A 61,954-nucleotide genomic window follows, 5' to 3' on the forward strand; every position below is an offset into this window, starting at 1 on the left:
TATTTCTTCAAACATTTATAAAAGCATTTCATATAATCTCAGTCCAAAATATATTTCAAAAGTATTTAATAAAGCAGTCGTAAAAACAACGCATGTATTCTCAGTCCCAAAAATGTAAAGAGTAAAAGGGAGCAAATGAACTCACTGTATGATATTTTGTAGTAAAAATATGCATACGACTGAACTGAACAAAGCAAGGTTGACCTCGGATTCATAAACCTATATCATTCATATATATATATTAAAACATATACTTGTATTCGGACAAATATATATATTATTTCAATTGTTTATATTTTTATATCTATATGTATACTTTTATATATGTTTTATATAAGTATTTTAATAACAATTTTCATTGTATTAATAATAATATTAATAATAATATTGTTAGTAATAATAATGTAGTTCTTATAATAGCAATAATGATACTAGTAGTTAATAAAATGATAGTAATGATGATAATAATATTAATGTTAAAAATAATTATAGTAATGGTAATGATAATAATAATTATAATATTCATGAAATTAATAATAATAATTATATTCAAATAATAATAATAATAATAATAATAATAATAAGGATAATAATGATAAAAATAATGATAATTCTAATAATAATACTAATAATATTTTTAAAGAAAATGATAATTTTAATAGTCATGATAATATTAATACTTAGACTCATAATGAAATAATGTTAATGGTAATAATAATAATAATACTTATAATAATGATGTGATAATAATAATTATAATAATAATAATAATAATAGTAATAATAATAATAATAATATTAATGATAATAATAATGATAAGTGATAAGTAAACTACCTCCAAGAAGTAACCCTTAAAAAAATGCCCAATTCCGGTTTTGAACCCGCGACGTCCCGCTAAACTGATAACAACCTAAACCATTCCTCTGTCTCAGCTTTTCTGATTTAATTCCCACTTAAAATTTATTTGACCCGTATTATTTTGTTTCTATTTTCTTCTTCTTTTTCTAAAAATAATGCCTCAGACCAGGCTCAAACCTGAGACCTCTCTATTAACAACCATAACTCTAACCAATTGAACCACTGCTACTTTCCTGCAATAACTCGTATGCCAATGTATTTAATATATGCAAAATAGTTTTATCATCTTCATTTTTTTATTTTTTATTTTTTATTTTTTTTTTGAAAGGCAAACTCACACACCCACCTAAATCTAGCTCGAATATATACACCACGAATTGTCCTAAGCAGGACTCGAACCCTCAACCTCAAGGTTGTAAGGGTGACCTTGATACCGCCAAGCCATTGGCTCTTTGGTTTTATCATCTTCATTAGTTCATCACCACCATTCCCATCTATTATTTTCATAACCTTCTTTATATTATCATCATTTCTTAACATCGCCACCTTTATGTAACCGTATTATCATCACCTTCCATGTACATCATCATCCTTATTGATATCAATTTTTTTTTTCGTTTTTATCATGCAGCTCACCATTCAAAATCCTAATCAACTATCAACAATTGGGTTTCGGCCCATTTAGACAAATTGGTTACTAGTTCCTTAGAGTTTTATGGCCCATCAACAGCCCAATCAAGGACTCAGTCCAATAAATTTTTGGACTAGAAGCAGAAAATGGGGACAAGTCCATGTTACTGACTTAGGATTCGATTTATTCATTAAAAGCCACAATACTAAATCATGCGTAAATCAAGTGGTTCGTCTGAAGTGATAAAAAACGCAACCTTCCAACACATCTTCTTGTCTCCCACTAGTTATCAACCTTTAACTTTTTTCTTTTCTTTTTCTTTCTACAAGTTATTATCTCTATCTCCTAATTATCATCTTCATCTTAATTATTTATATCATCATAATCTTAATGCATCTTCACTGTTTAACATCATTTGGTCCAATAACCCTACGGCCCTACTAGCAAAAGTGTCATCTTATTACCAAAAAAAAAAAAAATTGGAAGTGTGTCTTGTAAGTGGGGTTTTACATTATATCTTGTTTGATCATAACCACACTAGCATACACCATCATCATTATTACTTTAATATCTCACCACCTTTCCAAATTTACGAACCCAACTATACTTTGTAACCCATTTATCATTTTCTTAGCCAAAGTTAAATCAGTGGGTGAGTGTAGTGGTACGTCCAGCTCCAAACGAGGAAAAAGAAAGGCAACCACAACAGAATCCATAGTTGGTCATGGCCCCAATAAAATTTAAATGTTATCACAAGTTGGCGTATAAGTTTGATACCCTTGACCCACCTTAGAAAAAGTATCACGATTAATTGAGCAAATGGGTTTTCTTGATTAGAGTTTGTCGGCCAGAAAAATGATAGAAAGCACATACCTAGCAGCCACTTTGTTTTGTTTATCATTCCCTTTTCCCTCATACATTATTCTCTATATTTTTCTTTCATCTTCTCTTCATCTATTTCATTCTCACATCTAAATCTAGTACGATGTTTAAACAATGGTGGTTTGACAGAAATATGAAAGAGATAGAGAGTAAGAGAGGGTGATTCGATGATGGGTGGTGGTTATAGTTGTAGTGTGGGTCGTGGTGGTTTAATGGGTTGAAGAAGGTGGTGGATGTACGTGTTCGATCAAGAAAACAAGAAACATTTAGTGCAGCAGCTCGATGGTTTGTGAGTCGAAGGCAGATGATAGTTTGTAAGTGTTTCATTTATGTAAGTGTTGTCTTCCCACTAATTTTGTTAGGATATATATATGTATATATATAATGTGATAATTGACAATTACTACACATTAAGATTCGATTGTAAATTATTTTATAGTAAAATTGGGTCGACAGATAATATTAGATTAGAAGATTTTAAATAATAAATAAATTAAAAGCAGACTTTATACTCCGTATTGGTACGGTTTGAATGAGATGTGTAACAAATTTTGTAACTGTCTGTTTGATCTTTTTCATCGAATTGTAGTAATGAATCTTATATAGTGTAAGTATATCATGGATGTAGTATCAAGATTTGATAGATGGTTGTTTGTAGTGAAGATATTAAATCGACAAGAAGAATCAATCAAGAGAAAGAATACAGAAAGTAAAAGAAGGGAAAGCGATGGCTAACAGATTCGTACAATTCTGTGAATTTAATATCTATCAGATTGATCCAGGTGAAACGAAGGTGAATTAGATGGCTAACAGAATTTGTGATTACTCGCTTGTCTTATTGAAGTGAAGATTTCGATGGGTACAAATTACAGACAGGAAGGACAATTCATTTTTCAATAAGGAGAATAAGAAAAAATAAAGCAGATAATTACATGTAACAGAATTTTGTTTTATATTTGAGATTTTAAGTTCATTTGTTTAGATTTAGAGACAAGAATATATATTGTTGATGTAGATATGAAACTGGTTCATTTTCTATATCTGTATTTATAAATTATATAATTAGTATTAACAATTAATAATTGTATAAGTAATAATACTAATTCCAATTAATAATAATTATTTTAACAATACTAATATTAAAATTAATAATGATAAGAGTAATAATGATAAATGTAATAAAAATAAGGAAATACTAATTTAAATAGAAATAATAATTTTTAGTAATCATAATAGTAATAATTATAATAATGACTAAAATTATTAGTTTATTAACAATTATAATAATAATGGTATTAATAATTAATAATACTGATTATAATAATATTAATATTATTCATGATAATAATATTAATAATAATACTATAACAATTATTTTATTTTATAATTTAAATTTAATATATTATTATTACAAATTATTAATTATATCATATTTACTAATTATACAATATACTGAATATTTGATATTTATAATTTTATATATAATACAATATATATGATATCACTTATAGAATTTATATATATATATATTTACACATAATTGTTCGTGAATCGTCGGGAATGGTCGAAAGTTAAATGAATGCAAGAAAACAGTTCAAAAATTTTTGAGACTCAACCTAGCAGACTTTTCTTATCATGTCAAAACATTAAATCATATCAAGAGTTTGGTTTAAAATTTGTCGAAAATTTTCGGGTCATTACAGCGGAAGTCTAACACAGCAAGTCTGTAACAGTCAGTCTAATACCCAGACATCAAGTTTATAACACCAAGACAGCAAGTCTAACAGCGGAAGCAACAACGTCTAAGCACCTGAGAAATACACGCTTAAAAGTCAACACGAATGTCGGTGAGCTATAGTTTGTTTGTAATCAGTAATGTAATACAGGTCACGAGATTTCAGTGCTTCAAACAAGCGTTTCAAATCAGTAATTCAAATAAGTATGATAAGGTATATGTATAACCGTGGGCATCCGGTAACTAGACTTAACGTTTATAACCCCCTGAAGGTACACCTGGCGAGTGCGTATGTTCAAGAAGTATTAAACACCCGTTAAATGCTAGCGCGACTAGCCCGAGTGGGGATGTCAAACCCTATGGATCCATATCTAAGATTCGCGTTCACCGGTTCAAAAACCAATGACTAAACGTTACCGTGCTAAGGGGAATGTTTATGCCGTTGTATAACCCACACACATATAAAGTTTAAGTACTCGTGCCTAGTATGTAAAACGTAAAAAGCGCATGTATTCTCAGTCCCAAAATAATTAAAGTAAAAAGGGATGCTATAACTCACAGTGATAAAAACGGTAAAGTCGGTAATGAAAGTACGCAAGTAGTAAGTCGGTCCGAAAGGTCGTCAACCTAAATCAAGGGTTACTAGGTCAGTAGGTTGTCTTTATAAATTCTAACAGTGCATAAAATAAGTTTAAGTATCATCATCATCATCATTCATCATCATAAAAGCTAAGTAAGTTTGACAAGAATAGAGATCGAAATAATAGGCTGACTTAGGTCAGCTGCTACGACCTCTACGTAAATCAAAAAGATGCATAGTCAGTGGCTATGGCTCCGTATAGGAGTCCCCTAACAGCTGACCAATTTTCAGAACCTAAATCGTCTTCGTTTGACCGTGGTGACGGTTTAAGTCCGAGTAGGTCAGAAATTTCAGCACAACGTTAATAGGGTGTAGTGACTATCGGAGGGCCATAAATCCTAAACCGTAACTCGGATTAAGACGAGGCCTAAACGGAAAATCATCTACTCGAACCGAACTAACTGAAAATCAACTTTCCAGTAGCCCAGGTGGTCTGATCAGATACGAAAATCAGTGGACAAGTGCTCCGGTGGGGTTCTTGGTGCTTGATGCTCATCACGGTTCTCATCCTTGATGCTTGTAGCTTCAAGTGTACAACTCGTTGATGGTTTAGCATCACTTTTGACCAAGATTCACCATAAATACACAATATATTAAGACCAAGTAAGAACACAACTCATTCATGAGTCTTAGATGGATGATGAACCAAGGTTACATCATATCCTTAGTCTTAACACAATTTCAATTCACAGTAACAACTAAAGCTACAAACTTTACATCATTTCAACAAGTATAAGCACAATCCAAGTCAAAAGAGGTGATGTAACCCTAAGCTAGAGAGCTTGGATCCATTTCACACAAGTTACAAGGTTACAAAGCTAGAAAGCTTGAACCTTTAAGTGTTCTTGAAGATCTTGAAACATAAAGCTTGGATCTTGAAGATATATGAAGATAACAAACACAAGTTTGAATCTTTTTAACAAAATAACAAGATCAAAGTAAAAAGAACTTAGATCTAACAAAAAGATATGAAGATTCAAGCTAGAAAGCTTGCATCTTGTTTGTTCTTGAAGATCTTGAAGCATAAAGCTTGGATCTTGAAGATGCATGAAGATTACAAACAAAAGTTTGAATCTTTATCACAAAATAGAAAGATTAAAGTATAAAAGAAGTAGATCTACAAAAGATATGAAGATTCAAGCTAGAAAGCTTGAATCTTCCATGTTCTTGAAAGATTCATGCTTGAATCAACAAGATATAAGTAAGATCAAAGCTAAAAGGAACTTTGATCTCCATATGATGATGATGATGACCACGAAATTGAGAGGAAAAGAAGAAGGAAAAGAAAACTTACAAGTATTACTAGAAAGGAAAGAAAGAAAGAACAATTGTGTGTGAAAATTAAATGAACAAGTGTGAGATAAATGGCTAGTATTTATAGGCAAATAAAATGACAAGGATTGATGACATGGACAAGGCCATGGTGGCCTTGGTGGCCATGGGTTTTGGGTAGGGGGAGGGAGACACCACTTTGCTTTATGGATCATGGTTGTCTAAAGTGTGTACTAATGCTAGAATCTCATGTGACAAATAGATAATCCTTATTCATTATGATAGTATGACTCATTAATTAATTAATTAATTATTTATTTATTATTATGGGCCACTAGTAATAATACTTGGGCTAATTAATTGGGTCACTAGCTAGAGTAGGGTGGGCTTGAGCCCAACAAGGTAAAAAGTCCAACAAGACTAACTATTGGGCTTTAGCAATTAAATAAGTAAAATTAAGCATCCAAAAGCCCAAGTAATTATTATTAGAAAATAATAATTAATATTTCGCAGTCCAAAAGTTCAAATTCCGACATAAGTCAAACGTGCGCGCAGTTCGCGGTTTAATCGTAACGGCAAGTAACACTAACGGTTATAACGCATCCAATGAACAAGTTAAGCATTCCACATACACTAAGGCACATTTTAAGGTTTATACGAATATAAAACACGTATATCAAGTTTTCGAAGCATAAATCAACGCAGTACGCACAAATACGCAGTTTCGCAAAAATACAAGGCATAAAAGCAAGTCGAAAAAGTCGGGTCGTTACATAAGTAACCATATCAATTTTTTTTATCGAAAACAAAACTAACAATATATATATATATATATATATATATATATATATATATATATATATATATATATATATATATATATATATATATATATATATATATATATATATATATATATATATATATATATATATATATATATATATATATATATGAAATAACTAGAACATGAAGTTTTTTTTTTTTTGAAATATTGTAGTAATATTTGGAAAGAAGTTTACAAAACTAGAAATCTGGAAGAAGAAAAAAATACAAAACTAGTAAAACCGGAGTTTAAAACTTCTTTGTAGTATTTAGCTTCATGGAATATTGATAAAAGTTCTTCTTGCCTTATAAATGGTATATTGACATAATAGTAGTTTAATGGTAAAATAGGTAGTTTGTATTATATTAGTGTGGATGAATCAAAATCTAGCTTGGAAGAGATTGTTGGAAAAATATGTTTAGAATCTGATGAGTCAAACTATTTTGGTTAAGTATGTTTAAGTCTGTAATATAGAGTTTGAAGAACAGAGTCTGGGATACAGAGTCAGAAGAAATACAGACTCAAGAAGCTTATGAAGATACAGACTCAAAATGATAAATGACAGCAAGAAGACTTATTCAAATACGCGTGTATCTTTGAAGATAAGAATGAAGAGATTACATTTAAGCGAATATCTTCGCATTCAAATACAAGATTTGATTTGATACGATTTTATCTAGTTTCCTATATTAATGGATAGTTAGTTAGGAAACGATATATTTGAGAGGATTATGCTTCCTCTGTTTTAGTATAAATAGATGATATGTATCGTAGCTAAAAATGTCGATTACTTCAATACAATCAAATCTTCTCTTTTAATTGTTATTATTGTGTGTTCGTTCTTATATTTCACAAATCAATTGTTCCGCAATTTGATTACTTTGTTGATTAATATAATTGATAAAGGAAATCTTGTTTATTGATCACTGTAAAAGTTCTAGGTTGTTTAATCGGACCTAACAGAATCATCTCCCAATCCAAATAGTATAATTTTATATGATATTTATATTTATATTTTATATATTTATACTCGTATATAATATAACGTCCAAATTTAATACTGTTGTCTTTAAGTTGGTAACGTTTACAGAACCCAGGTCCTCTCTGTTACCATTATCAGCTGTCCATTGTCAAGTAGCAGTGTATAATGCATTGTAGTTGAGATATGTCGAATTCTTACTTTTTTATAAACAAAATGAAACAGGTGCCTTTTTAATGATTAAAACGACTGCTGCTAACTATTAGAAGAATATGTCGAATTCTTTTTTTTGTTCTGTATATGCTGCAGTTTTTGCCATAATTATGTAAACAAAAAAAATGCAGGCAAATAAACGACTACAAAGTTGAATATGTCTAATTCTACAAAAGTCTTATACTACTATATATTTGTCAATTTCCCCATAAATAATATTAATCTTAATATACTGTATTAATTTTATTAAAAAAAACCTTTAGATTTAAAATTTAAACAAATACATATATTCGTAAATGTTACTGCGTTCTGCGGAGTCTTATAAAATCCGTCTTTTTTTTTTATTAGAAAGAGCGGGGCCTTACTTATTCAGGGGGTGGGGAAACCCGTAGGAAGGGGGACGAACCGCCGAAATGACATCTGAAATCGCCAACATGAACACAAACGAAATCTTTAATTTCGTATAGAAAGAAAACGAACCGCTTCTATTCTCGGAGCCCACGGAGCGGTATATGAAGAATTTTTGGTCCCTTTCGTCCAGTGGTTAGGACATCGTCTTTTCATGTCGAAGACACGGGTTCGATTCCCGTAAGGGATAGGTACTCATTCCCGGCCGCTTTCAGTTAGTGTTCATTGCTGAGTGATCGCTCGCTATCTGGCTGAAAAAGGTGGTCCGGAGCCTTTGTCATTGGCAGTCAACTAAGTAGGGCCTGAGGCCCCATGTGAATCCGTAAATCTGAGGAGCATGCCGCAACAAAAGGATGGTCCCCTATGCATTTCATTCTTTCCGGAAGGGAAAAAAGAAGTACCCCCATCACAGTGAACCTCTCCTTGTGATCGGGATGAGGAAGTGGCCAAGGAGGTCTACTATACCGATAATGGATTAGTAACCGGTGAAATCCCCAAATAAAAATTTCAGTGAACTACTGAAGCTATCAGTGTGATTGATCAGACAAGTACCAATGCTTTCGGTAGACTTCTTTCATCTCCGAATTTGCTTGCGACAAGTCCTAGCATTAGTATGAGTTCGTTGACCGCGTAAGGGTGATCCATCTTGATGAAGAATTCCACGATAACAAGAAATAGAAATTAATCGTTCGATGTCTGCTCGTTCTCCCCTCTTCAATTCCCAATGAACAACATGATCTTGACCTATCATTTGTTCAATTTGGTCGATCTGATACTTAGTTAATTCTTTTATCTTTATGTTCCCACTGATACCTAATCGATAACGAACCAGAATGGCTTTTTTAGGCCCAATTCCATCTATTTTTGTTGAGGCAATTCTTACTTGTTCATCGGCAACTGATCTAGCTCCTGAAATATATAACATTCTTGATCCTTCCTTTTACTAATCTTCTCGGCTGAAATCCAAAAAGATTCTCCACTCTGCTCCTACTCCTTCTTCTCCTTTAGGATAGGGTCGTCGTTGGTCCTTTTTTGCACAAAACCTCCGCTCCTTCAACTGATTTCATTCATTCATAAACTCGCTTGATTGTGCCATCAAGAGCTCCAGCTGCAAGAGGATATGATCTTTAGGATGGGCACGAAAGCTGCATTGATCTGACTTCTTTGCTTCTGCTATTGAAGCGAAAAATCCCAACAAAACTTTATCAATTCTCATTCTTCTTTGGTATAATAAATAAATTATTACATTAAATTACTAGAACATTAATTTATCATGTAGTGTTAAATGTTAAATCACTAATAAATATTATAATTATAATTATAATTATTACTCCGTATAATTATATATTAAATACTTTATACAGTTGAGATTTTATGACCATACTCATGCACTTGAAAAACATATTTACTAAATTCATGCACCTTACAAAATATACTCCGTAATGTTTTTTTTTCTTTTTTGAAAACAAACACACATATTATTTTTCCGCGACGAAACTCGAACTCACAACTTTAAGGTTGATAACTTGTTTTGATACCACTAATTAAGCCAAAAGCGCTTTTCTATTTTTTTTTTTTTAATCACTTTAACTGTTCCATGTTCTAAACAACCATTCCAATATTCCATGTCTTCTACTTTCTAACATGAATGTTATTACCAATCAGAAATATTGTCTTATACTCTCTTATTTTTTTAATTCAACGTGCTTAAAATGATTTTCATACACTTTGAATGATTTACAAACAAGTATTGGGGGTCAACCGCGCTTCGCTGCGGTCGAAGTTCGGTTGACCATGTAAGAGCTTGTCGATTTTATCAAAGAGCCAATGACTTGGCGGTATCGAGGTCACTCTTATAACCTTAAGGTTGAGAGTTCGAGTCCTATTTATGACACTTCGTGGTGTATATATTCGTGTTAGTATTAGGTGGGTGGGTGACTTTGCCTTTCAACAAAAAAAAAAAACCTTGCCAATTTTTGTAGAAAAATAAAAATTTGAAAAAAAAAAACTTCTATGACTCAAACCCAAGACCATTCGGTAGACATAGAAGACACATAACCATCAATTCATTGATGTTTTTGTGTTTAAATAGGTTTTTAAATTTGAAAAATTAAAATGTAAAACTAAAAAAAGAAAACTAAACAAAGAAAAAAAAAGTTCAACGGTTTCTAACTATAGACCAATAAGCAATACACGTGAGCACCATACCAGGCTACCATTAACCATTCACTTTTGTAGAATAATGACCTAAGACTATTCCTAACCGTAATTGTGATGTCAAAGGCAAGTGATGTACTTTTTGGTGATGCGGCAAGGTCTTGTGGTGAAGTTGTTTAAAGGGGAAGATCAAATTTGAGAGTTAAATTTGTGGTGGGTGATGTGGTAAAATATTATTGGTAGTCGGGTATAAAATTTATTAACTAATAATATGTAAAAATATGTGGTAAAATCTTGATTGGCTGAAACAAATTTGACACCTCCGTGAAATTTCCGACTGACGCCCCGGGGTCAAATTTTGACGTCACGTTAGGGGCGTCAAAGGCGTCAAACAAGCAGCCATGTGGGATGACGGAGCAAAAGTGACGGTGGGTTAAAACCAGCCTAATAACATTCATGTAGTCAAATTGGTATACTTTTTTAAAATAGAATATTAAAGCCACAAATTGGTATACTTTAAAAAAAAAAAAAAAATATTAAAGCCAAGCCCCGGGGTCAAATTTTGACGTCGCCTTAGGGGCGTCAAATGCGTCAAACAAGCAGCCATGTGGGATGACGGAGCAAAAGTGACGCTGGGTTAAAACCAGCCTAATAACATTCATGTAGTCAAATTGGTATACTTTTTAAAAATAGAATATTAAAGCCACAAATTCGTATTAAAAAAAAAAAAAAAAAAAACCACCAAACCCAAGGGCTTGAACCAGGGACCAACAACTTGTAAGAACGCCCAACAAACCAATCAACCAGCCATTGGTTTTTATTAAATTCCACAGCTATTACATTATACGGAGTATATATTTTTAAGTGGGGTTTTTCCAAGTCAAAATTGTTTGGTAATATTGACGCTACTGTTCATCAGTTTTTCTAATAAATTCCACAGCTATTACATTATACGTGTTATAATTCAGTAGGCTTATAACTACCTTTAGTGGTTTGATTCTTGATGTTATAATTCAGTAGGCTTATAACTACCTTTAGTGGTTTGATTCTTGATGTTATAATTCAGTAGGCTTATAACTACCTTTAGTGATTTGATTCTTGATTTAGAATACTAATAATGAAGTGTAAGAACAAAGATGATAATGGAGAGAAAGAAAGAAACACTTTGTAAGTGTGAGAAATGGTGCAAGTTTAATGCTTGCATTCATGAGTATTTATAGCCTAAAATCTCAATATAAAAATACATACTTTGTGTACCAAAATTGACTATATGTATACACCAAAATTGACTATCCATATCTATATTATTATTATTATTATAACACTCCCCCTTGGATAGCAATTTTATTTTGTTGAAGATCAACTATAAATTACTGCCTCGTTAAAAACCTTGCTAAAGAAAACCCAGTGGGAAAAAACTTTAGCTAAGGGAAAAAGAGTGCAGCATGGAGTTGACTCCCCCTCAAGTAGACATCGCTTCAGCTGTTACATCTTTTGAACATGTCTCATGCCAATGTTATGAACGTGTGTTCTGAAAATAGCAGTTGGAAGTGCTTTCGTGAAAAGATCAGCAGAGTTTTTGCTAGATTGCACATATCTCATTTCAATCTGGTTGTCCTTAATGAGATTTTGAGTGTATGAGAAGAATCTAGGTGGTATGTGTTTTGTTCGGTCACTTTTGATATACCCTTCTTTCATCTGTGCTATGCAAGCTGCATTATCTTCATAGATAGTTGTTGGACTTTTATCGCGTTCTAGTCCACAAGAATCAGTAATGAGTTGTGTCATTGATCTCAACCAAAAACATTCTCGAGTAGCTTCATGTAATGCAATCACTTCGGCATGATTTGACGATGTAGCAACAAGTGTTTGTTTTTGAGAACGCCATGATATTGCAGTACCTCCATTTAGGAATACATATCCAGTTTGAGATTTAGCTTTATGTGGATCAGATAAATAACCTGCATCTGCATAACCAACCAAATCTTGTTTTGATTCGTTAGAATAAAATAATCCTAAATCAGTAGTTCCTCGAAGGTATCGAAATATGTGTTTGATCCCATTCCAGTGTCTTTTGGTAGGAGCAGAGCTGAACCTTGCCAACAAATTAACTGCAAAAGAAATGTCAGGTCTTGTACAATTTGTAAGATACATAAGAGCTCCAATTGCACTAAGATATGGTACTTCTGGTCCAAGAATGTCTTCTTGATCTTCACATGGACGAAATGGATCAGCTTCAACATTGAGTGATCTAACAACCATAGGAGTACTTAATGGTTTTGCCTTGTCCATATTGAAACGTTTCAAAATCTTTTCAGTATATGTTGTTTGATGTACAAGTAAACCATTAGGCATATGCTCAATTTGTAAACCAAGGCAATACTTGGTTTTTCCGAGATCTTTCATTTCAAATTCTTTCTTTAGAAGTTGAATGGCTTCATGGATCTCTTTATTTGTACCTATGATGTTAAGATCATCAACATAAACAGCTATGATCACATATCCGGATGTTGTTTTCTTAATGAAAACACAAGGGCAAGTAAGATTATTTGTATACCCTTTGCTTATCAAGTAATCACTTAATCGGTTATACCACATACGTCCCGATTGTTTTAACCCATATAAAGATCTTTGTAATTTAATCGAATACATTTCTTTGGGTTTTGCATTTGATGCTTCTGGTACCTTAAATCCTTCAGGTATCTTCATATATATATCACTATCAAGTGATCCATATAGATAAGCAGTCACAACATCCATGAGATGCATTTCTAAATTTTTAGAAACTGCCAGACTGATTAAGTACCTAAAAGTAATTGCATCCATAACAGGAGAATAAGTTTCTTCATAATCAATTCCCGGTCTTTGAGAAAAACCTTGAGCTACAAGTCTAGCTTTATACCTTGTAACTTCATTTTTCTCATTTCTTTTTCGGACAAAAATCCATCTGTATCCTACAGGTTTCACATCTTTAGGAGTGAGAATGATGGATCCGAAAACTTTTCTTTTATTGAGTGATTCTAATTCAGCTCGTATTGCTTCTTTCCATTGAGCCCAATCATGTCTATTTTGACATTCAACCATAGATGTTGGTTCTGGATCATCATCATTATTCATGATGTCATATGCAACATTAAATGAAAATTTCTCATCAAGATTTTTCATTTCATTTCGGTTCCATAATATTTTTGAATATGCATAATTGATTGCAATTTCTGTATTGACATCATCAATCTCCTCTGCAGTAGGAGTACTGATTTGTGGTTCTTCTTGAACACTTTCTTTTACTTCATTATCAGCTGATTTTCTTTTTCGAGGATTTTTATCCTTTGAACCGATTGGTCTTCCACGTTTCTGACGTGGCAAAGATTCATGAGTGACGTTATTGCCAGCTTTTGGAATTTCAATTCGAGCTGGAGTATTTACTGCTGGTATATATGATTTTGTCACCGTTTTTGTATCTGTAAATGCATCAGGCAATTGATTTGCAAGTTCTTGTATATGCATTATCTTTTGAACTTCTGTCTCGCATTCTTTTGTGCGAGGATCAAGATACTTTAATTGAGGTTCACACCATGAAACATCATTTTCTTTATTTTTCATTTCTCCCCCCTAATCTAGGGAACAATGTTTCATTAAAATGACAATCAGCAAAACGTGCTGTAAAAACGTCACCTGTCATAGGTTCAATATACCTTAATATTGAAGATGTTTCATATCCAACATATATTCCCAACCTCCTTTGAGGACCCATTTTTGTACGTTGTGGTGTCGCAATTGGAACATACACTGCACAACCAAATGTTCTAAGATGGGAAATATTTGGCTCTTGACCAAAAGCAAGTTGTAGGGGGGAATATTTATGACTTGCACTTGGTCTGATGCGAATCAATGCAGCAGCATGTAAAATTGCATGACCCCATATAGATACAGGGAGTTTTGTTCTCATTATCAATGGTCTAGCGATTAACTGTAAACGTTTAATCAATGACTCGGCTAAACCATTTTGTGTATGCACATGAGCAACAGAATGTTCAACAACAATTCCTATAGACATGCAATAGTCATTAAATGCTTGAGATGTAAATTCACCAGCATTATCAAGTCTCACCCTTTTAATGGTGTAATCAGGAAAATGAGCTCTCAATTTAATAATTTGGGCAAGAAATTTTGCAAATGCCACATTACGGCTTGATAACAGACAAACATGAGACCATCTGCTAGATGCGTCTATTAGAACCATGAAATATCTAAATGGTCCACATGGTGGATGAATTGGTCCACATATATCACCTTGAATTCTTTCAAGAAACATTGGTGATTCTTTCTCAACCTTAAGTGGTGAGGGTCTAGTTATCAATTTTCCAAGAGAGCAAGATGTACATGGAACCATTGTATCATGATGGATTTTTCTATCCTTTAGTGGATGTCCATGAGTACATTCAATAATCCTTTTCATCATTGTTGATCCTGGATGGCCTAATCTGTTATGCCATAAACTGAATACACCAGGATCAATATATTTTTCGTTAACTACCATATGTATTTCTGGTACATTTATATGTGTATAATGTAATCCAGAACTAAGTCTTGGCAGTTTTTCAACCACATGACTCTTGTCAGTGATACTTAAATATTTCTCATTTTCTGTTGTCACTGACTGATAATCATACCCGTTAAGGTATATGTCGGAGAAACTCAATAAATTTCTGCTTGACTTGGGAGAAAATAAGGCATCATTTATTAAAAATTTTGTACCATTTGGTAGTATGAAATTTGCCTTTCCTATCCCTTTTATCAAGTTAGCAGGTCCTGATATTGTATGTATAGTTCCTTCCGTTGGTTTTAGATCAATAAAATATTTCTCGGATTTAAGTATAGTGTGTGTAGTTCCACTGTCTGCTATACAGAGATCTCCACCACTTGATTGATGTTGTATTCCAGCAAAATTCATATTGAACTTCATATATAAGAAATAAATAGTGAGTACATTAATATTACACAATATTTTAAACGCAAATAGATAGTACTGAAACATTTAGCAAACATAATGACAAAGACAGACGATATTAAATCGTTTATTTTTCAAAAGACACACAACTTAAACATTCAAGAAATCTTCATATAAATCAGATGGTTTCTCAGTGACTGTTGGATCAATATTATCCACAAAATTTACTTCCTTTTCTTTACCTTTCAGCGAATCCTGATACATCTTAACAAGATGTTTAGATGTTCGGCAAGTATTAGCCCAGTGGCCCATTCTACCACATCTGTAGCAAGATTCTTCAGAATTTTTAGAAGAATTTTCTTCAACATCTTGTTTAATGGGCTTGTTTTGTGGTTGATATTTATATTTTCGTGGATTACTATTTCTTTGACCACCACGGCCACGACCACGACCACGTCCACGCCCATTACCATTACCATAAGGATGGTTTCTACCATAGTTATGGCTTTTGGCATGATGATGGTGATGGTTATTATAACCACGACCTTGCCCGCGTCCTTGTCCCTGTTTATAATTATTTGCAGTATTTGCTTCAGGGATTGCAAGTGTACCAGTAGGACGGGATTGCTGATTTTTCATTAATAGCTCATCATTTTGCTCTGCAACTAAGAGATATGAATTAAGTTCAGGATATGTTTTGAACTTTAGCATTCTCAAATTTCTTTGCACTGTGATGTTTGCAGCATTCATTGTGGAGAAAGTTTTCTCCATCATGTCTGCATCACTAATTTCATGTCCACAGAATTTAAGTTGTGAACATGTATTATACAGAGCTGAGCTGTATTCATTTACTTTCTTAAAGTCTTGGAACCTTAATGTTCTCCATTGTTCCATTGCAGCTGGAAGTAAAATTTCTCTTTGATTATTGAATCTGCTTTTGAGACCTTCCCATAAAACATGGGGATCTTCTACAGTCACATAATTATTTTGTAAGCATTCATCAATATGTTGATGAATAAAGCAACATGCCGTAGCTTGTTCTTTTTCAGAACAAGTGTTGTTTTCATTTATGGTTTCAAGAATGCCCATTGATTTAAGATGCATTTTTACTTTTATAACCCATGGCATGTAGTTGTTTCCAGTTGATTCTAAAGGAGTAAATTTAAGCTTTTCCAGATTCGACATTTTCTATTATCAAAAATTAAAACAAACATCATGATAAATTAGAGTCAATTTATATTCATAAGTATATAAACATCAAACATAAATTTAATATAACATAAATGATAAGTAGGTGACAGTGTCGACCATGTGTAAGCAATCATAAATAAATGTTATATAACAAAAATATAAATATTAGTAAACATAAATGAAAATTTGGCGACAGTGTCGACCATATATTTTTTCAGGTGGTATAACCGACCTATATCATTCTGGTGGTATAACCGACCATATATCATTTTGGTGGTATAACCGACCATATATCATTTTGGTGGTATAACCGACCATATATCATTTTGGTGGCAGAGCCAACCATATTTAGTATTAAGATTATCGTGCTGATAACGTGTTATAATTCAGTAGGCTTATAACTACCTTTAGTGGTTTGATTCTTGATGTTATAATTCAGTAGGCTTATAACTACCTTTAGTGGTTTGATTCTTGATGTTATAATTCAGTAGGCTTATAACTACCTTTAGTGATTTGATTCTTGATTTAGAATACTAATAATGAAGTGTAAGAACAAAGATGATAATGGAGAGAAAGAAAGAAACACTTTGTAAGTGTGAGAAATGGTGCAAGTTTAATGCTTGCATTCATGAGTATTTATAGCCTAAAATCTCAATATAAAAATACATACTTTGTGTACCAAAATTGACTATATGTATACACCAAAATTGACTATCCATATCTATATTATTATTATTATTATAACAATACGGAGTATATATTTTTAAGTGGGGTTTTTCCAAGTCAAAATTGTTTGGTAATATTGACGCTACTGTTCATCAGTTTTTCTAATTGAATATATAGATAATAATTTGAAGCTACTGTTCATCAGTTTTTCTAATTGGATAACTAGTTGTTGAACCATCGCTTCGTGTCGGGGGTTCGGTTTTCAATGTATTTTATTGTATTTAGTTTGTAAAATTATTTCGTGACTAAAGAATGATGTCGTTGATGCGCAACTCGAGTCAAACTAAAAGGTATAATCCGTGAAAGATTTAAATGTTATTTTAAATTAACAATATATGTCCATGTCCGCGTTTAGCTATGTAACTATCGACTTTTAAAAATTTAACGCAAAATCAACGTGTATGAAAGTTACCCCAAATATTTAGCGTTTTTTAAAAAGCGTCCGTTTTGCGTATAGTTAGTGACATTGTGTTCCTAAAATTATTTCGAGTTTAACGATGGTGTCGGAAAAATTTAACTCGTTGCGAGCGAGAAGATATGACCCGTTGAATATTTGGGTAGAGTTTATTTAAGATTTTTTATGAAAATGGTTATTTGACACTTCCCCCTGGTTGGGGGGTCGATTTGAATATTTGAAAAAAGTATGAGAGTCGTTGTTGGTGCAGTGAAATTTAATTAGAATTTAAAAAAAATGAAAAGACGAAAATATTCCTAATTACTATTCACCTTTTTTGTCTATTAGATAATATAGTAATATTTTCTTCTTACACTTTGCTTGTTTTCCGGGGCAAGGTGCGTTTTTTTTTTCTTTTCTAAATCTTGAAATTACAGAGTTACTTATGAATTATGTCTAACAATCTCAAGGTTCCAAATTGAACGCAAATGAAACAGACACAATTGACCTTTGATGTACTTTTATGCAAGGGAGTACAAAACTACACATAGTTCGACGGTCTTAAAAGATACTCCGTAATATCTAACTATAAGATTAGAATACCCTTGGACTAGCCACAATAACACTAATTATTAGAATGTGTCAATTGATCACCATTGATATTGATTAATACAATTAAGACAAAACTGTTTATAAATAACTTGATACCAAATTTTCAGCGATTTCTCGTATCCGTAAAGAACAAAGGAATAAGATGATGTCACTCTAGGTGGGTCGTTAATTCTCCATTTCATCTTCATCATCAAGTTCCTGTGACTTCGATAACTAGTGGCAGCAGTTTCAACTTCTTATCTACTTGTTGGTACGATTTTTCGTATAGCGGCTGTAAGGTACCAGTACAAGACAATAGCTGCTCAGCGTGTGACGTATACCGTTGATTGTTGTTTGCCCTCGAAAAATAATCTCTGCAGACCCGGAACACAGATGTAAGATCTGTGGGGTGGCCTCAATCAATCTGTGGACCAATCTATAATGGTCCGTCTAGCGTATTGCTGCTAAGCGGCTAATGTGCTTTTAGAGTGAAAAAGAACTGTGTGAGAGAGAAAGTGTACTTCTTTCTGACTGAAGTTCAGATCGGAATGATGTGAAATGTGGTGACCCAGGGGATCTATTTATAGGCGTAGAATGTCCGAAATTCACGGGATACACGTGTCAATCACTGAATGGTTCTGTTACGTGAAGTATCCGGAATGTCGGTGGCGTGTGCTGACGTGGCTGCGTGCCGTTCACGCGCTGAGTTAAAGGGCTTATGCATAGAAGCTGTCTGCAGGGCTTACGCTTGACATTGGACGGCCTGCTCTACGTTGGGCGGTAAATACTGAATACCGCTAAATTTTGTTATCTTTTGTGCTTTTTGATCCATTTTTCTGTATGAAAATGGTGCTTTTATGCGTGTATCCCATAGGATACACCATTACTACTTAATTATGAGTTGGCCAATTTAGGTTACATTTCATCTCTAAGACTCGTTCTAACCCAGCGTTAGTCAAACGATGTGGCGCATTTTGCCGGAAGTTCACGCCGTTAACTCGCGTCAAAAGTTGACGGATGATGGCGTTAGTTGGATAATTGACGGATTGTTGTTTGAGCGTGAGTGTAGATCGAGCCAATCCACATATTTATTATTGTTGTTGCTGAACCCCGTGGTTCCTTCTCCTGATGATAGGGCAAACAAACCACCTAAGAAGATGATTACACTATATAAGCTTCAACTTACAATAGGTAACCTTCGTATTCCTCTCATCGTTTTCTTGCAAGAACTTCTGTCTCATTATGGGATTGGCCTTAGTCAAATTCATCCACTTGGTTTGCAAAAAATTGTGCTTTTTGAATTGTACTGTAATGCTGTTGGCAAAATTCCAAGTATAAATGTTTTTCACGAGTTGTTTAGGACTCGATTGGTGAGTAAATGCTGGTACACTTTTGATTGTAAAGCTAATAAGGCCTTTACCGGAACAAAAGAAACCTCCTTAAAAAGATGGAAAAAACCATTCTTTTTTGTTAACGAAAGAGTTATACAGGACAATTGGGCAAACATTCGAAAATGGAGGAAAACTAAAATAGAAGTAAGTAAATCAATTGTTTTGTCTGATGATGAAAGAACAACTGTTGAAGAGTGGAAATCGTTGGAACTGCCACAACGTTCATATGCTGATAACGAAGCCATTTTAGCGCGTTGTGGGATGACTGATAATTGGCGTGCTGGATTTGTACCAGTGCTGCACTGTAAAGGCTGTGGTAGGCGATTTATAAATATGCCTTATTTGTACTATGTTATTGTAGAATGCATTCTTATTGCTATGCATTCAATGTGTCTTTTTTTTTTTTTTTTTTTTTTTTTTTTTTTGCAGAAGAAGAGATGCAGGTCTTTAAAGTATTTAAGAAGACCAATCTGGATTCTCTTACTGTTACTGAGCGGCCAAAGACTGCTATTGAACTTGAGGCCGATAAGGTTAAAGATACTATTTTTGAAGAACAACTGAAGAGCCCTGAACGGCCTACGGAGGGCGGTAATGATGATACTGCATAGCCCTCCTCATCTGATGTGAAAATTATTGAGGCTAATCCAAAACCGCCTACCACCAAGAAAACTGGGAAACACACAAAGCGTCTATGGAAACGTGCAACTGGCAAAACTTCTCAACAAACAAAGAAAAGGAGTATGTCTTTAATATTGTCTGCTACCTTGACATAATATGTATAATATGTGTTAATGCGTATCTGTAAAGTTGGTTATCTACGATGCAGAACCAATTTTGTCAACAGATGGTGATGAAGCCACTGCTAGTAGTGACAAGAGTGGTAAAGTTGTTAATGCTGAAGATGATAATGATGAAGAAGAAGAGGATGAAGAAACAGATGAGGATAATATTGTTAAAAATCATCCTTTCACTAACCCATTAACTTCCACAAAAATAGGTACAACACAGTCTTCATCATCTTCTCAGCCGCCTTCCGTTGTCCCTCTAGCCGGCTTAAGAAGCTTTGTGGAAGATCCTGTTAAAAAATCTGACTGCTTTGTTAATATTCTGAAGGTACATATCACCAGTTAACTCATGAAAATCCATTTGTATTGGCTATATTGTTTGTAATTTCTGAATGTGTGGTTTATTTTTGTAGGGAAATATGATTGCTGATCTTTCGGCATCCTTATCTGCAATGACACTTAAACAAAGTTGTTAATCAACTGCTGCATTACTGGTGCTTCTGAATCAGCATGTTCTTCATGGTCTGAAAATGCAAGAGGCTCAATCAACTCTTGTTGATAATGCTGTCCAGAATGCCAGCAAATTGAAAAGGATGGAAGTTGAGCTAAAAGATGTTAATCTGAAGTGGAAAACATCAGTTAATTTGGCACAAAAGAAGGAAGAGGCACTCCAATCGATTGAGAAAAAATGTGTTGCTGAAAGGACTGAAAAAGAGAAGGCGATGGAGGAGAAGGATGAATTATTGAAGGAAGTTGAAAAGTTGAAAAAGTTGGTTGAACAAGAAAAATGTCGTGCTGATGAAAAAACTGTTGCTGCTGCTGCTTCAGAGAAGAATTTTATTGATTTAAAAAATGGGATTCCTGCTCTTGTGCAGAGGGTGTTGAGCTCTCCTCTTATTGGTCAGACTTTTCATAGATATCTGGAAGCGTCTATGGAAAGTGACCTTTCAGATACTATGGTGGAAATTTTGAATGCTCTTCCTATAAGATCTGACCCTTTATCAACCGCAATCTCAAAACATATCAAACCTGATGCTAATACCAAGCTGCAAATGGCCATCAATGAAGTGACTTCTCTGAAGATTAACTCTTTGGAAGAAATATGTGCTAAGGATGATATGTCTGTTAAAGACATTCTATAGGTGCCTATTTGAAAAGACAACTAATCTGTAATAACAATGTGTAGCATCTTTATACTGATAGTATATATATATATATATATATATATATATATATATATAGGGGCACGATCCATGGATAAGCTTAAAAGGAGTACAAAACGGATAAGCAAAATAAAAAAAAAAATTTTGAATTTTTTTTTACATTCATAAATCTGCATTAAAATGCACCTCTAATCAATTGTTTTCATAAAAAAAAAAAGTTCAAAATCTTTTAAAAATCGATGATGAATGGTAAAATTAACCATTCATCGGGTTAATTTATCATTCATCTTGTTTATGATTAATGATAAAATTAATCAATGCTAAAAAAAACCAGATGAATTGTTAAATTAACCATTCATCTGTTTTTTTTATCATTCATCATAAACAGATGAATGGTTAAATTAACCATTCATCTGCTTTTTTTAGCATTGATTAATTTTATCATTTATCGCGAACAAAAATGAATGATAAATTAATCAGACGAATGGTTAATTTTACCATTCATCATCAATTTTTACCATTCATCATCGATGTTTACCATTCATCATCGATTTTTGAATGATTTTGTTCAAAAACTTTTTAAAATTTTTTCGTTTTCTTCTATTTGTATATTAAAGGATCGTTTTTTTTTTAAAAATTTTTTTGAAATTTTACTTATCCAGTTTGTGCCCCATTTAGTGCTTATCCATGGATTGGTCCACTATATATATATATATATATATATATATATATATATATATATATATATATATATATATATATATATATATATATATATATATATATATATATATATATATATATATATATATATATATATATATATATATATATATATATATTCAGTCCTTTTGGTTAATGTTGGTATTTTTTTCTGCTTTCCATGATTGACGTATCACTGCCATATGTGTTTAACCATTGCAAGCTTGTTAAAAAGCTTAGATTTTCATATATCACATCATATGAAATGATTTTTGTCTTAAACTAATTTTTGAATTTGTACATGAATTGGACTGTCATCCGCTGTCCGTAATGCATAATTTCTCTTTATGAATCAGAGGTGTACTGCTACCTAAATGGTATTATGTATACAGGCTATTGAAATTGTATACCTGTTTTGTATCTTCACTTAGGAAAACATGTATAACTTTGCTGTTATGTAATGAATATATCAAACAATTTACCCATTCTCCGTTGTGTATCAGAGCATTTGTTTTGTAAAGAAGTATTTGAGAATTCTCACATAATTTCTGAAGTATGATATGAGTCAATTATAATGCTGTTATAAAAATTTATAAATCTGTTAGAGAAATTTCTATTTATGGTATTAACGGTGTTCCGTTTAGCGTGTTGCGCTCAGGTGTTGTGCGGCTTACAAAATACACATGTATTAATTTTTTTTCTTTTTTCAAGATATAAATGGATTTATGCCGCTGTGATAAACCATTATGTATATCATGACATTATGAGATCTTTACTTTTGCCTCGGTGCCCTCTAGCGAAGTAAATACTTTACGCTAGCCGATACCTTGTGTCTATAATGTTGACACAAAAGCCTCTACCATCGGGGGCATGAAAATGCCTTGCCATATGTGGGTAGGTATGAATTCTATGCTTTGCATTCGTAACGTGTATTGCGTGAGAAAAAATAAAATTTTATTGATAATACTGTCACACATACAGCATTTTGTGTAATATCTTCGTATGGGGTGATCAAGTCTCAATCAGAAAATTACAAAAAGTGTATTGTGTTATTGTCTGAACTGATGGAAATTAGAAATGTGATAAAAACTGTTCTGTAAGATTCATGCTATTATATTGTCTAGGGGTGGTCAGTATTTGGTTTGAAACCGTGGAACCCGAAAACCAAACCGAAACCAAACCGGAAAAAAACCAAACCGAATTCGAAAAACGGTTTTTGGATCGAGTCAAACCGAAACCGAATTTGAATTCGGTTTTCGGTTTGGTTTTCGGTTTTGAAAATTCTGAATTCGGTTTAACTGAAAACCGAATTCAAAATCGAATTCAAAATTTTTAAATATTTAATTTGTATATTTATGTGTTAATGTCATTATAATTTGGGCTCCAATCAATAAAATATGTTCTCACCCATATGACGATTTGGTAGTTCACATTATAATTATGTTACTCAAATTATTATGTTATTCTTCTTAATAACAGAAGCAGTAAACGTCATAATTCAGCTGTAAATATTAATAAATCATAAAATTCTTTATAATTTAATAGTACGTCATTGTTTTAGAATATAAATAACCAAGACATCAGTAACGCCACAAATAAACTAACATCGTTCTCAGTTTTTTCATAATATTCGGTTTTAACCGAAAATCGAACCGAATCCGAATTCGAATTCGGTTTTCGATTCGGTTCGGTTTGAACTTTGAATTCGGTTTTCGGTTCGATTTTCGGTTTTGCCCAAAAAAATTTCAAAACCGAATACACCGAACCGTATTAACCGAACAAACCGAAAACCGAACCGATGAACACCCCTAATATTGTCTTCCGTGCAGCGTTCTGCGTCCTCCTTTCAATGCTCCCACATTTTATATGGTTTAAAGTACCCGTTCACATCATTTCTGCTAAATAACTACCTCGATGATTCCCCTCTGACAAAATTCCCTTGAGCTTCATAAACAACTGATTTTTCTCTTGTGGGTCCCACATATTCAGAGTGCACTACTGCTACACCATTTGGTGTTGGGAACCGTAATTCTACATGTGGTGTGGAAGTAATTGCTCCAAATTTGCGAAGAGTTCGCCTACCGAACAATGCATTGAATCTTGATCTGCCATCAAGAACTGTAAAGTCCATAATTTTTGTTCGGACTAAAGTGTCAAAACCCGTCCTTAACCATAAGAACGTGTTAGATAACGTATGATTTCATTGCGAGGTATTGACCTCTATATGCGACATTTTTTTTAAAGAAAAACTGCATATATTATACATTACAAACCATGATCCTTATTTTTGATACAAGCTTTGGACAAAATAAAGATGATTATCGTTTAGCGATAATCTTCGACTTACAAACTTTACAAATGATAATAACAACCCGATTTCTAGCATATTTTACAACACAAGTTCTTGGATATGCAGTCTTATTTTTGACACAAATATGCGTACGCAAGATCCTGCTTAGATTCAACATGATGCAGCGGAAGCTTCTAATTATCACCTGAGAATAGACATGTTTAAAACGTCAACATAAAGTTGGTGAGATATAGGTTTAATGCCGGCAGCGATATAAATATAGACCACAAGATTTCATATATAAACATTTTAATAAAAATATTCTAAGTGGTTGAGCACTTGGTAACCATACTTAACATTTAATCACGTCGCATATTCCCTTTATTATGAAATCTTACTACACCGTACCAAGTGTAGTCACGAAACGAAGTACTGTGCAACCGTTGAATACTGGTCGTCCAGTCCGGTTGGGGTTGTCAGGCCCGATAGATCTATCAACAGGATTCGCGTTTACAATACCGCTGTAAATAACAGTTCCCAAGCTACAGGGAAGTATGTCAGTGGTACAACTCAACGTAGAATATATTTTTCAGTTACTTGTGTCCATAACGTAAAACATAAAATACATGTATTCTCATCCCGAAATACTTAGAGTTTAAAAGTGGGACTATATACTCACTTTTGTCTTGAAGATATGTAATTTCGACTTGGTCTCCGATTGATATCACGAACCTATCCATATATAGTTTATCAATATATTTCTATTTTAAACAATCGTCACATATATATATACTTTTTATACTTTTAATAGTTTTAATAATTTCTTAGTCCGTAGTTAGCAGTCCGATGTTAGTAATTCAATTTTAATGGTTCATTTTTAGGTGTTTAATAAACCCCCAATGAAATAAATAAAAACCCCCATCGTATATGTATTGGTCGAGATTAATCTTGACCCACGGTACCGGTGTTGTCAAATGACGTGTTGCGTACATAAAGTACCGGTGTTGTCAAATGACGTGTTGCGTACAATCATGGGATCTTATGATTAATCTTCTCGTATTGTTTACGGGTGATCCTGAACCATATAAAATTAAATTATGAGTACATATATATAAAATATCATGTTATTTTAAAAAGATGTGATTTATTTAATTTTCTCCAATTATTTTCGTAGCTAAACTAGTCTTAGATATCCGATCTCGTTTTGGTCATAGTTTCTTCGTTACAACTCCGTTTTCGTTGATTCAACTTGCCACTTCCTTGGATCGAGTCCCTCTTTAAGACTATGAACTGTAAATACCTTAGTTTGTATTCGAAATCACAGGTCATAGGTCAAACTTTAGTGAAACTTATGGAGTTGATCATTTTCCATCATGTAAACAACCTTAAATGATTATTTTTCTAAAAATACTTATACTTTGAGTTAAATCATGAAATTTTTATGTGTTAACATATTCATAGTAAATATCAATTTTCCAGAAAATAAGCCTCCAATTCAAAGTTCAAAATAGTTTTTAATTATCCAACCCAAAACAGCCCCCGGTTACACTCCGACACCGTAGATTCAGTTTTAAGGTGTTCTTTGAAAAACCAAGTTATACCTTGTTAAATTAGCATATATTTAAGTTATATTACAGGTCTTGAAGTATTTTAAAAGTTAAGTTAGAAGGATCTATTTAGTTTGCAAACAAGTTTGAAAACATTCAAACTATGTTCTTGTTGTTAAAATTTTATACCATAAAATAAGATAGCTATATATATATGAATCAAATAAGGTTATGAACAAAGTTACTACCTCAAGTTACTTGGACAAGATTGCTGTAAAAGAGGAGTAAGAACCTAGAACCAAAAGAGTGATGGAATTGGATGAAAGATTGGAAGTAAACTTGTGTTCTTGAAAGGATTCTTGAAGTGTTCTTGTATGGTTTTTCTTATGATGATTAAGGGTTGTTTTTGAAGCTAAATGATGGGGAAAATGCTTGGAGATGATCAAGTATGAAGTTAAGAGTATTTTGAGAGAGAAATGGGAGTGTAAGTATGAGAAAATGGGGTGAAGAAATGGTGTGCATGCATAAAAACGTTTTTAGGTTATAAAGGAAAAAAAAAGATACCTAACTTTGTTTTCTTGCTAAATAATTCATGCTACTTGACAAATGGTTGGTTCCACATGTTTCTTAATCATTTAAGGCTGCTAAGGAGCAGATTTTTATTGGTATATACCAATAGTAAATACATCTAGAAGCTGCGTATGATACGGGTACATATACTCTAGGTATACGTATAGAAATCTTTGAGGAAACGGAACGAGGATTCAAATATAGCTATCTTTTGTAAATATACTTATATTGTTTTATGTATGTAAGCCCTTTAAAAGTGATAAAATACATATCTATACGATGCATGTATAAGTAATATAGGTTATAAGTATTTACGTCGAAAAACATTACGTATAGTTATCGTTTTGAAAACTTAAGTTAGTAGTTTTAAAATATACTTATAACTTATTGTTATTAATACAAAATGAGATATTAAAACATTCTTAGATCATGTTAAATATGTATATATACATATATATACACAAACGTATAATTATCATATGTTATATAGTTCGTGATATCATCGGTCAAACTAGACGGTCAAACGTTGTGTAAACTCTTTTCGGAAATATAAATCTCGACAATTTGGATTGCTTATCATGTTGGTAAGGTTTAATTTATGTAAATATTAATCTTATAAGTATAGAACGATCGAAAAAGTGCGGGTCGTTACATTACCTCCCCGTTAAATAAATTTCGTCCCGAAATTTTAAAATTGTACCTATTTTGCGTCATCGAGAAACAAGTGTGGATACTTTTGTTTCATCTGATCCTCTTGTTCCCAAGTAAACTCAGGACCTCTTCGAGCATTCCAACGAACCTTAACGATCGGTATGTTGCTCTGCTTGAGCTGTTTAACTTCACGGTCCATGATTTCGATTGGTTCTTCGATGAATTGTAGTTTCTCATCGACATGGATTTCTTCAAGAGGAATGGTGAGATCTTCCTTTGCAAGACACTTCTTAAGGTTCGAGACGTGAAAGGTATTATGTACTCCGGCGAGTTGTTGCGGTAACTCGAGTCGATAAGCTACCGGTCCAATGCGTTCAATAATCTTGAACGGGCCTACGTACCTTGGGTTCAGTTTACCCCTTTTGCCGAAACGTATTACACCTTTCCATGGTGACACTTTTAACATAACCATGTCACCGATCTGAAACTCTAATGGTTTCCTTCGAACATCGGCGTAGCTCTTTTGGCGACTACGGGCTGTTTTCAATCTCTCCTTGATTTGTACAATCTTCTCAGTCGTTTCGTGTATGATCTCGGGACCCGTTAATTGTCGATCTCCTACTTCATTCCAACAGATAGGAGATCTACACTTCCTTCCATACAATGCTTCGAATGGCGCAGCTCCAATGCTCGCATGATAACTATTATTATACGAGAATTCTGCTAACGGTAGATATTTATCCCATCCGTTTCCAAAATCAATCACACATGCCCTGAGCATGTCTTCAAGAGTCTGAATTGTTCTTTCACTCTGCCTGTCGGTTTGCGGATGATATGCGGTACTCATATCCAAACGAGTTCCTAGTGCCTCCTGTAGTGATTGCCAGAACTTTGAGGTAAATCTACTATCACGATCAGATATAATGGAAATAGGTATTCCATGCCTTGAAACTATTTCCTTTATATATAATCGTAATAATTTCTCCATTCTATCCGTTTCCTTTATAGGCAAGAAATGTGCAGATTTGGTAAGACGATCAACAATTACCCAAATAGTGTCGTATCCCCAGGCAGTCTTTGGTAACTTCGTGATGAAATCCATGGTAATACCGTCCCATTTCCATTCTGGGATTTCTGGTTGTTGAAGTAATCCTGACGGCTTTTGGTGTTCTGCTTTGACTTTGGAACAAGTTAAACACTCCCCAACATATGTTGCAACGTCTGTCTTTAAATTAGGCCACCAATAATGCGTCTTAAGATCTTGATACATCTTTCCAACTCCAGGATGTATCGAGTATCTTGTCTTATGTGCCTCATTCAATATCAACTTCCTTAATCCACCCAACTTCGGTACCCAAATACGGTTTGCAAAATATCGAATTCCGTCTTCCCGTATAACGAGTTGCTTCTCATACTTCTTCATTATTTCATTTCTTATGTTTTCTTTAGTAAGTGCTTCTCGTTGAACTTCTTTGATTTGTGAGTTGAGATTCATGCGAATTTTTATGTTCATCGCTCGTACTCGAATTGGTTCTCGTTCCTTTCTGCTTAGAGCATCGGCCACCACGTTCGCCTTCCCGGGATGATAACGAATTTCACAATCATAGTCGTTTATCAGCTCGACCCACCTACGTTGCCTCATGTTCAGCTGTTTTTGATCGAAAATATGTTGAAGGCTTTTATGATCAGTAAACACAGTGCATTTAACCCCATACAAGTAGTGTCTCCATATCTTCAATGCAAACACGACTGCTCCCAGTTCTAGATCATGCGTCGTATAATTCCGCTCGTGAATCTTTAATTGTCGGGATGCGTATGCAATAACTTTCTTCCGTTGCATAAGAACGCAACCAAAACCTTGTCGCGAAGCGTCACAATATATTTCAAAATCATCGTTCCCTTCTGGTAACGATAAAATAGGCGCCGTAGTCAACTTCTTTTTCAGTAATTGAAATGCACTCTCCTGCTCAGAAGTCCATTCATATTTCTTCCCTTTTTGCGTTAACGCTGTCAACGGCTTAGCTATTCGGGAAAAATCTTGAATAAACCTTCTATAATAACCGGCTAAACCCAAAAATTGGCGTATCTGCATTGGTGTCTTAGGAGTCTCCCATTTTTCAATGGCTTCAATTTTTGCTGGATCAACCTGAATTCCTTTGCTACTAACAACGTGGCCAAGAAATTGCACTTCTTTCAACCAGAAAGCACATTTAGAAAATTTAGCATATAGCTGTTCTTTTCTCAACAACTCTAATATCAACCTTAAATGCTGCTCATGCTCTTGCTCACTCTTGGAATAGATAAGAATATCATCAATGAAAACGATAACAAACTTATCTAAATATGGACTACAAACTCGATTCATGAGGTCCATGAATACAGCTGGCGCATTCGTCAATCCAAACGGCATAACCAAAAATTCGTAATGACCGTAGCGTGTCCGAAAAGCAGTTTTCGGTATATCTTCTTCTTTGACACGTAATTGATGATAGCCCGATCTTAGGTCAATTTTCGAGTACACACATGATCCTTGGAGTTGATCAAATAAGTCGTCAATTCTCGGTAGTGGATACCGATTCTTGATAGTTAACTTATTTAATTCACGATAATCTATACACATTCGGAAAGATCCGTCTTTCTTCTTGACGAATAAAATTGGAGCTCCCCACGGTGAAGTACTTGGTCGTATGAATCCACGATCCAGTAATTCTTTTAACTGACTCTGAAGTTCTTTTAACTCGGACGGTGCAAGTCTATATGGAGCACGGGCAACCGGTGCAGCTCCTGGTACAAGATCTATTTGAAATTCTACAGATCTAAATGGAGGTAATCCCGGCAACTCTTCCGGAAATACTTCAGGAAAATCTCTTGCCACAGGCACGTCATTGATGCACTTCTCTTTTTCTTTCTTTTCGACTTTATTAACATGTGCTAAGATAGCATAGCACCCTTTCTTCAAGCACTTTTGAGCTTTCAAATAACTAATGAGTTTTAGCTTTGATTTACCCTTCTCTCCATAAATCATTACTGGCGTTTTATCCTTACGAGGAATGCGAATTGCCTTCTTGGCGCACACAACTTCAGCTCCTATTTTGGACATCCAGTCCATGCCGATTATTACATCAAAACTTCCTAATTCTACGGGTATCAAATCAATCTTAAATGTTTCTCCGGCTAAATTTATTTTACAATCACGGCAAATTTTATCGGCTTTAATTAGTTTACCATTAGCTAACTCAATCATGTACTTAGCATCTAGAGGTAATGATGAACAATTCAATTTAGCGTGAAAGTCTCTACACACGTAACTTCTATCAGCACCAGTATCAAATATAATAGATGCGGATAAGTTATTAATGGTAAACGTACCCGTAACAAGCTCCGGGTCTTCACATGCCTCTCTAGCATTAATAACAAATGCTCTCCCACGTGCAGGTCCGATATTCTTCTCTGGATTCGGGCACTGGCTCTTATAGTGACCTTGTTTTCCACACCCAAAACAAGTAATGGTAGCCAAAGCAGTTCTATTTGCATTGGTGGCAGGAGTCTTGGTACCATTTGTATTTGTAACGAGAGCCCTACAATCTTCAGCAAGATGACCCTTTCGATTACATTTGTTGCATACCACATTACAGTAACCAGAGTGATGTTTGTGGCATCGGTTGCATAAAGGATTTTGTCCTTTATAACCAAAGCTTAAACCACTACCTGCACCTTGCGTGTTTTCTTGTTTCTTAAAAGATTATTGTTGGTTACCTCGATCATAATTTCCATTCCACTTTCTTTTGTTACCTGATACCTTCACATCAGTATTGGATACTTTCTTATCCATGATGACCTGATCCATTAGCTCATTTGCCATGGTTATAGCTTCATGAATTGTCTTAGGTTTCGATGCTGTAACATTTGCCTTGACCTTTTTGGGCAAACCATCTTTGTACATTTCAATCTTCCGTTCTTCGGTTGGAACCAATTCAGGACATAGCAAAACTAATTCCATGAATCGCTGATTGTAGTTGGTGATTTCAGTACCAATAACCTTCAGACTTCGTAACTCATCTTCCAACTTCCTAACCTCGTTCCTTGGACAATATTCGTTGATTAACATTGTTTTGAATTCTTCCCACGGAGTATCATAAGCTACATCTCCTCCTACAGCCTTCACATAATTTTTCCACCACGTGAGTGCACTATCTTGTAAAGTGCACGATGCATACTTGGTCATGTCCTTTTCAACACAACCACTGATTTTAAACACAGTCTCCATCTTTTCTATCCACCGGGTTAAACCGATCGGTCCTTCTGTTCCACTGAATGATGAGGGCTTGCAAGCTTGAAAAGTTTTGTAAGTGCACCCCACACGAGGATTTGGGTTAACTGCAGCACCTCTTGCAGCCTCGACCCATAACATTCTGTCGTTCACTCGCTGATTGATGAGTTCCTGGATTTCTTGTTCCGTCATTCGGTTCAATCGCGCCATATTCTTCTATAAGAATGAAAAGAAAATAATTATTCACATGGAATATTATAGATGTAGTGTATATTTACAGTACATTATAGCTTATTAATAATATGAACCAGGTATTATTATAAAAGCCTTTTCTTCTTATTAGCGTTTTATAATTATATCTAGGGTAGTACCTACCCGTTAATGTCCATACTTAATAGCTTAGTACAGAATCAATTACTACCATCTAAATAATACTTAACCATGGAAAATTATTGCATTTCACACTTCACTATTTTACATATGCTTATCTTACATCGAACATTAAACAAACCATACTAATAATATTATACAAAACATTATATGATCTCATGGTTTAATACGGCAGCGCATCGTTTGGTCTATTTTCTAGGACGTTTAGGTTCAAAGAATCGCTTAACGCTTATCCTGGCTGTCTGCCTATATTTTGGCTGTGGGACTAAAGAACTGGATGCCGGGATAGAACGAATAGGAATAGCGGGAATAGGGGTGGTAGTGTCTAGTGGAGTTGGTGCCACATCATCCTTACTAAACTCGGGATTTGAATTTTCTAATTCATTAGCCTTTCGTTTCTTTCCTAGTTTGAACTCGTCTTTTGTAATTTCCTGCATTTCTTCCTCGGGTTCACTTTCCTCCTCGGGTTCACTTTCCTCCTCGGGTTCACTTTCCTCCTCGGGTTCACTTTCCGGGTTCTCTATAGTCGGTTCATCCGGAATTTGTGAGTCTTCCCCAAAGATATTATTTTCGTCATCGGATAGGTTAATGACTGGAACACCATCTGAAGATTCTGGTTCGGAGTCGCTGAACGTGATGATAAGTTTTGAGCCCGACATCTATCACACAACAACTAACCCATTAGTACTACATAATATTTACATATAAATTTTAACCAACAATGATAAGCAATGGTTTTTAAATCAAACCCGGTCAAAGTCCAGACTTACTAATGTATCCTAACGACTTATCAGTTAGACACACTAATGCAAACCTGGTTCGCTAAGACCACCGCTCTGATACCACATGTCATAACCCGTCCTTAACCATAAGAACGTGTTAGATAACGTATGATTTCATTGCGAGGTATTGACCTCTATATGCGACATTTTTTTTTAAAGAAAAACTGCATATATTATACATTACAAACCATGATCCTTATTTTTGATACAAGCTTTGGACAAAATAAAGATGATTATCGTTTAGCGATAATCTTCGACTTACAAACTTTACAAATGATAATAACAACCCGATTTCTAGCATATTTTACAACACAAGTTCTTGGATATGCAGTCTTATTTTTGACACAAATATGCGTACGCAAGATCCTGCTTAGATTCAACATGATGCAGCGGAAGCTTCTAATTATCACCTGAGAATAGACATGTTTAAAACGTCAACATAAAGTTGGTGAGATATAGGTTTAATGCCGGCAGCGATATAAATATAGACCACAAGATTTCATATATAAACATTTTAATAAAAATATTCTAAGTGGTTGAGCACTTGGTAACCATACTTAACATTTAATCACGTCGCATATTCCCTTTATTATGAAATCTTACTACACCGTACCAAGTGTAGTCACGAAACGAAGTACTGTGCAACCGTTGAATATTGGTCGTCCAGTCCGGTTGGGGTTGTCAGGCCCGATAGATCTATCAACAGGATTCGCGTTTACAATACCGCTGTAAATAACAGTTACCAAGCTACAGGGAAGTATGCCAGTGGTACAACTCAACGTAGAATATATTTTTCAGTTACTTGTGTCCATAACGTAAAACATAAAATACATGTATTCTCATCCCGAAATACTTAGAGTTTAAAAGTGGGACTATATACTCACTTTTGTCTTGAAGATATGTAATTTCGACTTGGTCTCCGATTGATATCACGAACCTATCCATATATAGTTTATCAATATATTTCTATTTTAAACAATCGTCACATATATATACTTTTTATACTTTTAATAGTTTTAATAATTTCTTAGTCCGTAGTTAGCAGTCCGATGTTAGTAATTCAATTTTAATGGTTCATTTTTAGGTGTTTAATAAACCCCCAATGAAATAAATAAAAACCCCCATCGTATATGTATTGGTCGAGATTAATCTTGACCCACGGTACCGGTGTTGTCAAATGACGTGTTGCGTACATAAAGTACCGGTGTTGTCAAATGACGTGTTGCGTACAATCATGGGATCTTATGATTAATCTTCTCGTATTGTTTACGGGTGATCCTGAACCATATAAAATTAAATTATGAGTACATATATATAAAATATCATGTTATTTTAAAAAGATGTGATTTATTTAATTTTCTCCAATTATTTTCGTAGCTAAACTAGTCTTAGATATCCGATCTCGTTTTGGTCATAGTTTCTTCGTTACAACTCCGTTTTCGTTGATTCAACTTGCCACTTCCTTGGATCGAGTCCCTCTTTAAGACTATAAACTGTAAATACCTTAGTTTGTATTCGAAATCACAGGTCATAGGTCAAACTTTAGTGAAACTTATGGAGTTGATCATTTTCCATCATGTAAACAACCTTAAATGATTATTTTTCTAAAAATACTTATACTTTGAGTTAAATCATGAAATTTTTATGTGTTAACATATTCATAGTAAATATCAATTTTCCAGAAAATAAGCCTCCAATTCAAAGTTCAAAATAGTTTTTAATTATCCAACCCAAAACAGCCCCCGGTTACACTCCGACACCGTAGATTCAGTTTTAAGGTGTTCTTTGAAAAACCAAGTTATACCTTGTTAAATTAGCATATATTTAAGTTATATTACAGGTCTTGAAGTATTTTAAAAGTTAAGTTAGAAGGATCTATTTAGTTTGCAAACAAGTTTGAAAACATTCAAACTATGTTCTTGTTGTTAAAATTTTATACCATAAAATAAGATAGCTATATATATATGAATCGAATAAGGTTATGAACAAAGTTACTACCTCAAGTTACTTGGACAAGATTGCTGTAAAAGAGGAGTAAGAACCTAGAACCAAAAGAGTGATGGAATTGGATGAAAGATTGGAAGTAAACTTGTGTTCTTGAAAGGATTCTTGAAGTGTTCTTGTATGGTTTTTCTTATGATGATTAAGGGTTGTTTTTGAAGCTAAATGATGGGGAAAATGCTTGGAGATGATCAAGTATGAAGTTAAGAGTATTTTGAGAGAGAAATGGGAGTGTAAGTATGAGAAAATGGGGTGAAGAAATGGTGTGCATGCATAAAAACGTTTTTAGGTTATAAAGGAAAAAAAAAGATACCTAACTTTGTTTTCTTGCTAAATAATTCATGCTACTTGACAAATGGTTGGTTCCACATGTTTCTTAATCATTTAAGGCTGCTAAGGAGCAGATTTTTATTGGTATATACCAATAGTAAATACATCTAGAAGCTGCGTATGATACGGGTACATATACTCTAGGTATACGTATAGAAATCTTTGAGGAAACGGAACGAGGATTCAAATATAGCTATCTTTTGTAAATATACTTATATTGTTTTATGTATGTAAGCCCTTTAAAAGTGATAAAATACATATCTATACGATGCATGTATAAGTAATATAGGTTATAAGTATTTACGTCGAAAAACATTACGTATAGTTATCGTTTTGAAAACTTAAGTTAGTAGTTTTAAAATATACTTATAACTTATTGTTATTAATACAAAATGAGATATTAAAACATTCTTAGATCATGTTAAATATGTATATATACATATATATACACAAACGTATAATTATCATATGTTATATAGTTCGTGATATCATCGGTCAAACTAGACGGTCAAACGTTGTGTAAACTCTTTTCGGAAATATAAATCTCGACAATTTGGATTGCTTATCATGTTGGTAAGGTTTAATTTATGTAAATATTAATCTTATAAGTATAGAACGATAGAAAAAGTGCGGGTCGTTACATAAAGGGTGTGTTCCCAATGTTACATCTAGCTTCACTCTACCAACTGCCTTCATTGATTCTCTCGTAATGCTAGAAATTTTCACGGTCGTGTAGCGAAGCCTATTCTTCACGCTGAACGGATAATCACTGATACAATGCAAATATAAAATATCTGCTTCACTACCTGTATCAGTATAAATTCGGGGAATGTTTCTGTTTGCAATTACAGCTGAGATAACCACATGCTCCTCTGACAGACGCCAATTTGGAATGGTGTGAAATACGATTGGTGCAAACATCCATTGCTCCATCCTGCGCTCTCCGTCTGCATCATTTTCATCCACAGTATTCCATATAACCTTAATATGTTTCTCAGGGGTTGGATCCCTCTCATCTTTCCTCTCTTCTCTTCTGTTCTAGTTATTCCGTCCACCGTGACGAACTTTTCCTTGCCAAGCAAAATGCTTGTTTGGATCATTGCTCCGATATTGTTTTCCTGGTAACAGATGGTTTAGCTCCCCAGCTTTGATCTTTGCAATGATTTCTCTCATCAGCGATTTGCAATTGTCAGTGTCGTGTCCATATGCTTCATGAAAATCACACCACTTGTCACTTTGTGGTCCTTGACGTTCTTCCATTGGTGGTGGAGGGTGAAAGGTTTTCTTAACGGGTTCTGTAAACAAGATTTCTCTTGTAGTTTTTGTTAAAGTCATGATAAGTGGATGTCTATCCAATGGCTTTCGATGGTGATAATTGTCATTCGGATGATTATTTCCCCTCCAACCGTGTTGCTGTTTCTGGTAATTATTATCATACCCATGTTGCCTCTGGTACTTATCATTCCTGTTACGTTCTCCGCCTTGCGGTCTGAAATTTCTTTGATAATTATCCACTCTTGGATATCCCATCTCTCCTGCTCTTAAGTGCTTCTGAGCAATACCCAACGCTTGGTGCAATGTTTTTGGAATATCATAACGCAAAGCATGAATTAATCGTGCAAAACGTCGCTGATCGAGACAAAATATAAATCCTGAAACAAGCTGAGACTCTGGTATGTCTGGTATCTTCTGAAATTCAATGGTATAACGCTTCATGAAATCACTCAGTGATTCATTCTGGTGCATTGTTATCTCATGTGCATCAAGATGTGACAACACGCAGCTTCTCAAACTTTGATATTGGATCACAAACTTTGCCCTCAAATCAAGGAAACTGGTAATACTCCTTGGTGGTAAACTAGCAAACCACTCCCTTGCCATTTTCTGCAGTACCCTTGGAAACATATGGCACGCAGTTTCATCTTCCCAATGCTGTAACCTCATAACAACTTCAAACATAGTCAGAAAATCTTCTGGATCTGTTGTACCATCATAAACACCGATGGATGGAATTCTCAAATTTCTTGGCAATGGATAATTTGCAATTCTAGGGATAAAACACTGTGTTGGTTCTGCCATTACTGGTGGTTTGATAGTTTCATCTCCAGTAATCAAAGCAAACAAATTATCTACAGCCGTTGCACCGATGGTTGGTTGTGTAATTTCTGCTAATATCGTGATGGTGCCGTCTTGGTCAAAATTCCATCCAATAACTTTCCTGTCATCTCCTCAGTCATAAAGAACTGCTCGTCTTCATCCCTAAAATTCCAATCATCTTCCACGAAACATTCATCACTGTGTTGAGTTTCAATTTCATCGACAAGAGTGTTTAATTGATTGAATAACTTGAACAATTGTGATTTTGAGATTGTCTTTCCTCTGTAGTTGTGCTTAACATTCACATCAACTGTCATTTTAAAAGAAATATTGTGTGTTCCTCGCCTGGCTTTCCACATTCCTCCACTAGAACTCCCTATCATTGGCTTTTTCAATCATGGTATAGTTTCATGAACTTGATCATCGGTGTTACCAGTGTGCGGCTGGTTCTCTTCTTCAATTGAAGTTTCTTCAAGAGTTAGCTGATCCACTGGTATGTTCTCAATGATGTTTTCATCAACTGGTTCAAGTGTTGTTTTTGATGAGGTTGTTTCAGTTGCCTTCGTGTTCTTGGTGGTTTTGGTGGTCCTCGAGACGGGTGGCGCCATTTGTTGGTACGATTTTCCGTATAGTGGCTGTAAGGTACCAGTACAAGACAATAGCTGCTCAGCGTGTGGCGTATACTGTTGATTGTTGTTTGCCCTCGAGAAATAATCTCTGCAAACCCGGAACACAGATGTAAGATCTGTGGGGTGGCCTCAATCAATCTGTGGACCAATCTGTAATGGTCCGTCTAGCGTATTGCTGCTAAGCAGCTAATGTACTTTTAGAGTGAGAAAGAACTGTGTGAGAGAGAAAGTGTACTTCTCTCTGACTGAAGTTCAAATCGGAATGATGTGAAATGTGGTGACCCAGGGGGTCTATTTATAGGCGTAGAATGTCCGAAATTCACGGGATACACGTGTCAATCACTGAATGGTTCTGTTACGTGAAGTATCTGGAATGTCGGTGGCGTGTGCTGACGTGGATGCGTGCCGTTCACGCGCTGAGTTAAAGGGCTTATGCATAGAAGCTGCCTGCAGGGCTTACGCTTGACGTTGGGCGGCCTGCTCTACGCTGGGCGGTAAATACTGAATACCGCTAAATTTTGTTATCTTTTGTTCTTTTTGATCCATTTTTCTGTATGAAAATGGTGCTTTTATGCGTGTATCCCCTAGGATACACCATTACTACTTAATTATGAGTTGGCCAATTTAGGTTACATTTCATCTCTAAGACTCGTTCTAACCCAGCGTTAGTCAAACGATGTGGCACATTTTGCCGGAAGTTCACGCCGTTAACCCGCGTCAAAAGTTGACGGATGATGGCGTTAGTTGGATAATTGATGGATTGTTGTTTGAGCGTGAGTGTAGATCGAGCCAATCCACATGTTTTCACAATTTATATTTATTATTTAATTTTTTTTCCCACCCAATCTCAAATCAGATTTTACCACATCACCCAACAAAATATTTGACACAAACATTTGACCTTTTGGGTTAATGAATGTCAAATACAGTCACACTCAAAAACTCATTTTTTCACTAAATAGTACACAATTTGACTACACATCATAGTCCGGGTTAGGAATATATAGTCTAAGGGTCACATACTCGCATAAGATAACCAAATCTTTTTGTCAAAAAAGTAATAACAAGTCAAACGAGTCAAGCATCAATAGCTAAAACCAGCAGAGCTGAAAGAGTGTTGTTACCTCTGGAACATAATGCATCAGCATATTTTCGATGCCTGATTTCAAAGTGCCAGATGAGCTGGGGCACCCACTACAGGCTCCTTGCATTTTTAACTTCACAATTCCAGATTCTCTGACAATAAATAAACATATGACAAATTTTAGATGTGTGTATATGGATCCCAATCTTCTATGCATCTATCTATCTATCTATAATATAATAATCAGGTGATCAAAAAATCTACGGATCAAATCCAATGTACTCTATATCCCCACTGTCATCCTGCACAGCAGGTCGAATACGTGTTTCCAACAGTTGTTTAATCATGGCAACAGTTTCCGAGTCATCCTGAAACACATGAAAATCATAAATAAACATCCTCATATAAGATTAAAAATTGTAAAGGTTACAATTCAGTCAATATAACCACTAAGTTAGAAATACTTGATGAATAGCAGTATCCAAAGCAGCTGCAGTACTCGAATGCAGAAAAAGTGACTTCCCAGATGAATAAAAGTCGATAATTGCTGCAAATATTTCAGGTTTTAAGAAATCCCAGCTACTAGTATCGTCTGACTTTGTCACAGTTACAAAATTTGAACCAAAGAACACACGAGTAACTCCTACACCAATAGCACAACACATTAATTCATTCCATCAACTGGTTAAATTTAATCATTAATAACAAGTGAAGTTATGGTCATTTAATAATTAAACAACGTAAAAAAAGTATAGCCATTAAGGTAAGCAAAAAAATATCAAAAGATAAACTCATCACCATCAATTCCAAAGAGGGCCTTTGCAAGTGGTGAATTCATAGCCGTACGGGCATTTGGGAAGTCCGCACTCCCAACTTCCATAACAGGCTTACCAGGATAGAACATCAACGATTGAAGATTAGGAGTTGATTGCGTTTGTATAAACATGCTCCTCCTCTGCCATGTCCAATATAATGTCAGTATACACCGATTTTCAAATCTACATACCCACGTTATTAATACACACTACATTTTTCCGGACGACTGTCGTCAGGGAAAATGCACTACATGACAAAAAAACAGCTTTGTAGTCCACTTTTTTCTGCAACCATGACCAACTTTCCCGGACGACCGGATGTCGTCCGGAAATGAATAAGTAATTATTTTTTTATTTTTTCGGAAAAAGTTTGGCTCCAAAAATGGGAAATTTTCGCGCATTTTTTTCGGACGATAAATCGTCTGGGAAAATCTTATGGGACGATTTTTGGATCTGTGAAATGAAATGAGCATTATTATACTCATAAAACATATCTGCAACACATTTTTCATCCACTTAAACACCAGTATATACTTCTAAACACAAAATGTTGACCCTTCCGCTGATGGTTGTCTCATTGGAAGTGTATTAAGGAAGTAATTTCCGTAATGAAATGAGAGTTTACGATTATACCCGTAGTTCGCGACGTAGGCTTAGAGGACCTTTTATACATTTTGAAAGAAATGGTTCCGTTCGAACACAAGGACGTGTTGTATTACGAAGATGACTATGTTCCGGATTTGTCTGCTACATATCTCTGTACCGAAGAGCAGTGGAACGGTATAAAAGAAACACTGATTTAGCGTTGCAATCGCATTTCTCTTTATTTAATTTTCTAAGATGAAGAAACTTTTCTTAATTTCTGTCAACTAAACTGTTAAGTTTAGTTAAGTTTGGTATTATTAGTATCGTTTTTATGTTGTATTGTTTATGTCATTCTCATTTTCTGTTTTCAAGTATTAATTGTATCGTTTTTATTAGCTATGTTGAATGAAATTCTCATTTTCTTTTTTCAATTTACTATAATTAACACCGAACAAACGACAAACATTCAATCGAATATTATACAAAGATTGTGATTAAACACTACAAATGACAAACAATAAATAATGGTCGATGCTGCCGAAGTACGGCATACAAGTATGACCATTTCATGTGGTGGAATAAACTCGGGAAGATCTTGAAGATCTTGATGAATTGTGTTTGTTAGTGCTAATTGATGTTAGATATATGTTCTATATAGTTTATATGATGTTCTTGAAGTGGTTTTGGGGTTAGAACTTACAAATATCGTTGGAATCGTAATGAAAAACACATTTCAATGATAAACTTTTAAGAAGCTATATCAAATTGTATTTGAGTCAGAAAAGAGGTTTTAGCGCGTATGTCTTGCGTTGCATGCATTTATATGTCATTATTGATGGAAATTATGATATGGACTTATCAATTAATGATTATATGATGATTTGAGGTTGAAACCCGTCCTTACAACTGCTATTGTTATTCTTTGTCACTCGCACGAGTGAGCCTTCACTCGTACGGTTGAGGCGGTCAACCTCCTGGCGAACCGCTCGAGTGAATGGATATTTGAACTACTACCTTGTGTTGCTGAACCGTATGACTGAGTGTGACTCGTACGAGTCACATGTCACTCGCATGGTCAACCGTACGGTTCTGCTGTTGTTTGTTTAAATGTTTGGCTAAGGACCAAACGTACGTGTGAGTTGTCAACCGAACGGTTAGAGGTTTCTTAAACGTGCTGATGAGTGTCACTCATGGGGTTGACAGGTCAGATTGATTAAGTGTTCAAGTGTTTATATATTGATGTTATTGTCTTGTTGCTGGGATGATATCAAGACATGATTACTGACTGGGTTATGTTTATTCTCAGGTGGAAAAGATAAAGAGGAGGCTCATTAAGATAAGAACTCTGAGTGCCTTCTGTTGCTAGTAATCGGTGAGTGAGATTATCTCCTGGTGTTGTATAGAGTAGCAAGTTGTGCTACTATGTTTGTATTGTCGTTAGTTGCCATGCTTAGTAGTAATGTTGTACCGTTGATCGCATTTTAGGGTTGCCATGCTTGTAGTAAGTATTAGTTTCCTGTAGTAGTAGTTGTTGACTGGTTTTATGTGCACTAGTTGATGTTGCTGGGACCTTGATTTGTTAGGTTCAGCTCAGAGAGGTCAACCAAGTTGTGGTTGGGTCCAGTTGACTACTATTTGTTGAGTATAGTGTTGAATGATGCATCACCTGCGTGTGGATGACTATACTGGAGATTAAGTAGTAAGGACTATCGATAGACTCTAGCCTGATCAGCTAATGGTCGTATGTCCGTACAAGCCGTCGGTCCTCTATTCGGAGCATAGTTGCTAGTTGCTTGTTGTTGTATGTTGTTACTGCTGTGGTGATATAAGTTGACACTGTATGCTAGACCGTTTGATAGTTTCATTCACTTAGCCTTGTGCTAACCCCTCACCTCCTCTGTAGTGACCCGAACTTTTCCATGTTTATATATATTAATTGAGATTGATATTTACATGATTAAATGTTTCCAACATGTTAAGCAATCAAACTTGTTAAGACTTGATTAATTGAAATATGTTTCATATAGACAATTGACCACCCAAGTTGACCGGTGATTCACGAACGTTAAAACTTGTAAAAACTATATGATGACATATACATGGATATATATATATATAGTTAACATGATACTATGATAAGTAAATATATCATTAAGTATATTAACAATGAACTACATATGTAAAAACAAGACTACTAACTTAATGATTTTTAAACGAGACATATATGTAACGATTATCGTTGTAAAGACATTTAATGTATATATATCATATTAAGAGATATTCATACATGATAATATCATGATAATATAATAATTTAAAATCTCATTTGATATTATAAACATTGGGTTAACAACATTTAACAAGATCGTTAACCTAAAGGTTTCAAAACAACACTTACATGTAACGACTAACGATGACTTAACGACTCAGTTAAAATGTATATACATGTAGTGTTTTAATATGTATTTATACACTTTTGAAAGACTTCAATACACTTATCAAAATACTTCTACTTAACAAAAATGCTTACAATTACATCCTCGTTCAGTTTCATCAACAATTCTACTCGTATGCACCCGTATTCGTACTCGTACAATACACAGCTTTTAGATGTATGTACTATTGGTATATACACTCCAATGATCATCTCTTAGCAGCCCATGTGAGTCACCTAACACATGTGGGAACCATCATTTGGCAACTAGCATGAAATATCTCATAAAATTACAAAAATATGAGTAATCATTCATGACTTATTTACATGAAAACAAAATTACATATCCTTTATATCTAATCCATACACCAACGACCAAAAACACCTACAAACACTTTCATTCTTCAATTTTCTTCATCTAATTGATCTCTCTCAAGTTCTATCTTCAAGTTCTAAGTGTTCTTCATAAATTCCAAAAGTTCTAGTTTCATAAAATCAAGAATACTTTCAAGTTTGCTAGCTCACTTCCAATCTTGTAAGGTGATCATCCAACCTCAAGAAATCTTTGTTTCTTACAGTACGTTATCATTCTAATACAAGGTAATAATCATATTCAAACTTTGGTTCAATTTCTATAACTATAACAATCTTATTTCAAGTGATGATCTTACTTGAACTTGTTTTCGTGTCATGATTCTGCTTCAAGAACTTCGAGCCATCCAAGGATCCATTGAAGCTAGATCCATTTTTCTCTTTTCCAGTAGGTTTGTCCAAGGAACTTAAGGTAGTAATGATGTTCATAACATCATTCGATTCATACATATAAAGCTATCTTATTCGAAGGTTTAAACTTGTAATCACTAGAACATAGTTTAGTTAATTCTAAACTTGTTCGCAAACAAAAGTTAATCCTTCTAACTTGACTTTTAAAATGAACTAAACACATGTTCTATATCTGTATGATATGCTAACTTAATGATTTAAAACCTGGAAACACGAAAAACACCGTAAAACCGGATTTACGCCGTCGTAGTAACACCGCGGGCTGTTTTGGGTTAGTTAATTAAAAACTATGATAAACTTTGATTTAAAAGTTGTTATTCTGAGAAAATGATTTTTATTATGAACATTAAACTATATCCAAAAATTATGGTTAAACTCAAAGTGGAAGTATGTTTTCTAAAATGGTCATCTAGACGTCGTTCTTTCGACTGAAATGACTACCTTTACAAAAATGACTTGTAACTTATTTTTCCGACTATAAACCTATACTTTTTCTGTTTAGATTCATAAAATAGAGTTCAATATGAAACCATAGCAATTTGATTCACTCAAAACGGATTTAAAATGAAGAAGTTATGGGTAAAAGAAGATTGGATAATTTTTCTCATTTTAGCTACGTGAAAATTGGTAACAAATCTATTCCAACCATAACTTAATCAACTTGTATTGTATATTATGTAATCTTGAGATACCATATACAATGTTTCGACCTATCATGTCGACACATCTATATATATTTCGGAACAACCATAGACACTCTATATGTGAATGTTGGAGTTAGCTATACAGGGTTGAGGTTGATTCCAAAATATATATAGTTTGAGTTGTGATCAATACTGAGATACGTATACACTGGGTCGTGGATTGATTCAAGATAATATTTATCGATTTATTTCTGTACATCTAACTGTGGACAACTAGTTGTAGGTTACTAACGAGGACAGCTGACTTAATAAACTTAAAACATCAAAATATATTAAAAGTGTTGTAAATATATTTTGAACATACTTTGATATATATGTATATATTGTTATAGGTTCGTGAATCAACCAGTGGCCAAGTCTTACTTCCCGACGAAGTAAAAATCTGTGAAAGTGAGTTATAGTCCCACTTTTAAAATCTAATATTTTTGGGATGAGAATACATGCAGGTTTTATAAATGATTTACAAAATAGACACAAGTACGTGAAACTACATTCTATGGTTGAATTTATCGAAATCGAATATGCCCCTTTTTATTAAGTCTGGTAATCTAAGAATTAGGGAACAGACACCCTAATTGACGCGAATCCTAAAGATAGATCTATTGGGCCTAACAAACCCCATCCAAAGTACCGGATGCTTTAGTACTTCGAAATTTATATCATATCCGAAGGGTGTCCCGGAATGATGGGGATATTCTTATATATGCATCTTGTTAATGTCGGTTACCAGGTGTTCACCATATGAATGATTTTTATCTCTATGTATGGGATGTGTATTGAAATATGAAATCTTGTAGTCTATTATTATGATTTGATATATATAGGTTAAACCTATAACTCACCAACATTTTTGTTGACGTTTTAAGCATGTTTATTCTCAGGTGATTATTAAGAGCTTCCGCTGTCGCATACTTAAATAAGGACGAGATTTGGAGTCCATGCTTGTATGATATTGTGTAAAACTGCATTTAAGAAACTTATTTTGTTGTAACATATTTGTATTGTAAACCATTATGTAATGGTTGTGTGTAAACAGGATATTTTAGATTATCATTATTTGATAATCTACGTAAAGCTTTTTAAAACCTTTATCTATGAAATAAAGGTTATGGTTTGTTTTAAAAATGAATGCAGTCTTTGAAAAATGTCTCATATAGAGGTCAAAACCTCGCAACGAAATCAATTAATATGGAACGTTTTTAATCAATAAGAACGGGACATTTCAGTTGGTATCCGAGCGTTGGTCTTAGAGAACCAGAAAATTTGCATTAGTGTGTCTTATCGAGTTTGTTAGGATGCATTAGTGAGTCTGGACTTCGACCGTAATTTCTTTAAAAATGATTGCTTAATATTTTTGTTGGAAACTATATATTATTAACATATGAATATTATGTGATATATTAATATCTTATCGTGTTTGATATTATGTGATAGATGTCTACCTCTAGAACAAGTCCCATTGACTCACCTAATAATAATGAAGAGTCAAATGTAAATTGGAATGATTCGTGGACTGATTCACAAGTTCCCGAAGAGGAACCGGAAGAAGAGTCGGAACCGGAAGAAGAACCGGAACCGGAAGAAGAATCGGAACTGGAAGAAGAAATAGAACCGGTGGGGGAAATAATAAAACGATTAAGTAAAAGAGAATCCTCAACCAACCGACCAAGGTTAATTATGGTCAATGGTGTTTCCGCCAAGGAAGCAAAATATTGGGAGGATTACCAATTCTCCGATGAATCGGATTCCGACGAGAATTCCGATGATGTTATAGAAATTACCCCAACTGAATTTAAAAAGGCAAAAGAAAATAATAAGGGAAAGGGCATAAAAATAAAGAAATCTAATTCCAACCCCGATGAACTTTATATGTATCGTCAACCCCCGAAGCCCTTAAGTTGTAACAATGACCCGGGAACCTCTAAACCACCAGGTTTTTCTAAATCGTTGTGGAAAACGACAGCTCGTATTAGGGGAACATCATATATCCCTAGAAACTTGGCAAAATGAACCAAAACCGAAGAAGTAGAAACGAGCGAGTCGGAATAAGATAGTTGCATTCGTGTGGTGTAATATATGTAATATAGTGTGCTTATGCTTTATGATATATGTAAAAATTGCTTGTATTAATAAGTATTTTTTTTATGAATCTAACTCTTGTCTATTTTACAGTATAAAAACACAAAATGGATAGACAACCCAATATTTTAAGAGACCTACCCGGAGACATGATTGATGAAATCTTGTCTAGAGTCGGTCAGAATTCTTCGGCACAACTATTTAAGGCGAGATCAGTTTGTAAGACATTCGAAGAACGTTCCAAGAATGCCTTGGTTTATAAAAGGCTTTCGTTCGAAAGATGGGGGATATCACATTGGGAAATCCATAAGTTACAATGTGTTTACTTTGACGCATATATTGCGGGGAACCCAAATGCTATTTTACGCAATGGGTTAAGAAATTATTTTGACTCAATATATCCGAATATTGGACTTCGTGATTTAGAAAAAGCGGCTAACATGCAACATAAAGAAGCATGTTATGCTTACGGATTAGTAATGTTCGCTTCTCACCAAAGTGAGAACAAGAACATCGGGCTACAACTATTAAACAAAACGTTCCCACAAGTGACGGAGTCGGTAATTGGGGTAAGAAATGAGGTTTTTAGATTGTTACGGGACTGTTGGACATTACGTAACCCTCGTCCCTTTGACGACGTTACAACACGCTGTATTATCAACGGCCATAACGGTTATGTTCCACAAGACCAAGGATGGGAAGTAATCCTAGTAAAACCAGAATGCATGACTTGTTTCTGGACGTATGAATTACGTGTCTTTATTACCTTTGCTGAACGACTTGTGTACTAGCTAGTATTATCTTCACAACCATCTTGTATCAAGTTTATTGTGTGCTATACTTCATGCTATATGTAAAATAAGCGGTATTGTAAGTTGTAAAATATTGTGTAAAAGTTTGAACGCGAAATTTTATTATAATCAGTTTTTCACTAAGGGCAATGTTATACTTAGAGGTTATGCGGTTGCAAATTTGGGTGGATTTAGTGATTCGAGTAAGAGTACTACGGGATATGTGTTCATGGTTGGTAAGACGGCAGTTAGTTGGATGTCAAGACTACAAAGGAGTGTTGCTTTTTTGACCACCGAGGCCGAGTATATGGCTATTGCAGAAGCTTCTAAGGAGCTTGTTTGGTTGAAGAACTTCTTGTGTGAGTTGGGTAAAAAAAACAAGACGATTGCGTCTTATATTGTGACAACCAAAGTGCAATCAATCTCGCGAAGAATCCGGTGTTTCATAATCGTACGAAACACATTGATTTGAGGTATCATTTTATTCGAGAACGTATTGAAGATGGTACTTTGATGTTGGAGAAAGTCCTTGGTATGAAGAATCCCGCGGATATGTTTACTAAGGTGGTGTCAATGGACTAGTTGAAGTTTTGCATAGCTTCAACCGGTCTTCTCATGAACTAATGAGAAGGTGGTGACCGACTAGGGAGATAGAGAGATGATGATTCGAATCTAACAAGAAGTGTTGAAGACCTTGTATCGAAAGTATGCTTATCCGGTGTATGTGATAGGAGTGTGCGTGTCCCAAATGGAGTTTGGCGGTAAAGGGTGCTTTGGCGATCTTGGTTAGTTTGATGATATGATGGGTTGACAATGTGAGTCACGGTTTTGACTATCTTCAAGTGGGAGATTGTTGGATGTGAAGAATATGAAAACAAAGGAGGAGGCGCGCCGTGGCCTTGGAAGGTGCGACGCAGCCTAGCACATGAAACAGAGCATCAGATTGGAAAAACAACTGTTCGGAGAATTGCATTTGAGGCGCGGCACGGCCTCAAATGGTGCAACGCGGCTAGTGCCTGAAGAGAAGTTTCCATATTTATGTTTTTTCTTATTCTCCAAGGTGTTTTGGCCTATATAAGCATCCTATTGTAACCCTCAGTTGTATCTACGAATTATATCAATAAAATCTCTTTAGTTGGTCCGTGTATTAAAGTAATCAACATTCGATTACATATAACCACGTTAAATCTCGCATCTTTAATTCTTTAATTATTGTTCTTTCGTTTGTCGATTGTGGAATGGTAATTCTCTGGAATTACTCTATTGTTTGGGTCCTATAATCCTTACACTCTTCTCCTCTCAAAAACCTCATCTTCGTAGACGGATGCTTGAATCACATACCGATCACCTTCAATAAGATTATCTCCCCGTAAGTCGAATCAAACCGGAATATGCTTATTCATTCACAATAGTCATCTATAACTTTTTATAATGACATAATATATTAAAAACTAATAAGGCACTCACTAGCGGAACTTAAACCAGATCACAGATGGGGCGGATGCAAAAATTTAGTAAATTTTTCACTTATAGCTGGGGCAAACACTAAAAAACTTTATTTTTCAATAATTTTTCTTGTTAAATCCAACTGGGGCGGATGCTCCGCCCAGTCTACACTGTCCTCCGCCCCTGAAGGTTCTAAAATATTATAAGTTATTGAATGAGTTTTCCAACCACAACGATCAATCAATTATAGACTTTTTAAGTCTATTAAGCAATTGTTATGTTTAACTACTTCCTTCATTCCACTATAAGTGTTCCCATTTTCTCATTTGACTTTCAAAGTCTTTTGTTGTCAACTTTGACCGTAAGCATAGAGGTTTGTCATGAACTCGGACGGGTAAAAGGTTTGCTTAAAAATCCACGTATTAACGTTGTTGGTCGTGCGTAAGTTGTTATATAATTGCTTGTTCATTGTTACAAGTTAATATTTTGTATTAGCCATGTGCTCATTAATCTATATAGCTTACTTGTTAGATTTTTGTTGTGAGTTTAGGTACAAACAGATCAAAGGTTTCACGGGAGGGCAAACAAGTGAAAAGGACTAGCTTGGGAGTTTTAATTGTAAGCGAGTCCATCTAATTCTTAATACCATGGAGATATACACCTCCGGGCTGATATTGTCGTTATGTCATTAGAATTTCGGTGGAAATTGTAATCTTTTGGGAATTATGCCTTATGAATATCGAATTCATCTAGTGGGCTAAGTGTCGTCGTGTGGTTGTATATGTTGAACCCGTTTCGAAGTTGTTATAAACGTATTTTGGGGTCGTCATTGCTCGAGGTATGACTTGTAGGATTTGCTTGTATGCTTTTGTTTAAACGTTGATGTGCGAATGTTGAATTTGGGTCTAAATTTGAAATGTAGGCTAATTTGTGAGGAGTCTTTTTGGGTTTTGCTGCTAGGTTCTGTCTCAGCTATGGTGTGCGTCGTGCATGTATTCTGGGCGCCGTGCACTATACCTGGAAATGGTGACATGTCAGAACCCTTTGTATTGCGCGCCACACACATGCTTGGGCTTCGTGCATTATGCTTTGAAAAGTGGTCAATAGAGAATGCTTATTAGTGCGCGCCGCACACATGCACTTGGGCACCGCACACCGAGTTTGTACAAAATTAAGGGTTTAAGGTGTTACAAGTTGATATCAGAGCCGTGGTTTTACGGACATAGATAATCTATCTCAGGATTACGTAGGCTTAAACCATTGATTTATAGGGATTATGTAATGTGAATGTGACCATAAAACGTGAAAATTACGAATGGGATCGTAAAACGTGAAATTACAGTGACTTAAGGGAAGTCGAGGGTTTAACGACGTTACTACTATTTTAATATTTAGTACTGGTACCTCGACAAGCGAAGAACTAGACTCGTCCACGTGGTCGAAAGCAGATGTTGTAGTAAAATCTTGAATTTATTTAAAAAAATTTGAACTGTTGATCGAGCGTGTTCTTAAAGCCCAACCCAAGACTTCCCATGACGCTTGGGGTCTTTTTCAACAAATTTTTTAAGACAACAAACACACCCGAACAACTGAACTCACCGCTGAGTTGCGAGCTTTGGAACTTGGGACTCTTAGTGTTGAAGAATATTTTAGTAAAATTGATTCGATATCCACACTTCTAAGCAATCTTGGCTTCACGATAAAAGATGAATATCTTGTGACTTATGCTATTAATGGTATCTCGGACAAATTCTCACATGTTTCGAGTATTATACTTCACCGCCATCCCATCCCTGACTTCGACACGATTCGTTCAATAATAACCATGGAGGATCTTAGAATGAAACGTCAAATTGAAACTAAAAGTGAGATGCCATTAAACTCATCAAATCCCCCAGTTTTTCTTACTTCACACGCCACCTTCAACACCAAATTTTCGGAATTATTCTCGTGGCGCATGTCGATTTGGTGAAAAGTGTAGATATCTTCAACACCTTCAACATGACTGGAACCAATAATTCACAATGGAAAGCATCTCAAAAGTCCTCCAGTGGAAACAATCGGAGCAGTGAAATAATCGGAATAGTCAAACTCAGGCTCAACTATTTAAAAATTATTCAAGCCCAGCAAAGCATTATTGCTCAATCTAGGCTTGACCATGCCCAACAATTTTGCATCCCAATTCTTCATCTTTGTTTACTGAATCTAGGCCGCACCATCTTGGGATACCAACTGAGTAGGCCATAAAAACCTCAGCTACTTGGTAGTCGTCCACAAATGGGTCTTGGGCAGAATTCGGGACTAGTTTCATGTCCTAATATTAATGGGTCTCCACATGCTTATCTTGCCACTCAACCTGGTCATTTTGGGCCACATCCACATGTGACTTATTTTGGACATGAAACTACTTTACCATATGCTTTTAACACTTTGTCTTTGCAGGATTATGGTACTTCTAGTTGGACTATGGATACAGGTGCTTTCATGCACCTTACATCATTGCAAATAATCTGAGTAGCATTTTTAATCAATGCATTGATCCATCGGTCGTTATTGGTGAAGTACTTTGCCTACTTTACACAGACCCCTTCACCTACATAACGTTCTTTTCACTAATAATATTATTAAGAATCTTATTTTTGTTCGTCAATTTACGCGTGACAATAAAGTTTCTATTGATTATGATGAATTTGGTTTTTCCGTGAAGGATTACTGGACTCGTTGGCTCCTTCTCCGTTGTGACAACACGGGTGATCTGTATCCGGTCACGAAGCCACTTCCCCGAGCTCTCCTAACATATCCTACCACCTGTCATCAGCGGATCGGACACCCTGTCATGGATGTTTTACGATGACTTATTTCTAGCAATTTTATTATATGTAATAAACGATAGTCTTCCACGTTTTGCCATGCTTGTCAGCTTGGAAAACATGTGAGACTATTATTTTATCTTTCCAAATCTACTATTACCTCATGTTTTGATATAATTCACTCGGATTTGTGGACATTTCTAGTTTCATGTATGTGTGGTATTAAATATTATGGTCTTTTTGGATCATTTTTCCTACTATCTTTGAGTATTATAACATAAGTCTAGCGCTTTTGCTAAATTTGTTCAGTTTTGCTCTTTTGTTAAGAGTCGGTTTAACTGTGAAATTAAAGTTTTCTAGTGTGATCATAGGGGGAATTAACTAATCATTCCATTCAATTCGCCTTTTCTGTCTAATGGTATTCACATTTGCTTCTTTTATCCACAAACCTCCCAACAAAATAAAAAATCCGAACGGATGATTTACACTATTAACAACACCATTCACACCCTTCTCTTTCAAGCACACTTACCTCTTTCGTTTTGGGTTGAGGCACTTAATATGGTTGCCCATCTCCTTGACATCCTTCCCTCCTATTCTATTTATCATGAGATTCCTCATGTTCATTTATATAACTCCCAACCTAACTACACATCCCTTCGGGTTTTTGGTTGTTTGTGTTACCCTCCTCTCAACACAACCAATAAACTCACCCCTCACTCAACACTATGTATCTTCCTTGGTTACCCATCTAATCATCGGGGCCACCGTTGCCTTAATTTTTCCACCAATGATATAATAATTTCTCGACATGTCACTTTTGATGAAACTACTTTCTCTTATGGCTCTATGACCCCAACTCAACCTCCGTCATACTATTTTCTAGAATACACACCCACACCCTCCGCTACTTCCCTTTCTGAACCAACTATAGAACCCTCCCCACCAACCCCCCTCCGCGAGCCATACCTATTTCTACACCACCTTCCACTACAACTCAGCCTACCATCTCTTACGCTCCTTCTACAGTTCCTACCCATCCCATGATCTCTCATTCTCATATTGGTAACATACGAACTGTTCAACACCTCAACCTTCATATCACTCATATATGTCTAATTCCCAAATATCCTTCGCATGCCCTCAATGATCCTAATTGGCAAAGTGCTATGCACGATAAATATACTGCTTTGATAAAGAATCAAACTAGGACACTCGTGCCCTGACTTGTGGACGCGAACATTGTTTGTTCCATGTGGCTCTTTCGGCACAAATATAACGCAAATGGTACTTTGAGTCGCTACAAAGCGCGTGTTGTAGCTAATGGTCGTTGTCAGCAGATTGAGATTGACCGTGATGAGACATTTAGCCCGGTTGTTCAGCCAGCTACTATTCGTACTATTCTCAACCTTGTGTTATCTCGTCATTGACCAGTTCATTAGCTTGATGTTAAGAACAATTTTTTTAACTGTGTTCTTACTGAAACCGTTTATATGCATCAGCCTCCTGGATTTCGGCCCAGAACACCCTGACTATGTATGTCTTTTGTAAAAGTCATTTTATGGGCTCAAACAAGCCCCATGTGCTTGGTTTCATCGTTTTGCATGTTATTCTAAATGTGTGTGCTTGTTCACAGTTGGTGCGACTCATCTTTGTTTATCTATCGTCGAGGCTCACACATTGCTTACTTGCTGCTTTATGTTGCTGATATTATTCTAACAACTTCATCTACAGATTTTCTTTGGCGGGTCATACAATCTCTTCATCGAGAGTTTTCTATGATAGATTTGGGTCCGTTAAATTATTTCTTGGGGATCTCTGCGACTCGCAATTCTACTGTGATGTTTCTCTCACAGAGGAAGTACGCTACTGAGATTCTTGAGTATGCTTGTATGCTTCATTGTAACCCCAGTAGGACTGTTGTTGACACTAACTCTAAGCTTGGGGAAGATGGTCCTGCTATTACAAACCCTACTTTGTATTGTAGTCTTGAAGGTACTCTACAATACCTCACTTTTACTCGCCCGGACACCTCATATGTGGTTCAACAGGTTTGTCTGTTTATGCATGATCCTCGAGGGCCTCATTTCTCTGTACTTAAGAGGATTCTTCGTTATGTTCGTGGGACGCTTAATCTAGTCTTGGACTACATTCTTCTTCGCCAGCTTCTCTTATGGATTATTCAGATATCGATTGGGCGGAGTGCCCCTCTATTCGCAGGTCTACATCTGGATATTGTGTTTTCCTTGGAAATAAAACCTGCTCTCTTGGTCTTGTAAGCGCCAACACACGTCGTCACGTTCTAGTGTTGAAGTTGAATATCTTGGTGTCGCTAATGAGGTTGCCGAAACCTGCTGGTTACACGACCTTCTTCGCGAACTTCTTTGCGCATTATTTCGGCCACTCTTGTTTACTGTGACAATGTCAGTGATGTCTACCTTTCGTCCAACCCTGTTCAGCATGAACGGACAAATCACATTGAGATTGATATTTATTTTGTTCGTGATCTCGTGACTACAGGGTAGGTTCGTGTTCTTCATGTTCCATCGTGGTACCAGTACACGGATATTTTTACTATGGGCTTACCCATCATCTCTTTGTGAGGAGTTTAGTTCCATCTTGACTGTTCTCTCTTCTACCGCTCCATCCGCGAGGGGCTGTTAGCCTAGATTTTTGGCCCATGTATTTGGCCTTGTAGGTTTAAGCCCATTATGTAATCTATATATACACTTGTATCATTTGCATATGTGATCAAGGAAATTAATTTTGTTATCAGGTAGATGAAGTTCGGTATAGATAGTTTCGTATGTTAGCCGTTTTCTAGGTACGAGCTTCATCAGGATATATCTCTTATTTTGTTGAATTCGTTTTTTTTCGAAATTTTTTTACGTTTTATAAAGTCTTCATTATTATTTCCAACATATTTATATATAGGCCTAATCCAGAGGGAAATGAATTTTAACACGGAAGAGAGAAGTAAAATTTTTATGTTTTTTTTTAAAGTTAGTTATGAATGTCAAGAACAAGTGAAAAAATGAATATTTAAAAAAAAAAAACCTTGTGATAAATATTATTATTTTAACCAAAAAACGCTCGAAAAATAACATTCAACACGATGAATCTTACACCATCAATGAATAATATTCATCGTGACGAATGTTATTCTTCGAGCATTTACTAGCCAAAATAATAAACATTCATCACAAAGTGTCTTTTCAAATGTTCATATTTTTACCTAATCATAATGTTTGTGGGAAAATTTACCAAAAAAATAAAATTTTTGCCTTCCCCTTCCCTCTTGATTAAATATATATATATATATATATATATATATATATATATATATATATATATATATATATATATATATATATATATATATACAGTGGTATGATCAAGAGAGAAGTAACCAATCGGGGGGAAGCAAATTTTTTTTTTTCGTTTTTTGAAAAAACTTTGTTCACAAACATTATAGATTGGATGAAAATAAGAACATTTATAAAAGACACTTCGTGATGAATGTTATTATTTTGGCGGGAAAACGCTCGAAGAAGTAATATATAACAATTATCTTGTTTTTCGAGTGTATGTTGAGGTTTTAGACATTAGGGTTTAGATATTAGGGTTTATAGGGTTTAGATATTAGGGTTTAGAAATTTAGGGTTTAGGGTTTAGATTTAGGGTTTAGATTTAGGATTTAGATTGAGTTTTTAACACGAACGGTTTAGAGTTTAGGGTTTAGGGTTTGGTGTTTTGGGTTTATGGAATAAACCCAAAACACCAAACCCTAAACCCAAAACTCTAAATCGGGCTAAATTTTACTTCACAAAACATGCAAAAAAAACGTTAACATTCTTCACGAACAATATTATCTTGAATGTTATTTTTGTCGATCGTTTTCCCGCCAAAATAATAACATTCATCACGAAGTGTCTTTTCTAAATGTTCTTATTTTCATCCAATCTATAATGTTCGTGAACAAAGTTTTTTCAAAAAACGAATTTTTTTTTTTGCTTCCCCCCGCTTCCCCCGATTGGTTACTTCCCCATTGATCCTGCCCTATATATATATATATATATATATATATATATATATATATATATATATATATATATATATATATATAGTTTTGATGCAGACATATGTTCTGTATTTATCATAGTGCCAAGATTTATTCCTGATGGCTGAGTTTTACTATCAAGCAAATTCCAACCTTACACAAACAAACCCACAACTACTGACATATAAAGACCAACATTCAAAACACTTGCTACAAGATCAAGCAACAACAACAGGTTCAGTTGGCTTTTCAGATTCAGAAGATGGTGCGGCCACAGGTTCCACCGGCTTTTCAGCCTCGGTAGATGGTGCAGCCACCGGCTTTTCAGCCTCAGTAAATGGTGCAACCACATGTTCCTCTGGTTTTACAGTTTCACAAGACGGTGCGGCCACAGGCTCCAATGTTGTTCCAGCTTCAGTAGATGGTGCAGCAACTGGTTCCTCTGCTTTTTTGTGACCACCACAACATGACGTTTCTTTTGGCCAAAATTCAGTTTTTTTTCCTGTCTTGGAAACGGTCTGCAAGACTGCGTCCGGCTCTACATTCCCTTTCACTGTTACCTTCTTTAAATCAAGATCAATGTCGAAACTTTCTACTCCTAGACATCAATTTATAATAACCAATATGTTAAACTTTTATAATTAATAGTAAATATTACCTATAAGATTAATTTTATAGTGCTAGTGAAATTCGGACAGTAGATTCTTGAAAAGCCATTCTGATAACAAAGTTCTTAACTTTTGTGTTTCACTTTCACCCAAGGCATAAGTTGATAACTGCATCTGATTCTTAATAGGGTTTTACCTCTATTAAATTATAAATTTTTAATACCACTAATCAATTATAAAGAATTTTATGCAATTTATTCTTATTTAGAACAGCTCTAAACAGCTCATATTCGATGTGCATATAGACAGAGTTAAAAATAAGGTAAAAAAAAATATGTATGATCAAATACTTGAGTATGTTAGACCGATATAGCCATCTAAATAATAACCCTAATGAACTAATAATTGGCCCTTATAGAACATGGGCTAATAATAATAATATAAAACATATGCAACATAGATCGTCTAACACAAACTAGTGTATAAAAACAGAGAAAAAGGAGGACTGATTTTAAAGGGAGATTCGATTTTACATACGTTAATTAAAACTGGAGATTGAATCAGCTACCGATTTTAAAATTGTTGGGTAGAATCGGATCCCACTAAGTTCGGTTCAGACCTTGCTTTCCATATTAGTAATCATTCGTCGATCACCCTTTATTAGTTATTGTCTTATTGCACTTGAATGGTATTTTATAGTTGTTGTTAAGGTACATAAAAATATTGTACATAATAGTTATATACTGACTTTAAGTGACGGTTATAAAATTTTACAATACTTTATACACGTTAATGGAAACACAAGGGTTGTTATTACAAAATCTAAAAAATAATATCCTACGTAAATTTTTCTTTTTGAAAGGCAAAATCGAACATCTTTTAAATATCCTACATAAATTACATTGGGCTAGGGTTAGTATCTGATTTTCTCAAAAGATGTTTCAAGTTTAAATTACAGTTGCTTATAGTACAAAAATGTTCAATGGCTACCAAATAAGGTACCAAATGCCGAATCCGTCAAATTCCTTGTAGTACAATGTACGCGAGATTTAGGTGGTGGTTTGGACAATTGGACCCACATGACCACATCCCACTAGAATCTATACTTAATTTTTTAATTTTTGTTTAAAAATAACGATAATTTTAGAACGAACGGGAATATCAAACGGTACACCCGTTACAAAAGAATCCAACAACAAGTCCCGGTAACTAACCAAAGAATCTTTACTTAATGGTTGTTTGTTTAACATATGATGAAATGTAACAAATATAGCTTTTGTGTGGTGTATTTCATGTCGGAATCATGTTATAATTGGATGTATCTATCGTAAGATCATATAGAATTGAATTATTGAAATAGTGGAAGTAGTTTTATGGGCTGATTCATACATGACTAGATGTAAATGCGGACCACATCCTTATATTGTTACAACCTCAAATCTCCAGTTAATTTTAATTCTTTAATTAAATTAAATTAATAAATTGTCAATTTTATCTTTACATTTAAACAAATGTGACTGAATATTGTTATGAGTTAAATGATTGAAAGTAATAAATAAAAAATAAACTGATTTTATAGCGATTTTTGAGTAAATGTTTTTTCAAGAGATATAAGAAAAGGTTGTTAAAGAATTAAAAAGGAATCTGTGCAATTCATCAGATATAGGTCTCGCGCTCGGAGGGCTTGATTACCCAAGGTTTTATCTTCTATGGGGAGCCAATGTGCTTAAGCTCGGACATGGATCGTATCCTCCTCCTCGGGCATTGGGCATGTCCCCCACTTCGAACATGGATCATTTCCTCCTCCTCGAGCAAGTGTCATGTCCTCCATTTCAAACATGAGACATGTCATCCTCCTCGGACTTGGGGCACGTCCCCCACCTCGAACAATGGGGCATGCCCTCCACCTCATACATGGGCCAAGTCCCCACCTCGAACATGGGGCAAGTCCCCCTCCTCGAACATGAGGAATGTCTTCCACCGCGGGCATGGGACATGTCCTCCACCCCGGACATTGGCCATGTCTTCGACCCCGGGCATGGGCCATGTCCTCGACCCTGGGCATGGGCTATGTTCTCCTCCTCGGGAACGGGCCATGTCCTCCTCTCCGAGCAGGTGCCATGTCCTCCTCCCGACTTGAGGCTTGTCCGCCTCATCAGATATGGGGCTTTCCTTACATATTGAAAATATCCTACATTTCTTTTCATTCCTATATATTTCTTCTTTTCACCCGAATGTAACTCAATTTCTCTTTTGGTTACAAAGTAGATAGTGCCTGAACCGTACCCTAACTAGTTTGAGTTTCAAGAGGTCACTAGTTCGATCCCTATCAATGCCCATATCTTTAGCGTGGCATATGATCACGAAGGTGACTAAGTTCCCTCTGGGTGATGTCGATATTCCTGGTCAATTTTTTTTCTTTTTTGTTGACCAAACTTCTAATATTTTTAGTTATTTTCTTCTTTTTATAATAAGATATAAGAATATAAGAAATATAAGAATAAGATTAAGATACAATATAAAATAAAAAATATTTAGTTTAATCTTTAGTCTCTCCACTTTATATTTTTGTTTTCATATTGGTTCGATCGGTAGAAACTACAAATTTATTAAGAAATATAGCCATCCTTATTGATTGTTAACAACATGACTAATTACAAGCATAATGTTTGATACTATAAACATTCGATGAGGAAGATGTTGCAGCACGATTTCCATGAATGTTATGAAGCTGGCTTCCGTGATCACTACTTGTACACTCATCTTCTTTAATCGTAGGTAATTTCTTCTCCGTGGTTAACCGCCGATCTAGCCGAATTAGTCTAGATGGTGCAGTCTCAATCATGTTCCGACTACCACCATTACTAGCCGCCTGCCTAGACATATTGCTTTCTTATAAGTGGGATTGTACGTCTTGCATTTCAACCAACATCTGATAAGCACAATATATATAAGCCATACAACATGCCCACTTGGGTACGTGCTTATCAACAAATTGTAAAATTGATTCCGAATTTGTGTTCTTGAAATTTTCTCTTAATTTATTATTTGGAAAGAATATATATGTTTGTGGTCTAAGAATCTGGTACCCGACTAGTAATGGGTTCAAACCTATCTCTTTAAGTGATTTAGGACATTCCAACTATATTGAACTAATAATAAACCATCTTTTCAAATTAAGGATCATAAAATAAAAATGCAGATATAAAACCAATATAATTAATCTTGACTAATTAACTAATTCCTCTAATTATTGTGATGGTTTACTTTGTAGGCAAATGAAAAGGATTCTAATTCGGTGCATGATGAACCATTCAAATTGGAAAAATGGGTAATTTTGGTTACAAGTTATTATTGTTATGTCAACCATCAAATAAGAACCAAACTATTCCCATCTTTCATCTTCAAGTATTCTTTGATTCTCAATGAAAATATCATAGCTTTTGATTATAACTAATTTAACCATCATTAGATAGCCCAGTGGTTAGGGCACTGAGTTCCTTGCAAGATGTCTCAGGTTCGAATCCCGTATGTGACGAATATTTAGTGGTGGCTAGGGAAGGATTGGAAATAGTCAGGGAGTAATCTTGCTGGGGTCGGATTACTTGCCCTCCCGGGTAACCCAAACATGAAAAACCTTCTACCTTTATGGTTTTCATATAATGTTGACATTAGCGTAATAGTCCAACTATTCAAAAGAAAAACAAGTAGCACAATTTCATGCTTAAACAGAATCATCTTCAATAAGGCGCCTGTCTATTAGAGCGACGCTCTCACACCACGCTATAAGGAGCAACACTCCTAATAAGGAGAGCAGCGCTCCTACGTCAGATAGGCCTAGCTGTTTTGCAAAGTATAAAAGAAAAGATATAGAGTTTTTGCAGGTGAGAAACAGTTTCCACCTCGAATTTCACACACAAATCATCATTTTCACCATCCATTGAAGATCAATGTCTAACTTGGAGCTCTAGTGCTTAGATTTACTTAGTAGATTGATCTTTATCATCCATCTCAATTTCTTGTAATTTCCATATCATTCGGGTACAATTATCCTTTATTTGTAATAATGGTAGTTGTTTGCTCTATTTCTTCTTTGATTGTGTTTCATCTAGCCATGATTGGCTATATAATTAGTGTTTTCTTGACTGTGAAACCCCAAGCATGATGTTGTTCTAATCTATTGAAATAATTTGATGTTTGGATGAAAAAATGGATGTATGCTATTCAGCTTGGCTAAAGATCATTTGTTATTATTAGGGGTGGGGCATAATATCCAAATCCGAATCCGCAATTCGAATTATCTGAAAATCCGATCCGAAAATATTCGAAAATTCGGATATCCGAATTTTTGGATATCCGAAAATCGGATATCCGGATTTTCGGATTCGGATATCGGATCAATTTTTCAAATTTTTCGGATATTCGGATAATCCGATATCCGAAATAAAATACACTTATTATTAATATATTTATATTTATAGTTTAGTGGCTCAATGTATAATGACTTAGGGACCTTATAGCTTTCAAGGTAGACTAACCTTTTAACTTTCAAGAGTAAAAAGTAAAAAGAACAAAGATAGCTATTAAAAATAATCAATCGGAAGTTGTGATGTGGTCCAGCGGTTAGTGGCCTGCCTCCTTTAGGGGAGGTCAGGATTTCGACCCCCGTTGGCTATATATTAAAAATACAATTTCATCTCTGCCATGAAGTATCCAGCCATGGCACCTTTCCCATATCGTTTGGGGGGGTAAAGGGGAGGGGGGTTTTTTACTTGGTCGTGCCCTTGGATCGGTTTCAAGGTTTCCTCCCGGGCAGCGATGGGAGCGGGGTTATTATCGTTGCATCGACATAGTCGAAACGGGAGATGATCGCAACGGGTGGTTTAGTCCCCCTCAGATGATCCCAATCGCTGTTCAAAAACATATAATTAGTATGTGAGGATGACCCATAGTTATTATTGTTTCTAGCTCTATTTTGATTACATAGATTGTTTAGCTTGTCTTAGTGATTTGATTTGTGAGACAATTTGTGCTTCAACACCTTTGGTGATCTAGACAACTTGGTTTTCAAAAGACTTTAAGTCAAAATAACATTGTTAGTTGTATTCAAGTGATTGATACAATTAATGGTTTTATGTGAATTAAACTAAGTCAACGTCTTAATGATCTTTCAAACGTGACTAAATCTATTTAGTGCATTTATGTGAATTCATGAGCTTATTTGATTGAGGTTTAGTGGTGACACTAACTTATACTAATCCAACATCAAAAGGGTTAACAAGTATAAAGAACAATCGAATTTTGAGAGGTGGATCAATCAAGTGAACACGTCTTAATTATTTGATTATTGTCTCGTTATTTGCTTTACTTGTTATTGCAAGAATTAGCTTAGGTCAAAATTATTCAAAACTCCCAATCAAAACGTAGGATAACTATTAGTTTTCTTAAATCCAATTAACCAAACTCTATGTGAAACGAACTTTGTGGAATGCTTGCAGATATAACGATCGAGTCAATGTTTCTCGTGCTTGTTTGTCTATTCGGTTGAGTCGTTTAACATCGTTATTATATAAGTGTTGATAATATATCATAACATCTCAAAATATAGTCAAATTGTAAATTTATAAAAATATTAAGACTTCATCTTCTCCATGAAGTTAAGTATACGACACATGAAATTTTGTTAATTTCTTTCAATGTTGA

General features: G+C 34.8%; 2 protein-coding genes and 1 non-coding gene across 3 annotated transcripts; 2 read left to right on the plus strand and 1 right to left on the minus strand.

The window, feature by feature from the left end:
• The first annotated feature begins 8,562 nt into the window (after positions 1–8,562).
• On the plus strand, positions 8,563–8,634 carry TRNAE-UUC (transfer RNA glutamic acid (anticodon UUC)). The gene has a single exon. It is a non-coding gene; the product is annotated as a tRNA-Glu (tRNA).
• A 22,661-nt stretch (positions 8,635–31,295) lies between these two features.
• Positions 31,296–52,692, minus strand: LOC139899887 (nifU-like protein 4, mitochondrial). The gene is made up of 7 exons (XM_071882712.1): positions 52,553–52,692; positions 52,116–52,181; positions 39,935–40,134; positions 39,601–39,779; positions 39,401–39,504; positions 39,177–39,288; positions 31,296–31,352 (listed from the first exon to the last, which is right to left on the minus strand). The coding sequence occupies exons 1-7, from the start codon at positions 52,690–52,692 to the stop codon at positions 31,296–31,298; spliced, it is 858 nt and encodes a 285-aa protein (XP_071738813.1).
• A 144-nt stretch (positions 52,693–52,836) lies between these two features.
• Positions 52,837–53,862, plus strand: LOC139899888 (uncharacterized mitochondrial protein AtMg00810-like). The gene is made up of 3 exons (XM_071882713.1): positions 52,837–52,978; positions 53,086–53,119; positions 53,220–53,862. Exons 1-3 carry the CDS (start codon positions 52,837–52,839, stop codon positions 53,860–53,862), a joined length of 819 nt encoding a protein of 272 aa, XP_071738814.1.
• Positions 53,863–61,954: the final 8,092 nt, after the last annotated feature.

Source organism: Rutidosis leptorrhynchoides, chromosome 3 (genome assembly GCF_046630445.1).
Source record: "Rutidosis leptorrhynchoides isolate AG116_Rl617_1_P2 chromosome 3, CSIRO_AGI_Rlap_v1, whole genome shotgun sequence".
Lineage (NCBI taxonomy): Eukaryota > Viridiplantae > Streptophyta > Magnoliopsida > Asterales > Asteraceae > Rutidosis > Rutidosis leptorrhynchoides.

Coding starts and splice junctions, on each gene's coding strand:
- LOC139899888 (XM_071882713.1), top strand. CDS start 52,837: ATGTGGCTCTTTCGGCACAAATATAACGCAAATGGTACTTTGAGTCGC. Junction 52,979..53,085: donor TGTTCAGCCAGCTACTATTC/GTACTATTCTCA, acceptor TATATGCATCAG/CCTCCTGGATTTCGGCCCAG. Junction 53,120..53,219: donor GCCCAGAACACCCTGACTAT/GTATGTCTTTTG, acceptor GCTTGTTCACAG/TTGGTGCGACTCATCTTTGT.
- LOC139899887 (XM_071882712.1), bottom strand. CDS start 52,692: ATGAGTGATATGAAGGTTGAGGTGTTGAACAGTTCGTATGTTACCAAT. Junction 52,182..52,552: donor GGAAGGTGGTGTAGAAATAG/GTATGGCTCGCG, acceptor CATGATAAATAG/AATAGGAGGGAAGGATGTCA. Junction 39,289..39,400: donor GAGTACATTGGATTTGATCC/GTAGATTTTTTG, acceptor ATTTATTGTCAG/AGAATCTGGAATTGTGAAGT.